This window comes from Mytilus trossulus, chromosome 3 (genome assembly GCF_036588685.1).
Source record: "Mytilus trossulus isolate FHL-02 chromosome 3, PNRI_Mtr1.1.1.hap1, whole genome shotgun sequence".
NCBI classification, from domain to species: Eukaryota; Metazoa; Mollusca; class Bivalvia; order Mytilida; family Mytilidae; genus Mytilus; species Mytilus trossulus.
Genome location: NC_086375.1, coordinates 28,067,368 through 28,135,520, shown reverse-complemented (window position 1 = coordinate 28,135,520; position 68,153 = coordinate 28,067,368). Strand labels below are relative to the sequence as shown.

General features: G+C 31.6%; 1 protein-coding gene across 1 annotated transcript; it reads right to left on the bottom strand.

Annotated features, from left to right (window-relative positions):
* Nucleotides 1–9,904: 9,904 nt before the first annotated feature.
* Nucleotides 9,905–63,919, bottom strand: LOC134710620 (mucin-2-like). Its single transcript, XM_063571003.1, has 6 exons — nt 63,907–63,919; nt 58,821–62,389; nt 22,682–22,811; nt 19,843–20,304; nt 12,018–12,163; nt 9,905–10,063 (listed from the first exon to the last, which is right to left on the bottom strand). The coding sequence occupies exons 1-6, from the start codon at nt 63,917–63,919 to the stop codon at nt 9,905–9,907; spliced, it is 4,479 nt and encodes a 1,492-aa protein (XP_063427073.1).
* Between the last annotated feature and the right edge of the window lie 4,234 nt (nt 63,920–68,153).

Genomic DNA, 68,153 nt, shown 5'->3' with positions numbered 1-68,153 from the left:
TTTACTCCTAATGTTACAATTTCAGATCACAAAAACCCCGGATACGCAATTGTGTCAGTTTATTCGTGGCGAAGCGGAGATCAAAGGGAGATAACTCGGTACGCGAATCGTAGGATATTGCAAGTTCACAACAATAAAGGAGTAGGTCCGGTAAGGGCCAATTTTGGACTCAATTTTCAATTTTATCTGACAAAATATTTTAGACACTTTTTAAACACTTAGGTGTCTATTTTAATTGATTCATTTAGTTTTTGTGAAAGATTTTAACTGATTAAGTCATTAAAAACGCTCCGATTCGGGGTAAAATATGAAAAATCTATCAAATTTGCCAAAAATCCTCACTTTTCAGATGGTTTTTGTCAAAAATGAAAGTGGCCGCATCCGTGTTAATCCTCAACCTTTATATATATTATGTATTATCGTCAAATACAACTTGCATTTCAATATTATGAATGAATACAAATTCGGACACTTTTATTTTAGACAGAAACCGTCTAAAATTTAACTAAAATGCAAATTTTGTGAAGATTTCAGTAATTTAGCATGACTTTATGTTGCTAGTTACCCGATATAAGTGCATTGTGTTGTCAAAAACAGCCCATTTTTATATAGCATAATCATTCTACTTTCCAATAAATAGCTTCATGATTACATTATCACAATTTTGTAAAACTGCTATATTTTGGGGCCAAAAAGGGGTCTTACTGAACCTACTCCTTTGAGTAAAATTAATGATTGCAGATCTATTTCGACGAGTTCTTGAATACCTTTCAATATTCCATGTTCCTCTACTGTTGAAACATTTAAATAGTCATGGAAAGGTTGAATGTCACATTTTTTATAATTTCTTACAGGTTTTTGAACACTTCCAAAGAAGACAATACCTACATTTTATAACAGACAGACTTTTTCTCTGAAACTTGAACTTATTGATATATATATTCTCAAACACCCTTTTGGTAGATAGAAGGATACAAGATGGGGTTATTAGTCATTTGTCAGAAGAACCTGTGTTACAATAGTAGCAGAAGCAAAAGATTACATTTAAACAAAAATATGGGAAAAAAAGGAAATATAGTCTTCAAAATTGTGACCGTTACCATATAGATTGAAAATAAAATCAATCTGCAGTGTCCAGTACATGTACAATTTTTATGTTATTATAGTTGCTCTAAGATACAGTTGCAGATCTCAGGAAGTCTGGTGATTGGAACCTCCTCTTTTTATGGAAGATTAATGCATTTGAATGGGATCATGCATATAGTTGGAACCCTCCTTTTTATCCTTGGTTGAGAATACCACCACTTACGTTTAAAATTTTCTGAATTCACTCTGAGATAAGAAAGTACATAAGTTTTACAAGTTCTGTTGCTTGCCTTAATCAAGTGAGAAAACATCTGAACATCCAAAGAACCAGAAAGGGATTTAAAACATAATAATCAACACAAAGATAACTGAACAAAAGCTGTATTGCAATCTGATATCCTGCAGTTATCATAAATCCTATTATATGTAATATTTCTAGTTTTGCTTTATATTTTTTCTTCTTTCTTATATTTCAATTCAAAAGTCCTGCAACCAACTGTTAAGTCCTTTCAATTAAATTATTGATTGGATAATAACCAAAGCTGACCAGTAAATAAAATCTGAAAATGCTTTGTTGAAATAAAATAATGGTACTCACTAGTATGTCATTAGATATACTGAATCTGGATTTATAATCATTGACTAAGCTTGTCATCGACTCACTTGCTTTAAATGCTTTTAAAAGTTAACCTGTCAGTACTAAAAAAAGAAATGTGGTATAAGACAATATATTTTATTCCAATTAAAGGGTTTATGAGGAGCAAAGTAATGTACATGTATTTCAATGATTTATATATATGTATATATAATGGAACAATGGTGTTGATATAAATCAGATAAATATGGAGATAACCAACTCCATTCTTATATTTTAAACCTAAGCCAGATCAGAGCCACACATATATTTGAAAAGGCATATATCAATTATATCTTCACTTAACAGGCAAATATTCCCAAAGGCCCAATTTAAACAACATCTGTACTCTATATATTAATAGTTTTCTGAGTTCAAAACATTTATTTTAAATTGCAACACTTTTCATTGCCTCTAGGTTTTCTTGAATGAAAAGCCAATTAGATCTGGCATTGTGCTTATCGTTTCAAATTTTTTACAACTTATTATTATATTATCATTAAATTCTTTTCTTAGAACTTATAAAGGGGAAACTGACATTTAAAATGAATGGTATAGTTGCCAATGAGATAACAGTCTGGAAACTTATCACCAGAGTCCAAGTCTCTGTTAGCAGTGACAGTTAAATTACAAGTCACTTTACATACATCAACAATATATACATATTCCATTGTTTGAAGGCAAATGAGGAAAATAAGAGTAACAATAGCTTTTGCCTTACTACATGCACAAGAGAATATAAGAAATTATAATATAAATAAGTAACTTGATATCAGAGGCAAAAAATACAGGACTTAGCCACTGGACTTTCAGTAAAGTATGCCCTTTCTAATCCTTAGAGGTGCTGCTGTATACTAGAAAAAAATATGTTGATGATTCGACCCAACCAATCAGCATTTTAACATTACATTATTGTCAATTGCTATCTGCTTTATGTGTTCCAACCTGTTATGAGAGTCAAAATGTATACCTAGGGTGGGAATTAAACCCATGTACATTCATTTACTTTATTGTTCTTTGTGTACATAAAATGTACATGTACATGAAATATATCAAATGCAAAAAAATGCTGTAATGTATCATTTCACCCTAACAAGTTAAGAACCAAGTAAAGGAAGTCCCTGCATCTACCTAGACGTATTTCTTGGGTAAGATGTATTATATAACTCTTGAAAGTATAACACGATAAAGGTTATTGATAAGTATTAAGTAACATCAACGTGCAATTCAGGTAAACAAACTGTCAAACATAAACAATCTACCACGTGTTTGTCTGCTGTGCTTGAATTCAAAACGACCCATCAGACTTATTTTCAAGAATTTTTTCTCAAGCAGACAGTTAAATATGTCCGTTTACCTTATGAGGTCTGTTAAGAATAGATTTGCTGTTATAAATTGTGTATGCATGGAAATATAAGGAAGATAACGTTGATTTTTACCGTAACTTTTGAACACACAACATTCCCAAGGTATCCCCACAAAACACATGGCTACTTTGTAACGACGGCTGGTAACGTGTAGCCACTTTATAACGGCAATTGTAATTGGATGGTCTTCAAAGATCAATAATAAAATTGCTAATAAATGATTGGATACGAATTTGTGTCAGATTATAAATAGGTGAAAAAATATGAACATTGAAATCCGCCATCTTGACGTAGAAAACAAACTGTCTTCGATTAAAGGACATTGCGCATTTTGCCAGCGTATCATGCACAAACAGTCATCTGCAAATGTATCTTTTAATTTGTGTTTTACACTTACTTTTTTATGTTTAGTTAATTTAATGTTTTAATTTACTACAGAAAGGGACATCGTTCTCAAAGATGCCGTAGAAAAAAATATAGGTGGCGCTGTTTGTGGGCGTAAACATTTTACATACGTGTTCTTTTTTTGTCGACAAATTGACCTATATTTGTCAGATTCAGACGTTTGCCTTCCAACTGTACGTTATTGGGAAATACATATAATAATTATAAATGTTTGGTTGTATTGCATGTATACAAAACATCTTTTGTTGGCGTATCTATTTGTAATTTCGTTGTTGTTATGGATCTTGTAATCAGATGTGTTGTCTTTGCTATGTTTTTTTGGCTTCACGCTCCCATTTATTGCCACATTAACCATGTATTTGAAGTTCGGCTGTACCTGTATTGCAAACGGGATACACATCCGTATTTTTACGGAGATGTTGTTTACCGAAATTTAGAAACGATCCCAGCAAACTGATCGAATCTTATAATAGGTTACTAATTCAACACTGCCATAAGATCTTTGAATATTACGTTTTTTCGTATTAATGCTAATTGTGTTATAAGCAGGGTTTCTCATTTTTTTCCACCACTTTTGCCAAAACAATACATGTTTCGCCATTTTCTTTTTCGCCAAGTAACATAAATATATTTTTCGTTGAAGATTTCCCATCTTTGCTTACCCCCCTTCCCCCTAGTTAATATGAATGTGCCCCATTGTTTTTTATGATTATTTTCTAAAACTTATCTTAGAGTTTACATTGTAATAAATAAACACTAAACATTTAATTTTAAAAAGATTTTTGTAACCTTACTTTTGTTTCATTATATTTTGAACAACTTTTCTAAAAGTGGGAGCCACTTACTTTTAATAATAAAGAAGATACAAGTCCCGGAACATTACAAAATTCTTGGACATGTTTTGACCATTTAATACCAGAAAGATGTAGATATTTGTGAAAGTTTCTTCTAAAGACAAATATGTGCCCATTTGTACTAAGAAGTGGGTTTTGCACCAAAACAAAAGCTTTCATACTTGAAATCGATCCCTCATTTAAGGTATAGGCATATTATTGGAGGATTACTCTCATTCGAGGGATTGTTCCCAACCTTTTCCTTAGATTTATTCCTAACGAAAGTTTTCTTTTCTAGACCATCACAAAATGAAAAACGTTGAGACGTAAATCTATGATTGAAACACGCCATGTCACTCACAAGACCTTAAAGTACTGAGTCTCTCTAAAATCAATTATATATATCAAAGTCAAAGAATGAAGTTTCAATTCTGAGATTATTCTTGCTTTTGAACATTTTTCGTCTTGACAATTTTCTTTTCTGGACCATTACTAAAAGGAGAGGAGACATCAAAAGTTTGCTTCGAACACGTGCGTCGCAAAATGTTAAATAAATCCTTTATGTAATAAGGAACGGACGCAATTTAACCATATAATTTGTCACACAAAAATACAATCAACACCTTTATTAATTAGACCTATGTTATCGATAGCTATAAAATGCAATCAGCTAATTATTGATTTTCTGTGACGTCAAAATCTAAACGAGTTCAAGGTGAATTCCGAGTATTGTCTGATCCGGTTTAGTCCGAGAAATCCAAAAAGAAATTGTTTTTTTTATATTTCTTCCGTCAAATTCTTTCGCAAATGACGAATTTTAATCGCCACATTTTTTTTTCGCAGTTGGCGAAAAACCGCCAGCGAAAACCCTGGTTATCAGTAAATTAAAAGCAAAATAAATCTTATAGTTTTATACATATGCACTTTATTGGATCTACAATATGTCGACTCCGGTATTTTGGCATTACACAAGATAATGTTTTTCACTGACTGTTTATAGCGTTTTAATGCTAAATCCATTGGATGTTGGATGTGTACTGATTAATAATTCAGTCAAAGATGCATGATTTTTTGTATTAGCTGTCATTAACTGCAAGTACTCTTAGATTTGCACTAATTGTCGTTTTGTTGTTGAGATGTACAAGAACCTGATCACGTCAACCTATTTTTGTTGAATGTTTTCCTATATGTTTCCATCTGATGAGTTAATTTAAAAAAGAAGATGTGGTATGATTGCCAATTAGACAACTATCCACAAAAGACCAAAATGACACAGACATTAACAACTATAGGTCACCGTACGGCCGTCAACAATGAGCAAAGCCCATACCACATAGTAAGCTATAAAAGGCCCCGATAAGACAATGTAAAACAATTCAAACGAGAAAACTAACGGCCTTATTTATGTTAAGCCTTTTTAAATTGATTTTATAGTTCGTTCTTGAGTTGTACCGTAACACCACTCTGTAATTCAGTTTTTTTTTTCATTTGTTGTGTTACATACTAGTATTTGTTTTTCATTTATTTTTGTACATTATTTCGTCCGTGAGTATTTCATGTCGAGGTAGTATTATACCATTGAAACTGTTGTTTTGGGAACACGTGTTACACACCAGACTCGTCGTGTCTCTCTAGGACAAGGAAAGCTTACTTTCATATCAAATTAACATGTTGTCATCCTGATATGCATATAGTAATTATAAATGGACGTTAAAACATCAAAAATAATTATAGAAATGGTTGGAAATAGAGACATGATAGAATAAGTGAACGAGGCGTCGATTTATCGTTTCGCCAACATTATCGAGATTGACGAGAATAGTGCTCTGCGAAAAGGTTTATGTGCGGCCTTTACAAAGTTTAAGGGGAAATCCCTACCAATTGTCTAGTGATTGCATTGGAACTGATGGCATTTTGAATTATTTTCTTTAAATAAGATACACACGAAATATTTGATTTGACCACTCAAATAATATACAGTTTTCGACATTTTTCTAAGTGAGCAAGTTCATTATAGTTCTACAAACAATTACCTGTATTTAAGTACACACTGATGACCATTTACGATATTTGCTTATATCATTGCATGTGATAAAAAAAAATGCGCGTTTGCAAGCCTCCGCCAAGATAAGATTTGGCACCAAAAACGACTACAAGCTGTATAGTCTGTTGGACTCTCCATAGCAAATTATTATGAACTTCTATAGATATTTAAAAAAACTAAGAACGAAAACATTAAGCAAAACTATCGGACAACTAAAGATCATGTACTAATTCGGGTTTCTAAAGTTATAATTTTAAATTAGTAGATATTGTATTTCCAAAGAGCATATTCTTGTTTACTTGCATAGGTATGCCACACATGTGCATTCGGTGCAGTGTATTGAGTACTTGTGTTGCAATTATTGAATAAACAGATGTAATTTGATGCAATTCGAAACTTATAGTAACAGTTATATAGCTGTTTTATGTCAATCGATTCATATCTTTATGTTAATTTATGGTGTTGTATGTACATAATATGTTCCTGTATAAAGAAGCATTACTTAGAGCTGAACAATAATGCAATAGAAATGTTTATTAGATATATTTTTTATCAAGAAACAATGTATTGTGTGATATGGTTCTCTTAACGTATTCAGTAAAACAACAAATGCACTGTTTTCCGTGTTCTACATTACTTATGATATGGAGAAATAAAGAATTCAATATTGTTTATTTGATAAGTCTTTTATTATCATTAATATTTATACTAAAAGTTTTTACGTACCTTTTTTATTTTGCATCACCTTATTATGACAATTATCATTTGAACTTATAAACCATATTAACAAATGAAAACTACTGAACATCAGGTTCCTGACTCAGGACAAATGCAAACAATTGCAGTGGTTTGGCATGTTAATGGGTACCGTCATCCACCCTTATTTGAAACAATAGTGTAATATCACAACATAGCAAGACACACTGTAAGATATCTATTGACATGGCTTATCTCAATCAAAAGACATATTAACACAGGTGAACATACATTAAACGAATACATTTGGTCTTTGATACAATGCAAATACAAAATCGATTAAAAAAAAGGTGAATAAATACAGTAATAGTATGATACTGCTGTGAAATTTCATACAATCTCAGACAAATAATAATGATATCACAACATAACGAGACACACTGTTAGATATCAATTGAAATGGCTTATCCCAATCAAAAGACATATTAACACAAGTGAAGATACAATAAACGAATACATGTAATCTATGATACAATGCAAGTTCAAAATCAATATAAAAAAAAATGAAAAAATACGGTAACAGTATGATACTGCTGTGAAATTTCATACAATCTCAGACAAATAATAATGATATCACAACATAGCAAGGCACACTGTTAAATATCAATTGAACTGGCTTATCTCAATCAAAAGACATATTAACAAAAGTGAACATACACTTAACGAATACATTTGATCTATGATACAATGCAAGTTCAAAATCAATATAAAAAAATGAAAAAATACGGTAACAGTATGATACTGCTGTGAAATTTCATACAATCTCAGACAAATAATAATGATATCACAACATAGCAAGACACGCTATTAGATATTAATTGAAATGGCTTATCTCAATCAAAAGACATATTAACACAAGTGAACATACACTAAACGAATACATTTGATCTTTGATACAATGCAAATACAAAGTCGATTAATAAAAAGGTGAATATACACAGTAACATACTGCTGTGAAATTTCATACAATCTCGGACAAATAATAATAACTTTGTACAAAAATACGACAATTACAACAACTGTTAATCAAAACTGTTAGTGATTCAAATGCAAATAAGAGATGCTTTTCTGTATCATACATAGACTACAGATTGTTACAACGTATTGTATTCCTTAACCATGCACTACGTAATAATAGCTACCAAATCTGATATTTCCGAGATTTGCACATCCTATTTTAGATAGTTCAGTATACTACATCTATAGTGCTTCTTCGTATGGCATCATTTTATTATGAAATAAAGAAGAAAGGAACTAGGGAACGTTGATCACCAAATTTGATACTTGTCTACAAGTTCTTGACACATCCATAAACAACTCGAGTACAATATGGGTTATTGTTGTGTGTATATTTTTTGCGAACAAACTGGTATTGATTTCAGGTTTATAACTATATCTTTTTCGAACGCTATCGATTGTTATGCAACATTCAAAAAGTTCAAAAGATCAATACTAACAATCAACATAATAGGGAGTAAAATGACAACGATGCCTCCTATACCAAGATATCGTGAAGATTTTCGGGAATCATATGCGGATTGTTTTGTTCTTTTATACTTATTCGTGTCTTTCTTGTTTATTAGAATTAAATTCCTCAAGTTTACCAATATTTTTTCCAGATCTGATTCTGTTAAAAATGCGTAATCTTTTGGCGCACAGTTTGGACAAGAGCATGAAGCCATGTTATTTCTATCTGTTGATGTGTTGTCACCTGTTGTCGATGAAACAATTGGAAATGTCACCATAGGTATCAAAACAGTTGATTTTCGATTTGTTCCAATAGAGGACGTAGAAGTCATTTCAGTAGTCAATGCTGGTGTGCTATTCACATTTTTTGAAAAAGTTGTTTTTTCTGTATGTGGATTTACCTTGGTCACTGAATATATTTCGTTTGACGTTAGCGGATATATTGCCTCCGTTGTATCAGAACATACTTTATAATAAAAGAACGGACATTATTAGTATTTCCTTTATTGACAAATTGAGATATGAACAAGTAGTTCGTTGTTTTTATCTAACTTTGATACATACATTTGTTTTCAGGAATATTATAAGTTAAGCTTTATAAAATGTCTTGGTTTGCTAATTAAAGTTCTTTTCATCTTGAAAACTCGCCAAGTAGAAAAGTGTTTGTCAAATTGCTTAAAACCCAATTAAAGGTTGTTTTTTTTTTTGGTTTTTTTTATCTTATTAAAGGTCAAAGCTTGTTGATCCTTTTATATGTTTGTCAAAGGATCAAAATAATTAAATAGTGTTTGGTGTCACAACTCAAACCGCATCGCATAGTCTTAATAGTATAAGTGATCATTATTACATACATACATACAATATCTTTTTGTATATTGATAAGTTGTCTCATGACTAAAAATGTTTACTTAATTCTATATAACTAATTGATGTGCTTGCACGTCTGTATGGTAAATCTTCTTTTTAGAATATTGGGTCTTTAATGCCTTTCAACTTCGTTATTAGTTCTTTCTAAATATATTGATTTGAGCGTCACTTTTGCAGTTTACAGTTCGTGTAATTTTAGATGTTTAACTTATATAGATGAAATCGTTTTAGAAACAATATTCCCCTCTCATATAATATAGAATGTAAATAGTGTACAATACCAATTTATATTTGTCTAAATAATTTTGATTTATACATTGTAGTACATGTTTTATTAGTGAAAACATTATGTTATTTTATAATTTTAATAAAAAAATACACTTTTTTATTTTTTCTTCAATGATTTGTTTATTTATTTGTTGACTTTTAAATCTTGAATAATTGGTTATCTTAAATGACCTATTCTATATATACTCAACCGCCATCCACCTCCACACATTTCACTAGAATTTCCATCACAGGGACTATCACACGTATCTTCGAATCTCGGCACGACAAATGCTTCTGCATTAGTGACATTGCTACAATAACACTGAAATCCTGCCTGTAAGAATAATATTCGATGATTTATCATTCGCCTTTTCTTTCCTCTTTAGTCATGTTTAAAACATGTTGTACTGATATGTTTTCATAAACATATTTCTACGTCTAGCGAAATTCTCAAACTCGAAATAACAATAACATACTGTGTCTAAAAAAGATTCCAAATGATTCATTATCGTATTTTAAACTTAAATTAAATTGAGAACGTCAGTGCAAAATTTTGAAAAGCAATCACAAACTAAACAATAACATACAAGTAGGAACTTTGTGTCTCTTTTAACAAGACTGTGTGTGGTTTTTTTTTCATAACAAACAGTTGATACAGGGTGTATAATTATCTAAAACGAGTAAAGTATTATGATTGAATAACATAATGAACTCAAAATTCAACTCAAAATCCAAATAGTTTCGAAATGCACATAACAGGCCGTAAAATTGGTACCGTTCAGTTTGTTCCGTTATTGTAATACGATTTGATTTTTTTTCTGATATATTAATGCATCAACGACACAATAGATATTGGAAGATGTGGTGTGAGTGCCAATGAGACAACTCTCCATCCAAATAACAATTTAAAAATTAAACCATTATAGGTTAAAGTACGGCCTTCAACACAGAGCCTGCCAATTAATAAGATTAATCATTGGCTCTTGATTCGACACACATTGAAAGCAATAACAAATTCGAAATTAAAGTGCAAAAAACAAAAGAGGCTCCGTCAATTTATGCCTGGGGCAACACAATATAATGTATTAATAAAAATGACATTTTATAAAGGTAGATAGTTAAAGCGTGACTTTGTTCATATGTCTATAACTTTATTGTTCTATTCACAGAGGGGTACTTTGGAAGGGTAAGCAGATCCTGCTCCACATGTGGTCGTGTGGCATATGTTATCACTAACCCAGCAAATAGTTAAATCAATAGGTTATATTCGTGAAAAGGGAACGGGATTGTAGTTACAACATAAGGTATCATCTGTGAAGTGGATATTCAGTGACGGTCTACCAACTCGTGATGGTGTCCGTAAAATTTATGAAGGGATGAGTCCAACTTCATCATTTCCAACGGTTTACGACTTCATGCACAAATAAAAAACAAATTACAACTTTTGATTCCCAATACATGCATTATAACTCAGTCTTATAGCCTGAATGCATGATCTTTTTTTCTTGAACAGTATATTAGTAAAATCATCATAAATACCAGGACTATTTTTTTTTTGTATATACGCCAGACGCGCGTTTCGTCTACAAAGGACTTATCCGTGAATCCAACACAGTTAAAAAGGCAAAAAGAAAAGAAAGAAGTTTAAGAGCATTGAGAACCATAATTCCTAAAAGTTTTGCCAAATCCACCCAACATTTGCCTAAGGTAATCTATGCCTGAGAAGATATAGATCGGCTTATCATAAAATTTAAACTTTTCTGATTTAAGAGACGAACCTACAATTTTAACTGAGTCTTATTCGATTTACATTAATTGACTGATGTTTTTAACGATTAATTAAGATTTCTGACAAGTTGAAAACTTCAATTTTAAATTGAACAGCAATAAATAGCATGCATCACTTACGGCAAAGTTATAGTAACACCGGCTTACATATTAAAGTTAAAGAGGATATGGAGCAAGTCAGAACCATTAGTTTTGCATTACACACTTCAATAATAATACGAAATACTGAGTATTTTCATTGTAATGATAAACACGTTAACTGGTGTAAAAGTTAATTTGAAATCTATATATGAGTTGAAGGTCATATTTGCAGTGTGGATATATGAAAGATACCTCAAATCCTAAATATTCAATTCATAATTCACCGTTATAGATTCAAAAGATCAAATTGTCAATTATGATGAACACATAGTTTGCATAGTCATGTTGTAACGGTTTTTTTCTTTCTATACAAAAGATATTTTAATGCTCAAAATAAAAAAAATAGCGTCAAGATGTACCTCTGTTCCCATGAATGTAGCGTCATCCAGAACTGAACAACAATGTGAAAGACATAAATCGTTGGTCAATTGTCCTTTATAATCTGCCTTGCCGTATGGTAAAGTTCTATCTGGTTGGTCCATAAAACATCCAGTATAAATTTTCCCTTAAAAAAAATTAACAGCAATCTGTTTATTCTGTGTCCCAAGGGGCAATATCATACATACTTATGTTTAAATTGAGTTGCAGATTGATGTTAATAAATGTGTGATGCAATAATATTAATTTCGTCTTAAATTCTATATTCAAATTTAATCATAATGATTTGTATCTTTAAATACAAAACTTATTTGGTTTGTATTGTAAAGGTATAGGTGTTATAGATATAACAAAATAGTAAATAACAATTCGATAAGCAGATGAAGTGTTAAACTTCACTGAGAGACGCCGACTTTAGATGTACCAGTTACGTTTGCTTTTGCAACAAATAAGATCACTTTCACTTCTTTGGATATAGTTTAAAAGAACGATAATTTGTGACAAAAACATTTTGTCACAACTGTCCCTAGATTGAAAAATTGAAAAAGTTTTTTTTATACATTTGGGACTTGGAAAGAGATTCGTCTCATTGTTACTTGATCTTTCTTATATTTAAGCTTCTGTTCAATCTTTTTTAAACAAAGACAAATGTTTATAATAGCCATATGTATCTTGCATTTAAATAGAAAATGTGAAAATGAGACAAGGCTGTACTCTCCTGTAGAGAAAACTATGTTGTCATGAGCTCAGTATTTTAAGCTGTATTAGCTCATTAGAAGATTTGTAAACTGACACATTCTATTCAAATGTATAATAATTAAGTAAAATTCCGTTGGACGAAAGGTAAGAAAATAGAACATATTAGAAGATCAGTCTCTGGTTAGTAAAATGCAACGCGAGATGTCATTGAATGGATAAAAGTATAGTCTTTTTTAATTATCTAAATTACTTACCATTACAAAATACTGATTGTTTTAGTCGATCGATTACCAAAATAATTAGAATATGTACCAACTGTGCTTTGAACTGCTCCATCTGCTCATTAGGCACGTTGGGCCAAAACAAATTTAGGTTTCTACATACATCGAAATTTGACTTTAGGACCACGCCGTTCAGTATAACCATAATAATAGTTGAAGACAACAATTGTTCCTTTTTCTTTGTGTTTGTATCTAAATCAATTCGTGGCAGCAATGTTAACGTTGATTTTACTGAATTACATTCATTAACTGCACTGAAGTATCGTCTGGAGTTAAAGGGATCATGTGTTAAATGTTACGGCAAGTATGAAGACTCTTGATTATTTGCAAAGGTTCTATTTTCATTTTAGAAATCAGCAACGGAAAACCAAACGAAAGTGTATTCGATTTTTTCTTTTGCAATCTCGAAACAAACAAAAGAATGGAGCCAAATATACAGGGTTAGTAAATAATCTATATTTTCAATGAGTATATCGTCAATTCGAACTGTTGATACAAATAGCTGTTAGTATTCTTTCAATTATTAGCTCTTGTCTTCGTTTAATGGGATGACACTAATGTGAACCTATTTATGTTTACTTTTCCGCCATCGCTGATCTTTTCATTACAATACACTACAGAAGAAACAGATGAATTTTTCGGCCTACTAAAACAAATTCAAAAAACTTTAATTTTATCGAAATTCGATGTATTTAGCGATATTATGTTTTTGTTGTCGTCATTTTATTTTTTCTACTTTGACATTTTTTAACATTCTCAAGTTCCTAGAGAATCGAGCTCTGATTAATTTGAATAGAATGTCATAAAAAAAAAAGTACCATGCGTTATAATAATGAGGAAAAACGTGTTTGAATATTTATTAATGAATGCCTGTAATATTTTTTCTGTCTATTCGAAATAACATAAAAAAATTGGTGCACACTGAATAATGCGTGTAGCGGGTTATTTAACAGTGTGCACGAATTGTTTTATGTTATTTCGAATAGACAGAAAAAATATCACAGTCCTATCTTATAATTCAATTCTAAATTCCATTTAAACCGTAGAAAACCATGAAGAAACGTTGATGACGTCACGGTCACATGACTAAATTATGTATATTGGCTGATAACAAAATAACGTCAGCCAATCAGAAGACGCGTTACCTCCAAAATTAAATTATTCGATGATATGTTGAACCTCCTGATTTGTTTGTCTAAGCAAAATATAATATGGAAAGGTTGCTGTCAATCAAAATCGTATGTTACATATTTGCTGTACTTATTGTGTTATTGTTTTATTGTACATTTTTGCATTCTTTTCTTTCGATTTTGATAATTTACTTTGTCTATATGCCTTTTGGTTTTTCTTTGTGACATATTGGTTTGTGTTTATTATGTCTTTCCACTTTTCGTGGAAAGACCCTTTGTTTTTCTTCGGATTTTTTTTCTTCTGCCGTCTGAGAAACTTGTTTTGTTTTACAAGATATCGAATGGATGTTTGACCAATGATGTTGTATAGTAATGGAAGTTTCAAAACTCACCCTGTGTGACCAAACACTTATTATTATAGAAGTCCCCGCGTCCACTTTTTCTTGTTATCGCTATATCTCTAAAACCGTAAAAGATTTAAACAAACTGTTTTCACCAAATTGTTCGTCTACTGTTAAGAATGATTTGGTTAATTTAACTGGAGTGATCGGAAGACATCTTATGGGAGTTATTTCTCTTTGAAAATTTAAGATAGGCGATATGTTGGATAAATTCCTACGTTATAGGTCGAAGAGGCATACAGTCTTTTGATATAAAGTCCTTGGTCCATTTGAAAGAAATTGAGATCAAGGTCAAAGGTCAAGGTCATGATCTAAATTTTGAATTTTGCTTGATATCGTTATTAAAAAAAAACCTGTAACAGTTAATGATATGAAGTGTTTGCCAAATAACTGTTTACAATAAGGCGCAACTTCAACATATTTAAGTCAGGGTGTTTTTGTCAACCCTTATAGGAGTTTTCTTACCTTATGTATTTGAAATCAGTATTTTCTCCACAACCACACAAGTGATTGACCTCTGGTCTTTCGATTTGAGTTCACTGACCTATGAACTTGAAATTGAGGTCAAGGTCAAAGGTTTTTAAATTTCATTCGTATTATCGAGGTGGAAAGACCTTCAATTGTTCTCTGAAGAATTGGTTTTTAATTTGGATTAAGATTATTCCCAGTATTGACTTTTGTATCCTTATTTTTAAAACTTTCATCTATTATTTCAATTAGATTTGTTCACAGATTGCTGTCAATATATTGGAATTATATGCGACGATAATACTCCCTTGGTTTTGGTTTGTAACCTTGATATGTTTTTCTTAATCGATTTATAACCTTTTAACAGTTGTATACTTATTTTATCTTTATATACAAGTGAGAGGTTCAGCTAAGTTTAAAACCAGGTTTAATCCACCATTTTCTACATACGAAAATGACGCTTGTATTAAGTCAGGAGTATGACAGTTATTATCAATTCGTTTAATGTGTTTGAGCTTTTGCTTTTGCAAAGTATCCTTTACATAAAGAGTTAGAGATGAATGCTTATACTTAAAACAATATATCTGCTCTGGTGTATTTCATGTGGAAAAAAATCATTTAGTACTAACTTAAATATTCAGGTTCTTGAAAAGTAGCAATACAAGTGCATTTGGATTAAACGTTTAAACCATGTAGAGCGATAATACTTTGTTTTGTTTTTCTAGTTGCCGGAAAATCAGTGGAGTAGATTTTCACCAATTTTCATCCTCCAATTCACAGGAAGCCCCTCAATATGATTTTAAATGTTACTTATTGCATTCATAATTATTTTGTCTTAAAATCAGCAAATACATCAAAAAATGCGACGCTTATTCGCATTTTAACGCTTTTTATTTACGGAATTTTAATATAACTTTTACAGTACTGCATTAGATGGCTGTTGGTATTTGTTTTAATTCCAAATGGAATCATCTGTCTTATGCAAATACTGGAATACTTGTGATTTCATGTATCAAATTGAATTATGAGAACCATATTTAAATACGCTTAATGAATGCTTCCAAATAATGCAACAATCTTAATCATCCGATTAACTTATGTTTGGATCCTTTTGAGAAACAAACTTAAAAATATCATATGTGTGTTAGAATTAAGAAATAATTCATTGAAGCAATAGATTGTTGGGAATTTACACATGGCCCGGGTCGTGATATTCAAATTGTACCCTGAGCGTTACGCCACTCAGGATAGAATAAATAAATAATACGGCTCAGGCCATATGTAAATTTCCAACAATCTATGGCTTCCATGAATTATTTTGATTCTAATTGGACACATACGGTCCTTTAAATACTGAAGCGATGGTTGGTTTGGTGTGTGTGTGGCTGATCATTTTAACTCCCTGTTAGATAAAGCTCAAATATCTTAATAAATTCGTAGCTTGCATTGGTTATTTCGTGAATAATCGCTAGAAAAAAACTGTTTTATTCTTCTAATTCTCAAATCCAACATTTGCCATTTTTAATTTACATGATTTTCTGGAAAGCATCCGTCAAATCCAAAGTTGACATTTTGTAACTAAGAAGCCGCCATGTTGACTTTCTGAAATTAGTGAATATGCAAATAATGCAATAGAATAGAAAATAAAACAAAACCTACATGTACCTCAAAATTCAGTTTAATACAATATCATACGAATTTCGATGGTTCACGTAACTGAGAAAACTTCCAACTTTTAGAAGCTTCATTTGTATGACGTCATGTTTTGAAATGAGTTTAATGCGCCAAAAAAAGTATTTGTTTAAATAAGAATAAGTTGGTTCCAAAACATGATTTACGTTGGAAATATATTGTAGCAGCCATTATTATGTTTATCTCTGAGTCTGCGCTTAGTATAGATATATCGAGAATTTTATCACAGTGTTGTTTACAAAGCAAAAACAGCACGTCATATTAGAATTTTTATTATATGAAAACCACATTAGACTGCGGTTATGAAAGAAAAGACTTTTATTGACGAATCATGTATAAGATGCAGTATTATAAAACGTAAAAAAGATTGTGTGCGTTTAGCATTAAATGAAAAAACTTAAATGAAAACGTAGTTAAAATATTCATAAATTAAGGACTTTTCACGAGCTGGTAAATACGCTATATATGTTCCTGGTAGGATCATATTTGCTGAAGACGAAGTCCGAGGTTCGATACAACATAATAGGTACATAACGTATGACTCACTAAACCATAGTATAAATTTGAAAAAAAATGACTCGATGCTTCTATTTATTGTTTTCAGACCGAAGAGTTCATGTTGGCTTGTAAATGTTAACCAGTTCTTGAAGGTACACTGGTGCTTCCTGTTCCGGGGCTTTTAACACATAAAGCAGCACTTTTTTTTGCACCGACATATTATTGGCAGCCAATGAAGATGTTTTAAAATTGAACTAACATGTTCGCTTTTCTTTTTCCTTGTGATTAATTTTTCGGCGGTGTTTTGTACACGCTGTAATCGTTGGATTGCATTTGCGGGAAGTTCGTATAACAATGCATTCCCGTAGTCCAAGCGAGACGTCACTAAAGAGCAAACACGTGTCTTTGCTGCGTTCTCTGCAATGAATGGACGAATTCGACCGATATTTCTGATCTGGTAGAAACAAGATTTATAGGTCGCACTTAACTGTTGGTTCATCGCCAATGTTTTGTCAAAGTAAACACCAAGGTTCTTGACGCATGCTGATTCACTACCGATGTTTTGCCAAAAGTGAACTGACAGTCTGAGAACTCTTTGACTCGGTTTTTCGGAGAGAAAATTATCAGATCGGTTTTATCTTCGTTTAATTTAAGCTTACTTGGACACATCCAAGAGCTTATGTCCGTTTCAAGTCGAGGAGATATATTGTTCCAAATATCAAGCGGTTAAATTACGAGATACAGCTGAGTATCATCCGTATAGCAGTGGTAACACATATTAGACGTTTACAAATTTCACCTATGGGTTTCGAGAAAATGCAGAAGAGTTTTCGTCCGAGGATGGATCCCTGTGGAACACCATAAAATTGAAAATGAAAATAGAGAATCTGTCCAAGAGACAACAACCCGACCATACACTTATCATAAATATCGTTCAAGTGAACAGATACAATTGCGATACGCTGAGTTCTATCAGTAAGGTACATGTATGATAACAACCAATTGAGCGCGGCTCCAGATATTCCGAACGAGTATTCAATGGTCGAGGACGTCAAATGCTGCCGAAAGTTTTAACATCAATAAAACTACACAAGAGTAAATGTTGACTTGATGCTCCTATATGTGGAAATAATATTGACTCAATGCTCCTTTTTTATAAAAAAAAATATTGAATCGATGTTGTTATGTAAAAATACAATATATCTTGGAAAACACGTGACCAGAAAAAAACACAATGACAAAATAGAAAAATGAGACCATATGCTATATTTATATATATACGTATATCTGCTCTTTGGTCGGGTTGTTGCCTGTTGCCATATTCTCTATTTACAATTTTAATTTTACATAGATAAAATGTCGATTGGTTTTAAGGTTTTGTTTATCAATACGTTCTAGGTAAAGAGGAGTTTTGTACAGGAAGGTATTTTTTTAAAGAAAATATGTTTCAGACCGTGAGTACCTTTAGAATAGATTTTAACTTGAAATGAGAAGTTTGATTCCAAAAACCTTTATACAAATTCATTTTTGATACGGTCGTTTCAATGTTATAAAAGACTCAAGAAACCACTTTTTTAATCTCTTTGCATCAACATTTAAGAACTTGCTAAATTGTCAAATTCTGTTTACAAAAATTATTTACTCTATTTTTCTTTTGTCGTATTGCATTATAGCCTTTAGAATAGAGAAGACGACACACAAGTGTACATTTGCTAAAAAAAATCAATTCATGTACCAGCACTTGGACAAAAGTCAAGTATAGTTTTTTTTAACGTTTTCCTGAAAACAAATTAACAAACTTAAATTGATTCAGAATATGACAATTGGCTGCTCTTAAACTATTTTAATAAAGAAGATGTGGTATGATCGTCAATATGACAACTCTCGAAAAAAGACTAAATGACACATAAATTAATAGCTATCGGTCATCGTACGGCTTTCAACAATAAACAAAGCCAATACCGCGATGTAAGTGAAAAAAGGGCCCGAAACCACAGTTGTGCTCGATTTAAACTAAAAAAAAAGTGAAATCACAAAAATACTGATCTCCGAAGAAAATTTAAAACTGAAAGTCCCTTATAAAATGGCAAAGGGACGGCCTGATAAACGAACGAACAGACTAATTATACACATCAAACCAGAATGTGGCGGGGCTAAAATGTTTGTGGGATCCGAACCCTCCAATGACCTAGAACAGTGATGTAACAATACAGCATACATTTATGAACGAACTATAAAAACCAGTTGAACAAACCAATCAGATCGGTACTGGTACGTTCAAACAAAAAAAAGACACTTAGTACAGATCTAAGAGGTCTCGCAGTAACTAACAACTAGTAAACGATCAATAATAACTAATAAAAAAACATGCATCGAAACTAAATTCTCAGTTTGTTTAAGCAACACGAAAAACCTTTAAAACATCAATACTAATAATAAACATAACAGGGAGTAAAATGACAATGACGCCTCCTATGCCAAGATATCTTGAAGATTTTCGGGAATCAAATGCTGATTGTTTTGTTCTTTTGTACTTGTTCGTGTCTTTCTTGTTTATTCTCAAATTTACCAAATTGAATATGTTCCCCGGTTCTATTTCGGTTAAAAACGTCTGATTTTTTAAAACACATTTTATACAAGAGCAGTAAGGTGTATTTTCCTCATCTTTTGATGTTATGTCGACATTGGTTGGTGAAAGAGTTGATTCAGAATATGTCGACGTAAATATCATTACTGGTTTTTCAGGGGTTCCTGATGGTGTACTATCTGCGTTTTCTTGATACGTTGTTAGTGTTGTATCTGTTTGTACACCTTGGGACACCGTGAATATTGTGTTTGTACTTAGATATGTTGTCGTTTTGATGTCGGTTGTGGTCGATGAAAAAGTTGATATGGATGACGTAGATTTTCTCACGGGATTGTTCGTGTATTCATTGTAACTGGTCAATGAATCAGTTGTTATTTCAGGAATTACTGATGGTGTACTTCCTGAATTTTCTGGATGAGTTGTTAGATCTGCATCTGATTGTACATATGGGGTCTCTGTATATATTTTATTGTCATCAATTGGATAAATTGCCTTAGTTGTATCAGAACATTCTAAAAATTAAAAAAAGAATAGTAATACCAAATATCAAATCAAATCAAACTTTATTTACATACATATATACATATGTAGGAGTGGTTCGTTGCTATTTTTCTATTTAAATGCATAAGTCTATTTGCCAAAATGAAACACGTTTTCTTTGTATCATGTCAAGTGCTTTGATATTCAAAATAATCACCACAAAAAAAACCATTATCAATCCAATATTTATCACAAACGTAAACAAAAAGACCTTCGATCTTATGAGGTACCAAAAACAGGAGATGCATACCCTTGTTATCCAAGTGTACAATTGGATTTTTAGTAATCCCTAATATTATGTTTATACATTATATGACTTGTTTGTATTAGTTAAATAAAATTTTAATGAAAATATAATTTTTATCTTTTGTACCTTTATCAGCCTGTAAACTAAGTTAAAAGGTACATAATACCGTAATGTTTTTCCTTTTGCAGAATTACTTTATTTTGGCTGATTTGTTATATCGTCAGTTTTTATTTATTAATTATGTTATACAAATTAATAGCTTATCAATTCGTTAAGACTGTATTTTTTTGTGGTTATTTTTTCTTGTTATTTTCCATTTAACTTTACATAACTTCCAGGTTAGGGGAGGGTTGAGATCCCACTAACATGTTTAACCCCGTCAAATTCTGTATGTATGTTATTGTCCCTTGCCAAGAGCCTGTAATTCAGTGGTTATCGTTTGTTTGTATGTTAAATTTTTGTTTTTCCTTCATTTTCTGGACATAAAGTAGACCGTTGGTTTTCTCGTATGAATAATTTTACATTGTCATTTCGGGCCTTTTATCGCTGACTATGCGGTATGAGCTTTGCTCATTGCTGAAGGTGACAACAAGGTTGTACGGTGAAATATATTTGTTAACTTCTGTGTCATTTGGTTTCTTATTGACAGTTGTCTCATTGGCAACATACCACATCTTCATTCTTATATGCACACCTAAATGAGAGGCAGTCACTTATAAGGATGGAAAGCCTGTTGAAATATTTATATTTCGTTAAGTTCTATCAATTCGGTAAAGAAAATTAAAAAAAAAAAAAACTTTATTTTCAATGAACTTACAAGTTTGAATATATTAACATTCTCTAATGAACCTTACTTTTACATTTGAAGGAGACTATAAGAAAATAGGATAAGAGCCATTATTTGACCCTACAAATTTACAATGTAAAATTAACATATTCAAGTGGTCAATTATTTTTCAATATTTAGTCTGAGCAACATTGAAAAAACACATATTATCAAAATGCATGGAATGTGCAAATGAATTGGTACAGTTAATGTTATTTCAAAATTATGTAAATTTCTATGAAAAACGAATTAAAACAAATCGGGAAGAAAACATTTTGAAATTCAGAGCAAAAAGATCACGGGTAATGTAATGTGACTTAGAATAAATAAACATGACGACATTTACGTAATTGATGTCAAATGACAAATTTCAAGCATAGAAATTCATTGGTTAAAGTAAAAGTTTGAACATTGCTTCGAATATATTTCATGTTTAAATGCGTCTTTATAGCTTAATATTCATGAAAAGAAGGCCTTTATATTTTGCTTTTAATATCAGAATTTAGTAACGCAAATTTCAATACTAGTATCTATGATAAGAGTGTGTACATGAAATTCACAATCTAAAAAAATTAATACTGATGTCGGACAAAGTAATTTTTCGTAAAGATCTTAATTATGCCATGTGTAGATTTAAAGTACTTTATACAAATGAAAGTGGCCAAAATCAGGCATTCACCTTTGTGATATAAAATTCATAATGCATATTAAAGTTCAATTTTACGAACTCATCACTCGAACCATAACAGAACAGCCTCCACATTGCATATATACTATTGATGTTATATGTGCTGGTTATTTTATACATGGTAATGACCTTCTTGATTTAAATAAAATCATTCCTTTTATTTCATTCATATGATCGTCTGTTCTGTATGAATGTGACAAGCATAGAAAGGAATGCTTACCCTGATGCCCAAGCACTAATTATATATTTTGAAATTCATGTAATTTAAATGTTCAATCTAAATCTGTAACCAAAATACGCAAAGTTATTGAAGTCGGAAACAATATTATATATATGTATACTCCCTTAATAATTTTTTTGTATCCAAGTTGAATTGTTTACAATATTATTTTTTTATATTTATATTTGTTGAATAATATTTTAATTTATAATAACATAGCAATCTTTCATCAATTATTTCCGGTTATATCTAGAACTCATTACCCTTTCTATTAGTAACCTTGATTGTTAAATTTATGGGTTAGTCTACTTATTTCATCTTACATCATATTATTAGTATTGCTATGTATTAACCTATTCTATATATACTCAAACTCCATACGCCTCCACACTTTTCAAATTTATATCCATCACAAGGCATATCACAGGACTCCTCATTTTGTTGTACAAACTTTTGTGAGTTAGCGGAATTGTTGCTACAATAACACTGGAATCCTTCCTTTAAAAAAAAAACCAAGTATAATATATTATTCACATTTTTTTTAATTTTATTTAAACTCAAAACCGACTCATGTTACTTTTATTGGGTTTTTTTCAGAATATAAATCTTTATCAAGGGTTGGTGCAAACCAAAAAAGTAACAGTAGAAATTCAAACAAATATATATATAAGATAACTAACTTGTACTCCGTGAATTACGATCATTCCACTATACCACGGAATCTGTAGATTATGTTTATATGTGTTATAACTTGAAGGTTGAAGTGTCAAAGACAATTGCAGTAGTTAAACAACAGCCAGAATGACAACAAAATTTCGTGCAGTATAATCCTTAAAAATCCAAATACCGAGATCATATGTGCCTAGGCCAGGGTAGACACATTATAGCGTTCACTTTATAAACAGTAACTTTATGTTAAATGAAACTGAAAGTGGACGCGTTTTTTTGTCCACATGTTTACTACTTTATCGCTTTCTGAAACTAAATATGTCGTTAAGCCAAAAATTAACTATTGAAAACATTCAAATTGTAAAACATCTATTACAACGCAGTATAACTTTGTCAATATTCGTGAAATCATAATAGACTTCTGAACATGATAACTCATAGTCTAGATCTGGTCACATTTCAACGTCATATATTTAAAAGGTTGTACCTTCAAATATAGTCGCCGCGATATAGCCTTTTTGTGCTTATGCGGCGTAAAGCAACCAACTATCAATCAAACCTTCAAATATAGTGAATTTGAAGTTTTTATAGTAGTTTTAAACGGGTTCTTTTTTATATGCAAATTTTAAAAGATAAACTGATGATACAAGTTTAAAAGATGGACGAATTATAACAGAGGAACAGTTAAACTCATATGTTGAAAATAAACTGACAATGCCAATGCTAGAAATAAAAAAAGACACAGACAAATCATAGTACAGAAACCAAAGACTACGCAACACGAACCCCACCAACAACTGGGATTGATCTCAGGTACTCCGGAAGAGTAAGCAGATCCTTCTCCACATGTGACACCCGTAGTTTTGTTTATGCTGATACAAATCCGCTTAATAGTATAAATCATTAGGTCACATTTGTGAAAAGGTAAGGGTATTGTAGTAACGACATAAGTTACATGTTCGGTATCATCTTTGACACATTTTTGAATTGTTCAGTTTATATATAATATATGGTGTATCATTATACTATTTTCATTGATTTATATTACGATTACATGTTTCAAAGGTCATTTTACGTACATGAAGCCTTGTTTTGATTTTTAATTGTATATGTATAATGGTGGTCAATATGAAAACAATTTTGCTCAATTTAGATTTATTACGTCATGATGTCATACATTACAACAATAGAGGAAGCGCCACTGCAGTCAAAATTAAATTTGGAATTTGATCAGGTTATTTCAGGAACTTATTGTAAAATGCAGACGCTCATAATACAATAAACTATAAAGTTGTTAAAAATATATTGATATTTTCAATAACATGTTAACATTCTTGCAAAAAAAAACAATTTAAAAATACACAGAAAGAACATTGGATGTTATTTTCCTAATAAAGGATTTGTATGTGTAATAAATAAATTTCCCTCAGTTAACACTGTATATATGGACCTGTTAGGTTTATATCGACACTCGAACTTTAGTCTTGGTCAATTTAACCTGCACAGGTCCATATATATAACGTATTTACCTCGTCAAAAGTCCATAACGGATAAATACCTACATCCGTTCCCATAAATACAGAATCTTTCATAAATGCACAACAATTCGAAAGACATAAATCGTTGGTCATTTTTTCTTGGTCATTTCGTACGTAGTATGGTAAGGTCCTTTCCTGTTGGTCAACAAAACATCCAGCAAATCGTCTCACTTGTAAAAAAATCAAAATATTGATTATGTATCACATGAGATAATATCCAGATTATTTGGATTAAAATTAGGTTGAAATAAGTATGGAGATGGTTTTATGCACTAATATGACTTTTTTCTAAAGTTTTATGTCCAAGTTAACTCAGTTCTATTGCAACATTCAAATGAAATGTTGGGTAGTATTTTAAATGTAGAGTACGAGCTACATAATAAAGATATTAAATAACAATCCAAATATCAACCATGTCAACATCAAACTAGAAAAAAACGGAAAACTAAAAGTTCTGAAAATCCAAAGTGTGATACATTTCAGTTTGCAATAAAGAAAATTACGTTACAACTACTTTTAACTCTGATTTCAACTTTTAATAACAATATATAATAATTTTGACAGTTTTGAAAGGCAAACATTATTACAAATGTCCCACAGTCAGCTTAATATGTTCCTCTGTTACTTTTTTTCAAACTAAGAAAATATTCAGACGGAATTTGTTTCCACAGCTTTAACATTGTTGTACTGATATTTACAGCGATTACGAATATGATATTTGGTTTAACCGTGTGTTATGCATAAGTATGGTCGAATGTGTTTTATTTTAAAGTCGGGAGAGTTGTGTATCACCTTCACTTGTGGTCCATAATAGTGGACCTGTCTTAGAGATGTCACTTGATTAGACGTATATATTCGTACTCATATAATTTATTTCATTTGGTGTTAACAAATATAAAAAAAATCGTATACTCTTGAAGATGAAATGCATTGTTGATCTTGAATTTGATATTTCAATTTATAAACTAAATTATCAGTTTAATAGATTTCAAACAGATATGTCATGTTCAGAAGGGGTATTTGCGAAAAATACCTGTCGAGAGAATGTGAAATTTCGCGAGCCGTAAGGCGAGGGAAATTTATTCTAAAGACTGGTATTTTTCGCAAATACCCCTTAAGAACATGCTATATCTGTTTAATTACACCGAGTGTTAATGTTCAAAAACGCATTGATGATCGTGACGTTACAAGCGTCCATCCGAATAGAGTATTTTTTGGCAAAGACCACGGCAGAGAGGGTACAAAAGGCATATCCTTTTTGAAAATACCCCGGCGGGGTTAAAAAAAAATAAACGATATTCATGTGATAACAGTAAATTGGTGAAAAATACACTGGCTATCAATCAATAAAAACCCAGGATTCTTACATAAGGTGTAATTAAAAAGAAAATGTTATTTTCATGGTTCAAATACTAGTAGAACGTACGAAAAGAGCATAACTTTACTATACGAAAAAATACAAAGACAATCTATACTGATTTTGAACAAATCCCTGTAGGTTAGTGAAATGCTAAAACAGTTTTCATCGAATGAAATGTAAGTTGATAAGACATTCACAAATTTATTTTTTTAAATTACTTACTATTACAAAAAACTGATAATTTTTGGTGGTCGATTAACACAAGAATTAAAATAAATCCTAACTGTATACCATACATCCTCATTTGAATATTAACTGCGTTGTACCAAGATACACTGAAATAAGATTTCTACATTTTTTAAACAGTGCTTATATGAATGTACCGTTTATTATAACCATAGTAATAATCGTAAACTATTGACAATACCAATCTTGTTTTTTCTTTGTATTAAACCGGAATCAATACGTGACTGTGATTTTAACGGTACCTTTTAATAATTATATTTTGTTCTAAACGGCATTGAAGTAGCATCTATTGTTCAATGGATAATGTGTTTACTGTTAAGGCAAGTGCAAGGGCTTTTGTATATTTGCACAAGTTCTATTTCATTTAAAGAAATCGAAAACGGAAAAAAACGAAAGTGTGTCCGATTCATGCTTTTAACATATCTTAACAAACTAAAAGGTATAGATAAAAAGACCTATTGATTGTATTTTCACTTATCATTTCCTTTCATCTATTATGGGATACAGTTGCTGTGAAATAGTTGAAATTCGCACTAGCTTTTAATGTTTGTTCGGTTATATGTACATACCTGATATACAGATAACAGAACTGAAATGAAGAATTACTGTTGAAAACTAGGTTTTTTTATAACAATATCTGTCACCCTTTACGGTATCTTAATGATGAGTATTTTTACTCCGTTATATTTTCGAGAAATAACGGTTAAAAAACTGAGTTTCAAAAATTGAAATGCGACGAGACTCAATAAAATCGCTTTAAGTCTAAGCAAGGACCAAAGTCTTGCATATCTCATAAACAATACACATCAGAAAAAAATGGTTCTGTGTAATTTTCGTCAAGTCTTAAATGAAAAATTAATTCTTAAAGTCATAGAGTTTCTCATGTTGTTAGTGTCAGTAGATTCAAATTGAATTTCCGGTTAGAAAATAAGCATTTCGATCTTTAAAAAATCCTATAATCATGTGTGTAAGTTATCCATCTTGAAAAAAAATGTTTTAAGCGAGATGAGTTATTCCTGGTTGAAGACTGGAAGATACAGATCCATTAGAACTTTTTTTTATATTCATTACTTGATTTTTATGGTAATTTTTGTAAACTATTTGTTTGAAATGAACACATTTTTTATTACCTTGTGGCAGTGAGGTTAACCTTTCCATCATCAGACACATTTAAATGATTATAATTTTTGATGTAGTTATTGATGTATCCCCTCAAACTTGTCTTTGTATAAAAAGAAATTGTAATAAAGCCATTAGTATGAATTTCTATTTGTTGGTAAAATATAATAGATTTGTTTATAGTAAAACCTAACTTTGTTATGGAAAGTGTAAAAGGGTTTATATACAATATCTTCAATGTGTATTTTGTGTTTTTATCTATTCTCACATGACATTGTATTTAATGAATATAACAAAATATGATAAAGAGATTTTTGTTCTTGATTCAAGATCTCAAGTACCGTTTTTTAATACTGAGTTCGGAATTTAGGATTTTGCTTTCACAAAACAACGTGACAGAAGTAAGCATAAAAAAGCTTTAGTGGTAATCCATTTCAACGATAGTTATATAAGTTAAGTAAAAAAATTAAAGCATTTTCATTTTTTCACTTTTAACCGTAATCGGGAAGGATTGAAAATAAAAAAAAGTTTACCATACGCTTTTAACATGTTAATTTACTGTTGAGGAATATGATTTGGCATATTATGTGCAAAATGCCGAAAATAATGTGATCTGTATTATATTGACTTTTTTATATTTATGAACTTCTCTCTTATTGAACTTATCTTAGGCATGTTAGCTTCGTTTTAATTAATAATTCTTTTTATTACGTCTGATACTCACTCAATATTTAGTTACTCCCAGCTTTAAAGACGGGTGCCACATGTGGAGCAGGATCCGCGTACCCTTCCTGAGCACCTGATTTCAACTCAGTTTTTGGTGGGGTTCGTGCTGCTTAGTCTTTAGTTTTCTTTGTTGTGTCTTGTGAACAATTATTTGTCTGATTGTCTTTTTCATTTTTAGCCCTGGCGTTGTGAGTGTATTTTAGATTTCAGTAAGATTGACTGTCCCTCTTGTATCTTTCGCCCTTTTTTTAAACTGCAAAACTATTCAGCGACAAACAGATAACGCACAATGTATATTGGAATACCTTATTGGGTATTTAGTAACATTGTGCAAATTATTACAAAAAAATACTTTAATATTGTAATGTATCGGATTACGTTACTTTTCACAGAACCACAGAGACATAATCCTAATATCTAGATTTTTTAGCAATCATAATTACCACAGAATTCTCAAAAACTTTACTACAGTACAACTATAAATCATCAAACAAATCAGTGTAGGCATATACAAGTTTTTTATCACAATTGACACACAGGGTCTCGCCCCTTTTAATGGTCATGCGATTCACAGATTGTGTGCTAGCTACGTGAATTAGCTTCTTAATTGATTCAAACATTTGAAAATCTGTAAACTATTGTTACCTCAATTTTTAAAACATCATTTATAATTATATCTTGGTTATCTCCCTTTCTACACTCAAGCTGTAGTTTGCTTACATTATAGAAAAACAAGAAATATGAGTCTTCAAATTAAAAAAATTACCAGTTTGTGTATCTAGTAATTTTTTTAAGTGTACAAGAAATGAATAATTAATACGAAATCAGGATTCCATGTACTGTAACAAATTAAGGCTTTATAAAAGTACATTTCTTCTGTACCAACAATAACTATCACCTTAGGTTTTAAGTTTTGTAAGATTAAGATTGTTTGCTACTCTGTTTTATAATAACAAGCTTTTTAAACTACTGTTATGAATTGATAGTGTATAATTAAAGAAAAAATAAGCCATATGAAATTTGGCGGGAAATAATTCTCTCTTTATTTTTTATACATTGGCACCTTCTTTGTGTCAAAAACTATGAAAAAATAAAAAGAATTTTATAAGATTTTGAACTATGGCTTTTTAAAATTCATGTAAAAAAAATATGAAAAGAAAAGTAAGGGTTAGTGGGAAAATTTTTGTAATGGCAATACATGGATAAAACCAGAGGATTCCGAAAATCTGGCACAATTTAAAAAAAATAGAGGATAAAACATCCTTAAGATTGTTTGAAAAAAACTACACAGCAAACTGTGTCTTTACTGGCCAATCTCGGCATATGTGTTTTGTGCGTCCGCAAGCCAGTGAACTAATTAGATGATAGATTCTGATATCCTTTAGGATTAACAATGCAGCAAAAGTTTTTTTGATACTAAGCTTTTACATGTGATATATCAAATTTCAATTTTAGGGTGAGGGGTATTTATTTTCTTCATTGTCGATTATTGAAGTCAAATGAATATTTGGACATTCAATCAAAAGTGTTGTTTAAATAGCGTTTAGTGGAAAATATTTCATACATGTTCAAGACTATAACCATGATAACAAATACACAATAATTTCAATAGGTTTCTAAGGTATTGAACGCGTAATCAATAATGGATGAAGGTGTGGAAAGTTTTAGAAGATCAAAATTATCAGATGTCAAAGATTTAAAAACAAGATTCATAAAAAACGAAATTACAAATTAAAGATAACTACAACATTCAAAACATTTATCAATAGTGTGTCCTAGTTCTTTGGTGTTGTGTAGAATATTGTCTCATTTGAACACTTACAAGATATTCCTTCAAATTCATTGATCGCTGAAAGTACTGAGTCTTTTTACAAATAGTAAATCTCGACAATCAATTAGAAAGACGTACACTAATGTAATAAACCAAATTTGGTTCTGGCAATCGCATGAACTCCGTAAGGAGTCTTATCGAGTTCGTGCACAGGATGTGCATATCCTGTTATTTGTCATCACACTCCATACAAATGTAAATGCAGTCAAAAATTCATAATCCGCACAGAAAAAAAACAAACAAAATCGGTAACATCACAGGTACTGCTCTCTTGATATCAGGAAAACTTTCAACTAGTAAGTTGAGAAAACACCACATTGTGTCAGTTTCTGAATTTATTGTTCATTGTAAGGTGAAATGTGATAACGGAATTAAACTCATAACACCTAACAGCTTTACTTCTATGTTGAAATCTGTAATTTTAAGCATCAATGGCTACATTTTTTTTTTGTACTTTGTCTTAAGTTCAAAGTCATTTCATGTCAAAACAATATATTACTATGTGGTGAAAAAAAATAACATACTTTTAATGTCGTATTAGAGCATACTGGTTTCTTACCGTTTTGCAGTTCAAAAATAAGCATTTCCGATCTTAACAACATGACATGTATTTACCTTTTAATGTATATAAGATCACACTGTTTCTAATTCTTTTATTAGTACAACAACAAGTACTTCGACAGGCATAAAATTCAGTTTTATCAAATCAAACGAACTACAATAACGTGTTGTTGGTGTTTGTGTAAGATGTGATGTATGTTTACAGAGTTTGGCTGCTGGGTCTCAATCATTGCCACATAAGTCTGTGCCGATTTGTCATTATAACGGAATTAAAAACAACCGTCAGAAATTAGGAAGGATCAGCTATTTAATACATTGAAACCTCACATTTGCTTCCGAAAATTCTTGTTCCAAGTTAGGAATATGACTGATATTTCCTTGTCGCTTACTTGGTACATCGAGTTTATCTTTATATTTTTTTCCAGGTTTGTTTGTATTTACCTGAGAGTTTGTAATGTTTGACATGTTTATTAAAACCTTCATCAACCAAATGTATGAACAGTCACAAATGAAAAAAGTGGTATGAAGGGCTGAAGTAACTGAAAAGGACAAATTTAGTTACTAGTGTATTAACTTAAAGACCCACGGTTAAGTTAGCCGTTTCTGTGCACCAAACATAGCAGCAAAGCACAATGTTTTTATTCAGTTTAAAGGGTATAAAACTATACCATGTAGACTTAACTCGTGAGACTTTCATTCAATATTCGAAATTATCTTTAAGATAGAGTACCATTTTTATTTGACATGGAAGAAGTGACACCGAAAATTAGGTCTACTCATTTATTTTGTAGCTTTTTACAATAATGATTGATGGAATTTAATGACAAATGTGCGTAGTATTCATTCGTTTGATGTGTTTAAGCTTTTTATCTTGCTATTTGATTATGGACTTTCCTTTTTCAATTTTACTTGGAGTTGGGTTTTTTTTTTGTTGATACAGGCGATAATAAAGGAATATCACAACTCATACGTTAGCATGTCGTTGCAAAAAACATACACTGTAAACCTTTCAAATACCATCAACAGTCCACAATACAACATAAAAAAAAACAAAAGACTATACAAAATGAAGACTTTAAAAAGCTTGGATTGAGTTCTAATGTTACGGAAGGGTAAACAGGAAAAGCACTACTTTACTTGTAATCAACTTTAAAGATTCTTTGATATATCAATAGCTAGTACAAATATAACAGGCAGTACCAATACAATAACACCACATATTCCAATATTTCTTGACGACTTCCGATGATCATATGCAGACCTTTTAGTACCTTTGTACAAATTAGTATCTTTCTTATTCACAGATATTGCCTTCTTCAACAAAGTCAGTCTTTCATCTATTTCTTCTTTAGTCCAGACAGTGTCATTTATTTGCAAACAATGCGGGCAGGAGCATACCGAATTGTTACGTGCAACTGTTGCTGTGGATGTATCTATTTGTTTGTTGTGAGTTGATGGTGAGTTACTTGTTTCTTCGAATGCAGTTAAAATGTTGCTTTGGTTTGGTGAATTAGTTTTCACTTCTGCGTAGGTTGAACAATCTGGAAATTGAGACAAGATGATCAATTTCTAATATATCTATACCAATTCTGCGAACAAAACTGAAAGTGGTCTTTTCAATTTGAACTCTTGCGTTTAAAATTGATAGTTACAGCAACGCATGCGATAATACAGGAATCAGTTGATATGAAACGGAAGCAGTTGATATGAAACGGAAGCAGCTGATATAATCCGGTAGCAGTTGATAACAAAAGTCATATCACACGGCTAAGGGAATTCTTCAAATTTAATGAATAAATATATGTACAAATAAGTTTTATCCTGGGATACAATCATAAAACTATTTTCCATAGGTTTATGATGAGTATTTATACCAGATATCGAAATACGAGAAATAATGATTGAGGAGTTCACACGGTCTCTTTTGAATTTATAGTTATACAGCAGGTTAAAAGATAAGATATCCTACTTGCCTATATGTCATGTAAAATAAAGAAAATAGTTCTTCACTGTTTTGTTTTATGGGAGAATATTTCATTATCTATATTCACTTTTAAGTGAGAATGTATCTATTCAAAATATCCTTACACATGTTCCTTACTTCATTAAATTTGTGCAACTAGTATATTAGGTGTACATGTATTTTCACTGATATTTACATCTTAACATAATTGGCTAAATTAAACACAATTTTTTTGGTAGATTTCTTGTAAATAGAACAAATAAGAGGGAACTCAGTATTATAAAAATATCCAGAAATTTGTTCTTTAACAGAATAGTTGTTAAAAATACCGGCAAAATTTACAAAATGAAAACCTCTATTGACATACTTTATTTTAATGAAATGTTTTTCATGATCTTCAGGGCGATTAACTTTGGGAAACAGTTTAGGATAACAATTTTATAGTTGGGACTGCTATATGAAATTGTGTTGCAATCCTCAAAAATTTTATCTAACTTGTTAACCGGTAATGAACAGAGCTTTGTCAACAGATTATGTCTGTCGTTGTTGTTTGAGAAATTAGGTCCGCAATATTGGTAGGATTGGTCCTGTTACAACTATTCGCACATTCAGTTACTTGTTTATAATTTAAAGTTTCAAGCGTCCAGAAAGTTTATCAAGAAAAGCCCGTCGGATGCATGTATTTATATCAAGGTATTTCAATGGTTTTGCTGCAATTTGTAATGCTCAATATTTAGTTTTTTATTTTGTTTTTTGTGTCCTATAAGCCTTTTCGCAGTTTTTCGTTTTTATTGGGTGTTTTTGTCATGACATTTCGACTTATGAATATCCCTTTAGTATCTTTCTCCTCTCATATTAGTACTTTTAGTAATGAATGTAAGTTATATATATGCATTTAACAGAAATATCTACCTCTGAAATGTTGTTGTTGTAATTAAATAAAGGGAGAGTGTTATTAGTTCTAAAAACTGTTTGTTACAAAATGTTGTTCATATGAGGCTATTGGTCAACTAACAATTAAAATATTCTAATCCTGAAATAGTCGAACAATTTGTGGTTTACGGGAGGCAACTCATAGCATTATAGAAATAGGCACAACATTTGTTTACATAACATGTAATGGTTTGGGGAATTGTGTTATATATCCCTAGTTTTTTTCATTCACCAATTATAATCAATTATGAATATCATTTACGTATAGTCTGACACACTTATATATTTTGTGTCTGGTGGATATAATAAAATACGTTTAACAATCATTATTTTTCAATAACTAACCCATCCTGTATATACTCAAACTCCAGGAACCTCCACAGATTTCAAAAATGTTTCCATCACATAACATATGGCAATAATCAGAATGCCTTGGCATGAAACTATTGGTGTCAGTTACATTGCTACAAAAGCAAATGTACCCTGCCTGTAATAGGACAGTGTTATAATTTTTATCACGTGTACAATAAGGAGGTGCTGCATTCGCACGATTTGTATATCGATAACATATATATTGCTAGTATAAAGCTTTCAATTATGGATCTAATTTTAGGGGTTGTTTAGCACCATTTTTGGATAAAGGTTCAAAGTACTGAGTACTTCAGGGTAAATTATCCTATGATATTAACTAAAAAATAAAATCATTACTTATCAGTCAGGGGCGTTACTTTTAAAATTACCTATTTAAGTAATGTTGAAAACGAGTCTATTTAAAAAATTACTTGTATAAGTAACTTTTCTAAATATTATTTTTATAGGTGACCAATTATACAAATTCTACTAGTTTTAACATATTTTTACAGACATCTGGTTATTTTTCCCATGAAATATAAAATCTAATCCTTCTGAAACACTAATTGCTTTTCTGACGCACTTATCTTTGATATCGACGCTTTTTGGTTAAAGATTGGTCTCTTGGGACTATTAAAATATCGTTTTCCTTAAAAAAATCTTGAAGGTAGACATAAATAAATAGATTGAAACTTATGAATTAATTAAGACTTGAAGTTATTTATAATTTGTAACCCAAAACAATTACATATGTTACAAAAATAAGTGTTATTACTAATTCTGTCAAAGATGTACAATATAACTTATTCACGTAACTTTTTTGTCATTATTTTTAAAGTAACCCTTTATGTTTATTCTCCTCTCAAATCTTACAATTCTTAAATTTATGATATTGAAATTCATGAAAACTACATTTAGTCCATGCTTTTATTGAAATTTGAAATAACTCTATTGAGTAATTTCATATTTTTTAAAGACAAAAATTACCTATATAAGTAACTAAAAAAGTTACTTGTTTAAGTAACGCCCCTGACTGCTTATTGCATATCAAAGTGGTCAACTTACATAAACAGTATAAATTTTGCTGCACTAGATGCCCATTTCGAAAATTAATGTCTCTTCAGTGATGCTTTATGCCAAAATACGACAAACTAACCCGGTTAATATGTATTTGAATGAGACAACTGAAATCAGAACAAAAGAAAAAAACGTAAAAAATCTAGAGTCAAACCAATTCATTCAAAACGTGGCTGTTTTGATGCAACGATAGCACACGTTCGTTTTGGTACCATAAAAAGTTTTCCCGGTACCTTGCTAGGAAGCAATTGTTTTAGTGTCTTTGTAACAATTTCTCGTTTTTTGTCAAGTGGGTGAGCTTAAGGATCTTCAATATAGGTTTTGAGATTAATATTTTGATGCAGCGAGAAACTCCCCCTACCGGAGTCCTTCATCTGGCCCCTAAAAATATGTAAACTAGTTCAGTGATAATGAACGTCAAAAGATTAATCGTTTGTCTTGCTGACTAAGTTCTAATTAACTTTTTAATTTGTGATTTATACTTTAACCATATTTTAGAAAATAAAAAATACATATTTACTGATAACAGAAGACAAACGTAATGGCAACACACATTCAATGTAGACTGGGATTACTCTAATATGCCTTAAATGATATGGATTTCAATTCAAACACCAAATCACAAATATACACTGTAAACTATACACAGATGTCATGCAAGTTGGAAGTTTCGCTAACTATAAATCCAGGTTTAAATCACTATTGCGTTATAACAAAATACCCGTGCTATGTTTGTAATTCGATTTTTTTTTTCATTCGCTACGTTGATTTATTGCGTTGGATTTTGACAGCTTTTATATACTTCCCTTTTTTATTTACATTGAAGTTTAGGTAAAAGTGTAATACTTTTACAATCTCTATTAAGTTAAACAAAACTTGAGAGATGAAAGAAGGACAGAACCGGGTTGAAAAAATCCTCATATTACATATTACATGTAACTGAAATCAAATCATAAAGGCATAATTGTTTCTTTCGATTTGAAGACAACACAGTTATTATCATAATAAGTGATTAATTGTTACTAGTTACAACTGTCTTGATCAGGAAAATAAAACATTTCTGATTGGAAGTAGCTTATACTTCATGAAATTTATAACATTACTTGAAATTGGCAAACATAGTGAATAGTTAGAAAACATAAATATTAAACTGAAGACAAAAGATAACCGTCTAGTAGAAATAATATGATAAACCTGCATGGAATTCTCAATAGTATGGAACCCATGCATAAACACTACCCAGATAAATATTTAACCTAGAAGCGAAATGTTTTAATTGGGGTTTTATTCATTGTTAAAAGTAGAATGGTAACCTTTACAAGGTTTTATCTACTTCTTTTGGACGTCACATTGGCAAACATTTCATATCTCCTCATATCGTAGGGTGCAATTTTGTGAAATCTTTACAAGCACAATGATATTTAATGCACATTAGAAAAACGTAATTTTATACATAAACTTCAGTTCCAATGAAAGTAGCATCCTTCAGAACTGAGCAGCAATGAGATGCACATTTATCATTGGTCATACTGGCTAACAGTACAAGTTTTCCGTATGGCAATGTTCTGTTCAGTTGGTCAGCAAAGCATCCAATGTACTCCTTTTCTGTAAAAATTATGCGTTATTCTAGATTAAATACAAGAAAATGCAGATTTCCAAAAAGTGCGTTAAACGTAGTTAAGCTTCACAAGAAGTGTGAATAATTTAAAAATACAATATTACACAAAACATACCATAGAAAAATGAAGACTTTTTTTATTCAACATAATATTGTACATGCCTTTAACGAATTTATTCTCTGATACAGATATGTCAGTGGAGATCCCTGTATATAAGTACCGTAAGACCAGGGTATCTTCATGTATGTATTTATAATTTGTTAGTATATATATATATTTCGTCATTTGTCATTAATTTTCATTATTTATCATTAATGCATAATTTCTCTATTATTTTACTATTTTAACTCTGAATATGAATATTATAAAATTATATTTTTAAAAAAACAGTTTCTTGTATTACACCATAAATTGGTACTATCTGATAGCTGCTGAAAATAAAACAAGATAACTGGTTATAGAGAGTATTCGGAATTTGGTTTTTGGTTGAATATATATTTTTCTGTTGTCTGGTATATAGGTCTTTCATGAGTTTTTTCCTATTTTTGTGTGGATTAGTTACTTTCACCACTTGAAAGCTAAATATAAATAAGTAAGCCACCGAAGGTATATATGTTTTAACACATCATACACCTCTCCAAAAACTGAGGTTATCTCTGGTGACCGTAAAGGGTAAAAGGTCCTACTCCACATGTGGACTCAAACATGTATATTGGAAATTGGTTTGATTTATTTATACAATTGTTTCGGAAAGGGTGTAATCATGGTAATTGGCCAATTTTTAGAGAAAGGGTCAATATCATACATGTGTACCTTATAATTCATTATTATATATAATAATCATTTTACCACTTTTGCTGATTTTTTTTTAACAAAATGCATCGAGCTATATCACAAACAGTTCTTCAGAAAAGAGCAAAATGGACCCCTTTGATTATTCAAACCAACTACCATAACCATTGAAAGAAGCTAAAATTTTGGTATAGTTATATAGAAAATATAAGAGTTTTTGAAATCACAATAACTAACAGCCAATATCTTTGTGGCATAATAAATATCATTTAAAGGAAAATGTGAAAAAAGAGCAAAAAATTCAAATAAATGGCAACTAATGATATATTTAGAGAACATTATTAATAGTATCTTACCTATACAAAATACTTCTAAATTCCCTTTTTGATTAAATATAGAAAAATTAAAAGCATATATCTCATTTGTAAATAAGACATCTCCCTCTGATTTTCAATCACAATACTATTGTTTTCTGCTTCGTATATTTTATTTATATGATGTTTAGATGTTCCTCCTCTGTACCTATTTAATTCGAGCTGATGAGTCTTTTTTATACAAGATGCATACAAAGTAATAAGCCCAGTATAATTCATTACATTTTCTATCAATTTTTATTTTAAATTTTGAATGATGATGCTGCTGTTCACTTCATTCAAACTTTTTCAAGTTTTCGACTGTACTTATTGTTTCTTTTTTCTAGAAAATATAAATCACTACAACCACAATCAATGTTCCTTTGATATTTATAAGTTGACTATTTTACAAATATGCTCGGTCATATGTGTTTTACCCCACAGTGATGCATCGCCTTTTGTGCATACTATTATATATTATCCGTTTACGTCAAGTTAAAAACATATCATGTTCAGAAGTGTTTATAATCTTTAACCTAAAAACACAGCAATTCATAACTGTTGTTGAAAAATTAAATCAAACATATCAATCTGCGTAGTTGTATGATGCCACACTGTGTTTAATATGACCATTTTATCACAAATATATTGTTTGTAGCTCGCTCTCAATATTCTGTAGATATGTTTGTCTTTGTTTATAATTTTAAAAAATCGAAAATATTCTTATAATGACTAAGATATATTTGGATGTGCTTGACAAGTATTTGCTTGAATCCTTTTGTATTGGTTCATTACTTCGCACCAAATTATTGCACGTGAATTATTCTTATGGAGGGGAAACCATGAACACCAATGCTGCCAAATCAGGTATATGCTTTTCCTTCTTTTGCATTAAGATTTTCAAAAAGTAATACTGTTGACATATGAGGGAATCATTTTTAGTTTAACCTCTATGTCTAAATGTACACATTTGTGGGCGATGTAAAAACAAATCATTTTTTCTCCTTCTTTAAGAAAACATTTGCCTAATTTTAAATACTTCTGAGGATAAATGTGTTTAGATACTTGCCATCAAAATATTTCAAAAAATAAATCATATTTAAAAAGTTAATTAAAATGTCCGAAATCTAGGATATAGTTTTGAAATATCATTCATTAAAATAAACTGTAATCAAACTCATTTGTATTTAAAACAAATTAAGATGAGACTTTTCAATGTCAATTTTCATCGTTTTAATTGGATTGTTGGTGGTGTGCTGCTTTTTTCTTTACTATAATATAGCACTTTCTTTGTCTGTTAAATTTTAAGAATCATACACAAATATGCTGAATAACGGCCCTTAGAAGATGGAAACTCGTTTGAATAACTTTCTCAAACACGACATATGAATTTGATTTTTTATTATTTTTCCGTTTGGTATTTGAAGTTTGAGTTTGAAAGTACAAAAGAACATTTATAGCTCGATTTGATGTTTGATTCGATTTTGATTCCACAGAAATTTAAACAATATAAGCAACTTAAAGGTTTTGCAATGTTAATCCTTGTCTGTTACAGGAAGAACGGCATAAAAATTTTCAACATTTTTAGAAACTGTTCATTTAAAGTAGCTTATATCATATAAAATTTGATAGATTTTTTTACATCATTGTTCGGGAACATAATTGTATCAACCATTTCGTAAAAGAAACCTACGTAGAATAAGGTATTACACTAAACCGAATTCTTTCAAAACGCCTTTTATTTAAATATTTATTGTTATCAACAATACTGTTCATTCGTTGGTCCACTTTTAATTTGAATCAACTTCACAAAACCTTAGTGGACAGAAGTGAATTTGAAACCATAAATTAGCACATAATGGAAACACACATGAATGTTTTATTTGAATGCATCAGATTACTTATACTTTATTAATGAATATATTAATCCTTATTTGTACGCCTTTAATACAGAAGAACAAAATAGCCGACAGTCAATGTTGACAATTAATGAACTAACAAAATTAAAACGAATTATATGGTGATACTTTGTAATATTTCCCTTGTTCCTCCTTATTCGCAACGTCTTTCAAGGAATGATGGTACACAACGATTTTAAATACTTCATTTAAATTGTCCGAGTTTTTTCAAATTTGGAGTTCTAAGTTTTTGTAATTTTTGTATGTTATAAGTTGGCTTTTGCATTTCTCTATTTAATTGGCACCTACTGAACAATATGCAATGGATTTCAGGATGCTTTGCTCTTTAGTTCAAGGTTGTACGATTTGTTTCTTTGTGCAATCTTGGATCAGATGGCACGGTGTACGGGCTCTTTGTCGTCCTAAAAAAGGTTATCGTTGAAAAATGATAAACAGCCACTGTAAAACGTTTGTCAATAATTTCTATAACTTTTACATGTTTTAGAGCATTACAGTTTGTAGTAATGCATGGTCCTAAACGTATCTAACCTTCATCAACATATCATCTTTATTCTAACCATGTGTTCTGATAGTTCATAACCTGAACTAGGAACAACAAAATTATATAAAGAATAAAGATGCAATATTTCAAGTGTAGTCATTACAAAAGAAGAAACATGAAGAAAAATATGTGTATTTCAATTTCGCCTTCCGGAGAAAACAAGTATTATTTTCTATAAAATATGTGTTTATGAAAAACGTATTATTTTGTACACCAGACACGCGTATCGTTTATAAAAAAAAAAACCTCAGTAATCAAAAATCAAAAAATGTGAAAAGGGAAATTTAATGCGAAGTTGAAGAGTATACAGGACAAGATTTAAACAAACAGCATCGCCGGATTCATCAAATTTATAATTCTAGTAATGATACAAATTGTATTTTCACCTGTGATTCCTTCGTTGACCGAGTTGTCAAAGTAGTAACTACTGTAATATCTAGCAAATCAACACTGAGATTGTGATTTCGAACCGCGCTCGTACCAGTGCACTCGACTTTTATCTGAATTAACTAGGATTGTCAGTTACCTAGTAAAGGTTGGTGGTTGTTCTCATGGAACTCCAGCTTCCACCATCAATAAAATTTGGCCGCCATAAACTAGTGGTGCTTAAAGGTGGCGTTAAATCATAGAAAATCACACAAATCAAATCAAATTATTTCCCCTGTGCATTTTGACAAAATAAGTATCTTCTGTTTAGAAATCTAACACCTTATACATTCTTTAAAGAGCTGATAAAAGTGGCCAGTAGAATAAACAAACTGTAATATGATTCAGATTATAAGCATATTTTAACACAAGAGCGAAAATAAAATATAGGTCAATGTGCTGGTTGTCGAGATATGAGCAATTGAAAATTTGGCGGTTAAATGTTCTCTCTTAACTTTTCATTGCTTTATCATTGTCAAGTTCTCAAACACTATTAAAAAAATAACTAAGAGTAAGTTAGACTTTGACAGATGGCTTATACTTATACACGTAAACGATTTATGAAAATAAAAATGGGGGTCAATTGGCAATTTTTTTTAAGGCATTCAAATGGATAAAACCAGATTATTCCGAAAATCTGACAAAAAATACAAAACATGTCAAGCGAACGTCCTGAAAAGATGGACGAAAGATACCAAAGGGACAGTCAAACTCACAAATCGAAAATAAACTGACAACGCCATGGCTAAAAATGAAAAAGACAAACAGACAAACCATAGTACACATGACACAACATAGAAAACTAAAGAATAAGCAAAACGAACCCCACCAAAAACTAGAGGTGATCGCAGGTACTCCGAAAAGGTTAGCAGATCCTGCTCTACATGTGGCACCCGTCGTGTTGCTTATGTGATACGCGTTTCCGGTAAATAGTATAATTCGGTAGGTCACATTCATGAAAGGGAAAGGGATTGTAGTTACGACGTAAGGAACATATCCGGCATCATTTGCGAAACGGTTATTCCATAACGGTCAACCAAACTCGTGATGGCGTCCGTAAAATTTAGGAAGGGATGATTTCAACTGCACCATTTGGAACTCTTGGTTTAATAGCTTCCTTGTGAGCAGCAATCCTCTATGAAGAATATCATGATAGGAAATGCAAGCACGGGAATATCGTATCAATTGGGAGATATATACCCCGTATGCAGGTGCTGCTGGAATGTTGCTACTTAGAAATGGAAAGTTCACAATTGGAAAGCTGAAATCATCTCTTTTGTCGTAAAGTTTTGTTTTCAGCCGACCCTCATTGTCAATTTCTAGATGTAAGTCAAGATATGAGACCGACTTAACGGTATCTGTAGTATCCTGTATCTCTAATTCGATGGGATAGATGCGTTCCACATAGTCACCAAATTTTGAATTATTTAGTGAAAGACATCATCTATATAGCGGAAAGTAGAGTTAAAGGATATCGCTTACTTCTTATCTTTCTTCCTAAGAAGTTCCTGCATAAAGTCGGCCTCATAATAATAAAGAAACAAGTCGGTAAGTAGAGGGGCACAATTTGTTCCCATTGGAAACATTTTGTTTAAAAAAACACTTATACATTTTGAAGTTCATACAATTTTATTGATATGAATAATACTGTAAAATTGTGATGCATCCTTTAGGCTTTTCTATATCTTATTTCATCGGGAACGTCCATACCCCCACTCAACAAACATGTCAAGTTGATAAACTAGAGGCTCTCAAGAGCATGTATCGCTCACCTGACTCTATTTGGGTTTTTGAATTTATATAAAAAAAGATAAAATTTGGCTACAAAGTAGCAACACTTGGTCAGCACCAGATAAGAAACATTCATGCTATGTTTGGTTTCATTCCATTCAGTGGTTCTCTAAAAGAAGAGATTTGTTTGTATTTCCCATAGGGTCCTATGTTAAACTAAGTCCCCCGCTGGCGGCCATCTTGGATAATGGATCGGCTACAAAGTAACAACACTTGGTCAGCACCTCATAAGGAACATTCATGCCATGTTTGGTTACATTCCATTCAGTGGTTCTCTAAAATAAGTCATGTGTATGCATTTCCAATAGGGTCCTATGTTAAACTACGTCCCCTGCTGGCGTCCATCTTAAATGATGGATCGGCTACAAAGTAACAACACTTGGTCAGCACCTCATAAGGAACATTCATCCCATGTTTGGTTTCATTCCATTCAGTGGTTTTCTAAAAGAAGTCATTTGTATGCATTTCCCATAGGGTCCTATGTTAAACTAAGTCCCCCGCTGGCGGCCATCTTGGATGATTGATCGGCTACAAAGTAACAACACTTAGTCAGCACCTCATAAAGAACATTCATGCCATGTTTGGTTTCATTCCGTTCAGTGGTTCTCTAGAAGAAGTTCAAAATGTAAAATGTTAACGACGACGACGACGGACGACGGACGCCAAGTGATGAGAAAAGCTCACTTGGCCCTTCGGGCCAGGTGAGCTAAAAAATAAGTATCTTTGATCTTGAATATAGGGTTTTACATGTTGTACAATAAATTTGATTTTTTGTTTACAACTTGGGGCTAGTCAGGAATATGTCAGTTGTTATCTACAGTCCGTGTCTATGTATTTTGATGTTTGCTTTTATGTAGTTCAGTGCCTTTGTTGTTGCATACTTTTCCTCTTATAGATGTGCTTCCTTCAGTTTTGTTTTGTGTTAGCGAGTTATAACTATTCAATAGCAGTATACAACTGTTACTTTTATTTGAGGCCTTCGCGACCATGGGCATACTCCTTTATAAAATTATGAAATTGTTTTTCATTATCGGTCACATAAACATGCCAAGCCACAAAATTTGGAAATAACAATATTTGCTATCATACACAATGAGCTGCCTGCACTGTCTTATTTATAGTACTTCAGTACCTTTATATATCCATCATTTCCAAATTACTTGCCTTTAGGAATATCTGTTGAAGTAGTGTTTTTTTTTATTCAAAACTATCCCAACAGAGAACTACATGAATGTTATGGTCTTCTACCGATACGGTATGTCATTGATTTATATCACCAACGACATCTTTCGCCGACTTAGATTTTATTAACCAGTATTCATATCTTAACTGTGAATTTATCGACTGTGTCCAGTTTCTTATTGTCACATTTTGAAATACGATATGGATTCTTTTGGTGACCAATATATTAAAAGCAGGACGACTAACTTACCTCGTCGACGTGTACGGTCTCTCATCATTTGATTTGCATGGTGACCGATATGCGTATAGCATGCGATGCTTATAATGTCGACATGTTTGTTCATTTATCTGTTTATTCGCATGGTGATCGATACACGCATCGCACGATATGCTTACCTTGTCGACTCATCCGATCACTTATACTTTTGAGTTTACACGATTCCTTAAATTGTCGCTTGTTACCTTGGTAAGTCTTTATACACGATGTATGATGCTTGGACATTGGTATACAACTGTTGCCTCAAAATATTTATAATTGTGCTCAGAAATACCCAGGGTAATCCACGTTACCTTGTCTAGATTTTTTTTTTTTGTAATAGTGATTTTTTTTGAATGATTAAGATTAAAACATCATGATGACTACTGTATCCTAAATTTTAACAATTCTACATAATATGTTTGCTTGTTTTGATCCCAAACTGTTGTCAAAGTAATGCAATTTTATGTAACTGTCGTGAGAGGTTAAGCTCCCTATAAAACCAGGTTAAATCCATCATCATTTTCTACGCAAAAACGTCTGTCAAGTCAGGATAATTACAGTTGTTTTCCATTTGCTGAATGTGTTTGAGCTTTTTGTTTTGTAATTTGATTAGGGAGCTTTCTGTTATGAATTATTCTTGGAGTTAGGTATTTTTGCTTTTTTTACAAATGGTTTTTTTTTTACCTTTATGTTAATGTTGTCATTCAAATTTTTGTTTCCTTTATGTTTTATATTTGCCAGCAGTGGTATCACTCATTTTCCATGAAAATGAAATATAACGTCACCACGTAATTGCGAAAAAATTGAAAATATCGTTTTTCCTTTTCTAAGATTGTAAATTAAAGTTCACATATCTATTTTCTATTAACATTACAATTATTCATTTACAAGTTATGAAAATTGGCTTAAATAAAGATAACAACTCTCTCGTGAAATTTGTATTTTATCGGTATTTTGGACATTTTTCAGGCATTTGTTTTCACTTTTTTATTTGTGGATTTTAACACTTTTTGTCTTGGTAATGTATACTTAATATATTCCAGAATCAAGTATCCATCAGAGGGATATCAGTTGCTTACGATTTTAATTGAGATTTATTGTTTATTGTTTGTTTAAATTATTTATAAATATATGTATCTACATGTTATACAATTGCATAAAATTGAAATATTTTGAATAATGTAAATAATATTATAGTGTTATTGCATGAATATTGGGGAATATTGTCCCGAGTAGAATTTTATATTGCACGAGCTTGCGAGTGCAATATATTTTCTACGAGGGACAATATTCTCTAATATTCATGCAATAACCCTTTTATTGTATAGCAATATAATATTTGAAGGTAAAATTGGTTTAAACTAAGATTTTGTCGTTGAGGACGTCATGAATTTTGAAGATTTATTGCACTAGTGCAATATTGAAATTTATTGAACGCTAACTTTTGGTTACTTTCTGTGGGAAATATTATATTTCTATGCAATAAATATAAATATAAAACTATAATGACTTTGATTGATACACAAAATGTATATTGTTTTTATTTAATGTAACTTTTAGCACTTTAAGCTATATTGTGTTGGTCAGTTGTGCTTGGTGGTGCAAAGTAGAATATATATACTCTGTGAGAACCACCAACATTCATCAGGATAGATGACCAGCATCGTCAATCAAAATAAGAGAATGTATTTGCCTCGAGATCTCATAATATGTGTTACCAGGCTAGAAATTTGCGCTGATAAACAAATAAAATCATTCATTGTCAATTGGCCAGCGAAGCCGAAAACGTATATCAGTAAAAAAAAAATATATGCTTATTTCTTTAAGCACCTTAGATCAATTAAAACAATGAATATAAAAGGAAGCAAAATAATAATTATGCCACCAATTCCAAGATATGTTGAAGACTTTCGGAAATCGTATGCAGACCTCTTAGTGCCTATGTACAAACTAGTTTCTTTCCTGTTAACAGCAATCTCCTTCGTCAAAATTAGCAGCTTTTCGGAGAGTTCTAATTCTGTCAACAAAGTTCTGTTCATTGACAGACAGTACCAGCTTGCGCAAGAACATGCGGAAATATTGATTCCTATTGTTAACTGTGAGGTTGTTGATGTTACTGGAGACAAAACTGATTTTGTAGTAACTGGAGGCAAAACTATTGTTGTTATGATTGGAGGGAAAACTGCTGTTGTTCCTGGCATAGTTGTTTGCTCTGTGGCGGCTGCGTTTTTGTTATTTGTTGATGGCGACTTGTTTATGGTTGACGTGAAAATGTTTGTTAATGCTGACTTAATTGTCTGCTCTTTCGTTACTGTGGATATGTCATTTGTGGTTAGTGAAAAAGTTATCGGATCAGTTGAACATTCTGTGCATGGAAATAGATATTGGTTATTCAAACGAATATTACATTTCATGCAAGCAATTTACTTGAAAGGATTCCTTAAAGTTGTTAGCTGCGAGGTTTTTTGTTGTTGTTTTTGTTTTAAAACACCATCTAAACAATTTATGTGTAGAGGTGTTTTTTTATTCATCCCAACTTTCTTTACTCATAAGCATTATTACAGATTAATAAAAGAATTGGAATTCTCACGAAAAATCGATTCGTCAGAGATGCTTAAAAGAATACAATTCGATTAGCAGTAATTGTTATTACTTCAATGAAATAAAAATTGCTTCTGTCTTTACTCTGATTATATTTCATTAAATTTTAACGAAGAGGTTATGGTTTTAAAAGATGTTCCGTAAAGTCCTCTGCGTTGAATTTTTTCCGAAATTTCGGATTTTCTGTTCTGACTTAAAGTGCAATTGATATAGTCCTCTACTTATATCTTCTGTTTATAAAAGTTGGATTAATTGTTTCACTATGAAAAACACTATGGCCTTTCTATCCAAGGTATAGATGATGTAAGCCAGATTGAAGTATGTTTTTTAAAAAAACATTATTATTAAAAATTTGAATTTGTCGGTGTTTCAACTCACAAAAGACAATCTGGGGGTTTTAAATGTATTCGTGTGGTGTGGTCTTTAAGTCTATCTATTGTATCCTATTACCTTTTTTGACATTTTGACAGTTTGTCTTAGTCCTGATTGATAAAGCGGGTTGTGCATGCATATATTGTTGATGCATACGATGTCGCTTTATTTTTTATTTAAAGGTTCCTTGAATGCTGGTTTCATTATTTTTTTAAGACATCGACGAATTCAGCCTTTATCTGAGTAGTATGTCATAACTGATAGATGAGATTACTGTTTATTTAGAATTCTATAAAACACTGGATTAAAATTACGATGTTGGTCCATTGTTTCAATTTTAATTTTAATATAAAAAAGAAGATGTGGTATGATTGCCAATGAATCAACTGTCCACAAGAGACTAAAATGACACACAGACATTAACAACTATAGGTAATTGTACGGCCTCCAACAATTAGCAAAGCACATACCTCAAATTCAGCTATAAAAGGCCCCGATATGACAATGTAAAACAATTCAAACGAGAAAACTAATAGCCTTATTCATGTTATTTATATAAAAAAAATTAACGAAAAACAAATACGTAACACATAAACAAACGACAACCACTTAATTTCAGGCTCCTGACTTGGGACAGGCACATACATAAATAATGTGGCGGGGTTAAACATGTTAGCGGGATCCCAGATTAAATCAACTATTCATTGAATTCTAAAAAAAAAAAAAAAAAAGTCACAAAAGAGAAATTTATATCTCTCTCTCTCTCTCTCTCTCTGATTTTTTTAACTAATATTTAATATACCCTTCTTTTTTTACCGATTTTTTTCAATCTTTGATTTTAATGATTTTTTTTATCTCCATCGTCTTATTTTCTTTAAAATATCTTAGAACTTGTTTATGTTGTTCGTGTGATTCGTTACACTACAGGGCGAAAAATCTATACAATCTGGTAAAAAAATCTATGATTATGAATATTTTAAGCTTCTCATTTATCAAAATTATTGTTTGTCATATATATCCAATGAAATATTTCGGTTAAAGTGTGTGGTTCAAAGTTTTCGAACGTTTTGTTTTCACATTTTTGTCAAATGGCCAAAGTACATATGAGGTCAAACAATTTTGAAAATTAAACGAGACAAAACATTTTTTGTCAAGGTGTTTTGCACCACTTAAAAAGATAATAAATCTACAATACCCACGAAAATGTCTCTATGCTTATTTCAGTTCCCATGAATGTAGCGGCTGTTAGAGATCCACAACAATAATGTAGACATACATCGTTGGTCATATCTCCTTCCAACTTTATATACCCGTCTGGCAATGTCCGCGGTGCTGAATATTCAACGTAACATCCAATATATTGTTTTCCTAAAAAAAAAAGATATTGCCGATATAACCGATTTAAAGTTACTTATGACATAAATATGAATTATTTAACGTTGTTTTTTCATTAGTTTTATGTATGTTTACTGTTTGTAAAGGAAAAGAGTAAAACAGCACTATCAAAACATTTCGGAAATTTTCCCACTGCAATTCAATTTTTATTTTGCCTTTTAACCTTTTTAGATTCAAGCGTCAATAATTCTGTCTTTGGTATATGTACACAAGTACACACCCAGTATCTGAGAGCGTCACTGATGAGTCTTATGTAGACGAAACGCGTGTCTGACGTACTTAATTATAACCTGGTACCTTTGATAATTATTTAAAAAGTTTTAATACCATATTTCTAAAAGTGGTCTATTAAATATGTTGTGTGACGCTCGTTCGTTTATTCTAATTTAATTTACCAATATCTACTTAGAATTGTATTGCTCTCATAGCAACTTTTATTACACACATACTATACAAATATTGAGAATGATATTATGCAAGTCAATTATGATTCTAAATTTTAAAAATATATTCATAAATAAATTAATCATGTTAACAATAGGTGTTGACAACATATCTACTGCTTTCTTTTTCTGTTTTGTTCTGAGTTATAATTAACATTTAAAAACATTTTTAAATATTTGGTGGTTATCTTGGCTCTCAATATTGACCACTTATATTCAGTATGTACACTGCTGAACTAACTTCAAATAAATCTTTTACTGACAATGAACACTACCATTTCCTGGATATTGGTATCTTATATTTAATGGGAAGGCAAAACCAAAGCTTAAGAAAAAAGAGACGATTTTTATATGATGGTGATATCCCCTTCGCTCAATTTGAATGAATGTGACAACGTATTTGATGTAAATGAAAGAAGTCTATGCATTACTGAAATATTATTACACCAATGTTTTTGTTCTTATAAACTAGCATTTATCATCGGTACAAGGACATCTTTCATATATATAAATCAACATACACAAACATCTTTTACGTATTTCACATCCAATCTTGTATGATAATATTCTAAACGAAAAACAAAAATGTCGGCATTCATCTCAAAAGCTGACCAATCCTTTAAACAGACTTATACAGAAGGGATATAGTAAGGATACTGTTGTCAGAACATTAAAAATGGTATATTTTAGTATTATTATTAATTCACTCATAGGGTTTTTCATCGGAAATAAATACATCCATTCGAAAACCAGTTGTTGGCATGATAATGGAGTATTTTTCTTTTCGATTCTGTGACAGTATATTACTAAACCCAAAATGGGAGGAAATGTGCTTGATTTTCATATAATAAAGACATGATCTTTCGATCAGTTTAGTTGGGGTTTGGAGCTGGCATGTTAGTAAATGCCAGTTGTCCTTCGTAGTGCATAGTAATTTAGGTACCATCGTCATCACTGAAGAGACATGTATTGTCGAAATGCGCATCTGGTGCAGGATAATTGGTACCGGTATTGTTATTGGCTTAGTTTCTCTTGTAACCTACAGACGCTCACATCGAACTCGGACTTTTGAATTGAGTTATACTGTGCATACTGCTGTGTGTGTCGCGGGAATATGAAGAACACGAACCAAAACCATGTTGAACACCACCGCATTTTTGCGCCTGTCCAAAGTCTTGATCCTCTGTCCTCTGCTAGTCTTGAACAATGTATGGTTTTTAACGAATTTTATTTATATGTTTTAGAGTTAAGTTTGACATCCATTTTCACTGTTCACTGAACTAGTACTCATCTTTTTAAGACCAACTGAAGCCTGCTTCCCGGCGGTGTGATTTTCTCGCTGTATTAGAGGCCCATTGGTGACCTTGTGCTGTTTTCTATAATTAAGTCGAATTCCTGTCTCTTTATCACCTTTTCCTATTCCATACTCAATTTTACTGATATCCTTTAAAATTGGCAAAGCACTTGCCTTTAAAGTTGGCAAATGTTAAAAACAATTGAAAATATGTGGCGACATTTTACATTTAACGTTTTGCTTCATTGAAATTATAACAACGGTTTTATAATATATGCCTTTAGATGAACGTATATGTGTGTGCAACGGACCAATTGATAAAATCAGAAACGTTATCAAAAGTAATACAATAATTCTTAACGTAATAAAGTCACTTACCGATACAACAAACTTGTATTATGTTATGGGTTACAAAAAGCAAACTCGAACAAATATTTGTCCATCGAATCTTTATCATCTCTAGTTGATTTTCCGCCAATGGTTTATTATAATATCAATTCGTAGGATTCTAAACATAAGTACTAGTATATTGCGCTTCAATATAAACAGCAATGTGTCAGAAATGCCCATTGTTTTCTTGATTTCTTTGTAATACAATATTAAATAACTTCATTATCAGTTTCAACAAGGTAAGTTATCAACTGTTATATACTGGTTTTGAAAATGTAATGTTAAGTTCCTTTATTAAAATTCCAGTAAAAGATTAAAACACTACATATTGTGGTATTTGTAACGGCAATGTTTGCCCGTCTCACACAAAAATATCTATATCATCATGATAAAAAAAATACGATGTGGTTTGTTTGCTAATGAGACATCAATCTTTCAAGTATATAAAAAATAATTGCCAGCTTTCAATTATGTATTTCTACCACTAGATTTTGTTGGTCTTACATCGCGATAATTTGATATTGATAGTAAAGAAATGTCCAATTGACAAAGAGGAACAGGCATCATTTAGCTGTACCGAACAATTATTTACTAGGTGAACTAGGGGACGTTAATTTTCTCCAGAGTTGTCTTATCAAGGAGTAAATTTAACGTATAGTACCGCTTACAGTGCAAACGAACAAAAGTATGCTGCTTTGATCAAAATAACGTATCGGACAAGGTTTGATTCGAAACTTTAAGAAAGGAAATACTGATAACACAATTGGGAGCAAAACATACATTAAATAGAGCGTAATAAAATCAACCGGTCAACACCAAAGAAAATTCATTTCGGAAAGTCATCAATCCAATAGCAAAATCAATATCACAAACATATACAATAAATTGAAAACAACTGTCATATTCCTGACATCGTAATTTCCTTATGTAGAGAATTGTGTATATAATAATTTTCAAAAATGTAGCATTTTGGGCTTTTATTTCTCCTGTAAAAGAGGGACAAAAGATACCAAAGGGACAGTCAAACTCATTAATCTAAAATGAACTGACAACGCCATGGCTAAAAATGAAAAAGACAAACAGACAAACAATAGTACACATGACACAACATAGAAAACTTAAAATAAACAACACGAACCCGACCTAAACTAGGGGTGGTCTCAGGTGCTCCGGAAGGGTAAACAGATCCTGCTCCACATGTGTAAGTATCATAAGATATAGAATTTTGGCGGTTTGAACTAGAAATTATCTTAATAACGACAGACCACTGAGTTCTATTGCTTATCAGTTATTTCGAAGATAAAGAAGACATATAAGCTCGATACCAGTAGTCTGGTCTCATCTCTCCGACCTCTGTCGTTATAGTGCAAGATTCATTTTTAAACGACCTTGATATGCTATTCTTGATCTTCATTTAAATATTTCACAGTTAAATCTATACTACGTTAATGTCATTCGCATCAGATGAATCATATGCCATTGTTTATAAAGCATTCAACAACCAATTTTTACGGTTTTATCTCTGATATGAACAGATGACTTTACTTGTTTAATAAAAGATAGGAATTTGATTGGCTGTTTTCTATTCTGATTTGTTTCACCTTATGTAATCCGGTCTTTAATTTACTGTACAGTATGTGCTTATCTATGGTTGAAAGTCGTTTCGTTTTAAAATCATTTGGTTTAAGTCTAAGGCGGATACACAATTAATAATATCCTTATTTCTTTGCGACCACTATTTCGGACATCGAAATTAGTCGTTCAGTATTAGTGATATACACATTTAAGGTCATCAACACCAACTAACCTTCAAAATGAAACGCTCAACATTGAAACGTCTATTTGACTTTAGGATTTTTTTGTACTCAATAAAAAACCAAATGAATACGAATAGTCAAATCAAATTCACTCAAACTAAATGCATTATTTTTATAATGGATGACAAAGACATTTTAAAAGAACAAAACAAAATATTACATGAAATGCAGCAAATTAGCACATTAAAGTTTGATACAAAAATTATCAAAGAAACTAGGCTGATAATTTCGTATACAATTAGATCCTAAAACAACTCACCAATGGTGCTCAAAGGACAAGGTATGATAAGAGGCGTTTTTGGCCCCCTTCCTAAATAAGTTTATATATATATCATTGATAGTCTTAGGATAAAAACTCTTAAAAACTGTGTTTTTTTTTATGTTCCGGTGAAAGAAAGGTTGCCTAGCAACGGTTTTAATAAATAGCCAAATTATCACATATGCATTGCTTTCTTATTACAAATAAGCATAATTCAAAATAGTATAGTTTGTTTAACAATAACTTGAGTTTGCAAAGGAAAAGTCACTTCAATTTCAGTTTTAAAAATGCTTAGCAACAACCTAGCAACAAAAATTTTGCCTAGCAACGGTTCAAAAATTTGTAATTTCGGCCATATGAGGTATAGATATAGCAATATTTAAAGATTTAGCTACCGTAAATGATTTTTCTTTCGTATATATGATGTCTTGGTCATCATTTTTTTTCTCAAGAAAATGAAATTGACCATAGCAACCTAAAAGTTGCTTAGCAACAGCCGAAAAAGATAGAAATCAAATTGAACTACAGAAAAACAGTTTTGATTTTTAATTGTACAAATTAGATTACAACCAGGTTTATAGAAATGTTCAACATGCAAGAATAACTAGAAGTAAGAAATGAAAGTAAGTCAATTGTATAGCATGCTGATAAAAAGATTAGCAACCAAAACAGTGCTTAGCAACGATTAAATAATGGTGTTTTTTTTTGTATACTGAAGTAGGTTTTTTGGTATCATATTTATATCTTGATGAAGTAAATATTAAATCATATGCTGTTACAAAAAACAGGGTTGAGATCTCAAAAAATATTGTTTAACCCCGCAGCATTTAAGTCAGGAGCCTCTGACCTTTGTTAGTGTTTTATGATTTTTCATTTTAGTTTCTTGTGTATAAATCGGAGTTTAGTATGACGCCAAATATATCTGAACTAGCATACATATTTGATTAGGGACCAGCTGAAAGATGCTTCAGGGTGTTGAAGTTTCTCGCGGCATTGAAGACCCATTGGTGGCTTTCAGTTGTTGTTTGCTCTTTGGTCAGGTTGTTGTCTCTTTCCCCATTTTATTCTCAATTTTAGTATTAGATAAAAGATAGCTATCAAGGAATTGGTCTGTTTAATAAAAAAAAAAAGCATAAATAGAAATTATATAAGAATGTGTCCCCAGTATAGTATACCATGAAAATTGGGCAGCATCTCTAATTTGGCATTAAAATTAGAAATATCATATCACACGGAACATGTGAAGTAAGTTTCAAGTTGATTGGACTTCAACTTCATCAAAAAATTACCTCGACCAAAAACTTTAACATGAAGCGCGACAGATGGACGAACGGACGGACGGGCGGACGGCGGACGAACGAACATACGGACGCACAGACCGGAAAACATAATGTCTATAAATGGGCCATAAAAACTTCAAGTTATACAAGAAGTGACAATTATTATTCATAAATAATTGTGAAAGTTATGAATATAGCATTTCACATTTACATGATGATTACCGGTACATTGAAAAACTGGATTACTATTGAAGATTCAGTATCAGATTTATACAGTATGTAGAGCAAATATGCATAGCCTATACAATGCCATTGTTTGTCACTTCAATAATCGTACACTGTGAACTTTTTAACACTTAACACAATATTTTAAAGAAGGAAATGCTTAAAAAACAAAGTTCAAAATGTTCGATGAGGTCAGGCTTCAAGACGATAAAAACTCATGAAGATATGTAGACGAAAGAGGCATGAACATCTTCAAGCTTCTCTACAAATATATTATTTCTACGATATATATCCTGAAATTAGCACATTGATCGCCAGTGTAAAGAATCATGTGCAATCATACCACATCTCCTTATCTTATCCAAAATGTTTTGGTTTTTTTTAATGAAACAGTTATTGGTAAGGAGTATTTTATACCTAAAAACATTTGAATTTGATAAGAAACGTAGACACACTTCATTAAAGACCATTAAAGGGTCTTGGTGGCCGAGTGGTCTAAGAAGTTACTTCTGTAATCCCTAGCTAGTCAACACTGAAGTTGTGAGTTCGACCCCCGATGGTGAGGGTGCACTCGTTTTCAACCTGAATTTATCCTTTTTAAGTTGATCTATTTATTATTTTTATTCTGAATGTCTGAATGTCTAACCAAAAGGTTTCAATTTTCAAGATTTGCAGCCGATTTCATTGAGTGTGTAGCCAAAGGTATAGTCTTTGGTAAGCTTGCTTGTTAGCTGAACCGTGAAGTCATTATTTTGTCAGGTTTACTACCCTCTTTTCGAAGTAGCATAGTCCATCAGATAGAAAGATTGGCAATCTGCTGAAGTAGTATATTCTTAAAGGAGGGTAGTTAACCTGACCTAACAATGACTTTATGGTTCATCTTACTAACAAACTAAAGATATTACCTTTGACTTTACACTCAATGATGTCGGCTGTAGAAGTCACCAAGTTCAACCTTTCCGGTATTGAATAAATATTTAAAATTACTAAAAAAATATTATTTATTTCATTAGGGACATTTAACTGTAGTACTAGTAGTGCAATTTGTGTCTTCAGTAATATATATATATATAGCATGTGAGAGGGAAAACAAGTTCAACTACCGTTTTTTGTGAATATTCAACAACTACCCTAATTGGTTTTTTTAAGTACCAAGAAATAATGACTAAGTCCAAAAGCCTGACATTTTTAGAATATTTGAAGAATAACAAAAATCCGGTGGCAATGCCTGCTTCAATTAGGTGTACAATAAAGGTATTAAAGCTGTATCTCTAAAACTGTAGGATAACCAAGTGGTGGATCCAGAAATGTTCATAAGTGAAGGCCCACTAGCTGCCTAAGAGAGGGCATGATTTTGTCAAGCTTCAGTGATTCCCTATATATAAGCAACCATTTTATTTCTTAAAAGGGGAGCCGGTCCCCCTCCCCTCCCCCTAAATCCGTCTCTGTAACCGACTCTTCATATATATAGCTTGTACCAAAAAGTTAATGTGTCAATATACCGGACATTTAAAGAAAATTTTATAAAAAAAAATCAAAACCCTGTAGACATATACATCTCTATTATAAATAAAAAGCTTTTTAGGTCAAAATCTTAAGGCGATAAATAGACGTATATGTCCGGACAGAAACAAACGGACGGATGGATGGATGGACATACGGACAGATCTAAATTAACGAACGTGCTCGACATTAAAAAGTAAAATATGTTAAAAGTAATTTCGCTATAGCATGTTTTATTTGAAAATCCAAATTGGATCTGAGTCAATTGAATGCTACATGTGTACTTTTTTTATGGTTACAGCTTGTCAAAAGAGTGCTCTGACACATGAATAAGAAAAATCATTAGTGTACCGATATATGAAAAGGCTGGAACACATAATTTACAGTATTGTATAAGTGTAGTTAACTTATTTTCAGTATCAACTGCTCTTAAATTTACATGGAATTATGTTTATACCTACATTTCATACTTTAGATTCAGCATTAATACTGTTTGCACTGATGCTTAACGTTTTAGTTTAGTACTGTATTTAGATATTTTTCTATTAACAAGTCATAGTATCTATAGCATGTACGAAAGTCTGGACAATTCTCATATACTTAATTTAAACCAATAGATATGTAACATATTTTTCTGTAGATGGTAAAATAGAAAACTTCAAAGTGCAAAATATATAAGTTTTGATGAAATGATTTTCTTCAGAACTACAAAAAGGGTTTGAATATATTGTGAATTTATTATAAAATTCATTTGTAAGATTTCGTTGAATATTTGAAAATAATAATGAATAAAAATTAATTCACCATATTTCAAGGGACAAAACTCTGTATTTGGCTGCATAGTGTTGGACTTTTTTGATTTATATGGGTCTAATTTCACGTATAATATATTTCTTTAAGAGAGTGACATGTCTTGATGACTGGATACGGCGTAATACTATCCGTACGTGATATTCTGATCGATTATGTATCCCGGAATAATTTCTTACCCGTGCCGTTCCCTATGACGTATTACAATGACTTGCCAAAATAATGTAAACAATCGGATTATTTTTCAAATTTTTAGACATGAGCGCCAACGTAGACCACCATGATATTTTGTTATGGAAAAGATACAGAAGAGTACCGTTGATGGTTAAAAATTTCAAGATGGTCTACGTTGGCGCTGATGTCAAATTTCGTCTCCGAACTTGACAAAATTGTAGATTTCTTACACTTTTCGTCGGTTTAAGCCTATTCAATGTCTAAGTTTGAACATATTTGAGTACATAACACCTAAAAATAAGGTTCTACAGGGACGAACAGATATTGAAGTTCATTACACAAGCGTGATGGGATTCAACTTTAAAGTTTAAAAATTCTGGAAAAAGGGGGGCCAAAAACGGCCCTTATCATACCTTGTCCTTTAAATAGTGGAAGACCAAGTTAAAGACAATATTGAGGAGCATTGCGAGACAAAAAAATCAGCAATTTCGTGTCTTGCGATAAAAAAGTCTTGCTGGATCTCAGTTATTGTTACGTTGGACGTATTTGTTGGTTGCTCACCGAATTTTGTCAATATAACGGAAGGAAGTTGAGCTAGCTTTAGTTTCAGGTTTGACGTATTATTTTGGGTTTTTTTTGGAAGAAATATGACATTTGTTTTCTATCCATTCCGTGGTTTGATTTAGTTGATCGTTCGTTTTTTTAGATTCTTCATTTGTGGATTTACGTCGGGGTCCGTTATTTTTGTTGATAACTTACATTCGAATATTTATAAATTCTTGTTTTGTTTTGCTAAGTTTGAGAATGTTCCTCAAAGAAAAGGTATGTTTACAGTTTATTGCATTATTTAACAAAGAAAAACGGGAAAAGAGTTATATCTTAATTAGAGTAGATTTACATTAGAAAATTAACATACATCAATCAATTCTGTATGAGAAAAAACAGCACAGCCAGTTCTGTATGCCAGCAACAAGATTCTTCATATATAAAGACATGCTAAAACGCCCACAAAATTCCGGGCACCAGTAGATTTGAATGTTTTACTGATTACTAACAGTTATTTTTTATTCATACATGCTAAAAAAAAAAGGGAAAAGAAATGAATATTTTAAATTTTTTTCACAGATAACAATTTTTATTCGCAATTAAAATGTATTTATGCTTTTCCAATTCAATACAATAATGTTTGTAGTGTATGTGTGATAGGGTTTTAAGTTATAAGTTATAACATTGATTTTTATAATATATATATTTTCTATCTTGCGTCTTGTAAGTTAATTTTACCTAGAGGAGTTGGGTGTTGACAAAATAGTTTTAAATTGCTATACTATCCAATAATTCAATGACTGAATTCAAAGTATCTTTTGTGTATTCTTTGATTAATTAACAACTATTTTCATTTTCTTACAGTAGTCTTCTTAAACGATTACAGGTAACATCGAAATATATGTTTGCTTGTTAATGAAAATTTACTCAACAACTTTATAAGTATTTGAACAATTTGTTCATGCGTGAATTTCTAATTAGAAAAAAAGTAATACATTGCTATAAAGTTTATAGTTTGAGCAATTTCATTCATTTTTGATAGATTATTTATATATCATATCAAAGAAGTACTTTGGGGAGAAAATATTGATGTTTCAGATCATCGATTTCGGACATACGATTTTCTCTCTTATTTTGTTAATCTTTTTTGTGTGTTAAAACTACAGTGCATATATTCGATGTTCCAAGACAGAAGTAAATAAATAAATAACATCGTCATTATTGTTTTATGCGACTTACACATTTTACTAGTTATACGCTGTGAATACACAGTATATGATACATCGTAAGAATATTAAAGAGTACTTTTGAGTTCATCAAATAATCATACTCAAAATAAGTATACAATTATCTGCCTCTCACATCAAACTTTGAATGCAGTATTAAAACGCCGAATAAGTATATTTATTGTTAAAACTTATAAAAAAACACACGTTGTTTAAATAATATTTGGAAATTCACAATTACTGCACAAAGCTATTGGGAGTTAACATAATAAAATTTCCAGGAATACTAAAATTATTTGAATGTAAATATTGTCTGGTGAAGTTTGAACCCTGGTTTATGATCTTGTCAATTATGTAATGCTCATAAAAAGAGTTAAGAATCACTGTTTTTGAAGATTATACAAACTTATGTGATAGTCAGTAAATAAATATTAACAATGATTGATATTATCAATACTATCTTTGTTTTCATTTGTCAAGCTAGAAAATTATCAATGTCCATCATTCGCCTATTTTTGGTTTGTTTGTTGTTGGGTTTTTTTTTTGTTTTTTTTTGGGGGGGGGGGGGCGTAAAGCTCTTCAACTCTTTCGGTTTTGTACATTTATGGCTTTAAAAAATTTTGCTTTGAGCGTTCATGATGAAGGTAAATCAAAAACGCGCTTCGAACGCATACAATTATTTGACATGGTTTTTTTTTAAATTCTTTTACAGCACAAGATCGATACCTTTGCTGTATGACTATAATAGTACACGAAGGTAAATTGCGTAGTCAGTAATTCGATATTGATATAATTGATAACAAGCTTTTCCTAAATTGTGCGCTTATAGATTGAAAAAGTATAAAGAAACAAACTTAGGCAGTTATTTAACAATCCGTTGAATATCAATAACTACAACAAATATAACAGGAAATACCAATACAATGACACCAAATAAGCCAATATTTCTTGAAGATTTCCGGGGATCATATGCAGACTTTTTAGTTCCTTTGTACATGTTGGTCTCTTTCTTGTCTACAGCAATTATACTCTTTAACAATTTCAGTCTATTAACTAGTTCTTCTTCCTTCCAGAGAGTGATATCAAAGGGCAAAACATTTGCACAAGGGCACATGCAGTTGATATTCTCTACTGTTGCATCAACAGTCAATTCCTGTATGAAGGTAGATGATGGTGAGTTAGAGGCTACATCTGAATCAGTTGTCACGTCTGACGTTATTGTATATACGCTGCTTGTAGTTGGTATTTTATTTGTCAATGATGTGGTAGTAGAAGTTAAAAATGTTCCGACCGTTGACGCAGTTGTCGTTTGAAATTTCATTTTAGATATGTTGTTTGTGGCTGGTGTAATAACTGTCACCGTTCTGTCAGTTGATCGGTAGTAGGCTGATAAAGTTGCTTCAGATGCCATTTTTATTGTTGGTGTTGATAGGTTGTTTTTTGTTGGTGTACTAGTTGTTACGATTGTCTCAGATGACGGCGAGTTAGGGGTTACAGTTACTTTGGTTGTCGGTTCTGTTTTCGAAGTCAATATGTCGCTTAGTGTGTGTGTTTTATATGTCACGGGTAATTTTGAGTTAGCGGTCATATTTGCCTCCGTTGCTATTTCTGTATTTAATGTCAATATGTTGCTTGTTGTGGGGTTATTAGTTGTCACCGGCCGAATTATGCCAGTTGATGCTGAGTTAGCTTCCATAGTTACTTCACTTGTTTCTTTTGTTATTGATGATGGTATGTCGCTTGTTGTGGGTGCATTAACTGTATCAGTTAAGGATGAAGTAGCTGATATAGTTGATTTAGTTCTCAGTTCTGTTGTTGGCGTTGATACATCTGTGGTTGCTGCTGTATGAATTGTTGTGTCACTTGTTAATGAAGTATATGCTGCAGTTGATTCAGTTATCACTGTTGATATCAATGTGGATAGGTTACTTTTGATTGGTGTTTTAGTTGTCGATATTGTGTCAGTTGATGGTGAAAAAGTTGCTATAAATGTTTTCATTGTTTTTGTTGTTGTTGGTCTTGATAAATGGCTTGTTGCGGGTACATTAGTTGTCTTCGTTGATGATAAGGTATGTGATATAGTTGTAGATATGTCGCTTGTGGTTGGTGTATTTGTTGTCAACTTTGTCCTAGTTGATGGTGAATCGTCTACTTCAGTTGATGCAGATGTCACTTTTGATGTTAATGTAGATATGTCGCTTGGGGTTGGTGTATTTAATGTCAACTTTATGCTAGTTGATGGTGAATCGTCTACTTCAGTTGATGCAGATGTCACTTTTGATGTTAATGTGGATATGTCGCTTGTGGTTGGTGTATTCAATGTCAATTTTGTGTTAATTGATGGTGAATCGTCTACTTCAGTTGATGCTGATGTCAATGTGGATATGTCGCTCATGGTTGGTGAATTTGTTGTAAACATTGTGTTAGTTGATGATGGATCGTCTACTTCAGTTGATGCAGATGTCACTTTTGATGTCAATGAAGATATGTCGCTTGTGGTGGGTGTATTTGTTGTCAACTTTGTGTAAGTTGATGGTGATTCGTTTACTTCAGTTGATGCAGATGTCACTTTTGATGTCAATGTGGATATGTCGCTTGTGGTTGGTGAATTTGTTGTAAACATTGTGTAAGTTGATGGTGAATCGTCTACTTCAGTTGATGCAGATGTCACTTTTGATGTCAATGTAGATATGTCGCTTGTGATGGGTGTATTTGTTGTCAACTTTGTGTTAGTTGTTGGTGATTCGTTTACTCCAGTTGATGTAGATGTCACTATTGGTTTTAATGTAGATATGTCGCTTGTGGTTGGTGTATTTGTTTTAAACGTTGTGTGAGTTGGTGGTGAATCGTCTACTTCAGTTGATGCAGATGTCACTTTTGATGTCAATGTAGATATGTCGCTTGTGGTGGGTGTATTTGTTGTAAACATTGTGTGAGTTGATGGTGAATCGTCTACTTCAGTTGATGCAGATGTCACTTTCGATGTCAATGTAGATATGTCGCTTGTGGTTGGTGTATTTGTTGTAAACATTGTGTGAGTTGATGATGAATCATCTACTTCAGTTGATGCAGATGTCACTTTTGATGTCAATGTAGATATGTTGCTTGTGATGGGTGTATTTGTTGTCAACTTTGTGCTAGTTGATGGTGATTTGTTTACTTCAGTTGATGCAGATGCCACTATTGGTTTCAATGTAGGTATGTCAATTGTGGTGGGTGTATTTGTTGTCAACTTTGTGCTAGTTGATGGTGAATCATCTACTTCAGTTGATGCAGATGTCACTTTTGGTGTAAATGTAGATATGTCGATTGTGGTTGGTGTATTAGTTTTAAACGTTGTGTGAGTTGGTGGTGAATCGTCTACTTCAGTTGATGCAGATGTCACTATTGATTTTAATGTAGATATGTCGTTTGTGGTTGGTGTATTTGTTGTAAACGTTGTGTGAGTTGATGATGAATCGTCTACTTCAATTGATGCAGATGTCACTGTTGGTGTAAATGTAGATATGTCGCTTGTGGCTGGTGTATTTGTTGTCAACTTTTTATTAGTTACAGATGTCACTATTGATGTCAATGTTGAAATGTCGCTTGCGGTTGGTGTATTTGCTGTCAAATGTGTGTTATTTGATGGTGAACCGTCTACTTCAGTCGATGCTGATGTCAATGTGGATATGTCGCTTGTGGTTGGTGAATTTGTTGTTAACATTGTGTGAGTTGATGGTGAATCTTCTACTTCAGTTGATGCAGATGTCACTTTTGATGTTAATGTAGATATGTCGCTTGTAGTTGGTGTATTTGTTGTCACATTTATGTTAGTTGATGATGAATCGTCTACTTCAGTTGATGCAGGTGTCACTATTTGTATTAATGTAAAGATGTCAATTGTGGTGGGTGTATTTGTTGTAAACGTTGTGTGAGTTGATGGTGAATCGTCTACTTCAGTTGATGCAGATGTCACTATTGATGTCAATGTAGATATGTCTCTTGTGGTTGGTGTACTTGTTGTCAACTTTGTGTTAGTTGATGATGAGTCGTCTTCTTCAGTTGAGGCGGATGTCACTTTTGGTGATAATACTGATCTGTCGCTTGTGTTTGATGCATCTGTCGTCAACTGTGTGACAGATAAATGGGAACTGTCTTCTCCAATCGTTTCAGGTGTCATTTTTGATATCAATGTAGATTTTTCAGGTGATGATGAATTGTCTACTTCAGATGAAACTTCTATTGTTAATGTAGATATGTTGCTTGTGGTTGTTGTCAACTGTGTTTCAGTTGGTGGTGAATCGTCTACCCCAGTTGATGTATAAGTCCCTTTTGATGTTAATGTAGATATGTCGCTTGCGAATGGAGAATTAGTTGTCAAATCTATGACAGTTGATGGGGAAGTGTCTTCTCCAGCTGATTCAGATGTCACTTTTGTTGTCAACGTAGATATGCTACTTTTGATTGGTGTAATGATTTTTACCGTTGTTTCAGTTGAACAGTCTACAAAATAAAGACATTTAATACTCAATCTGTCAAAATCTAACCCAACATATAGCTTTTTACTTTTGGATTAAATCATCTCTACGTTCATATAGTAAGAGTGAACACATAACCCACAACAAAAGTAGTTCTAGTGTATTGAAATGTATAAACTTTTGAAGAATTATCCTATCTGGTTTGAAAACAATTATTAATTTTTAAGATATCTATCATTTATATGTCTTTTTATTAATTTGTTACATATTGAATTATTCGGAAAACTTCGGTTTTCTAATCTCGGAAAGAACTTGCCTTTTCTATGATATTTGTTACAGCTTTTCGGATTTTTATGTAATATTTATTTGTTATAAACGGCTTAAATAAAGGCAACAGTAGTATACCGCTATCCAAAAATCATGAATCGATGTAGAAATTCCGGGTTACAAACTATAACTGAGGTAAACACATCAATTATAAAAGGAAAAGAACGAAACAAAAGAAACACTGATGTGTAACAACTAATCAAAACGACAAAGCTACACACACAGAAACGAACAATAAGATAACTGCCATTTTGCTGACTTGGTACAGTATATTTTAAGAAAAACATAGCGGGTTGAACCTAGTTTTGCGACCAGCCAAACCTCGCTCTTTTGGGACAATGTTAGATATAACAATAAGACGATAACATTACATGACAGGACAACAGTACAAAAAATGCATGAACATTACGGAAAGAGAAATTTATCAAAGGTAACAGGCGTATAGCATTGTTTTTGCTATCGCTTATTATCTGTTTCAATTTGAGCGCTACTAATGCGTCTTATGCACACTATAAGCATGCCTGGCGTCAAAAATTATAAGCATGGTATATTTGTTGAGTTATGATATATCACCTATTCTATATACACTCAAACTCTAAGAACCTCCACACATTTCATTTAAATTTCCATCACATTGATAATTGCAGTCTTTCCCGGTCGCTGGGTCCCTTCTAACAAAATTATCTGTGCTCGTTACGTTGCTACAAAAACACACGGAAGATGCCTACAAAAAACAAAATAGTAAAAATAAAAAGCTTAAAAACATTAAACGAATGGCAAAGATCTGTCTGATTGATTAAACTTGTGCGACAGTCTCATAAAGTTCCATTATATTAACAAAAATGTTTGAACAAAACAACACATAAACAGGAACAATTGTTAAAAAATGTTATCTACATGTAGTACTCAACGATGTTATATAATTACATGAACTTTCAAAAACAATGGCCAATCAGCTCATGATAGCGACCGTAAAATTTCTTGAGAGATGACCTTAATTTGATTGATTCAAAGCCCTGTCTTAGAAACGTTGGAGAAAGCAGAATTTCTCGTTTAACGAAATCAACGTACTTTGAGCTAGAACTTAAGTAACGTATCAATTGAGACACATATACTCCATATGCTGGTGCCGTATGGTTGTTGCTTAACAGAAATGGAAAGTTGACTGTAGGAAAATTAAAACCATCGCGTTTGTTATTTTGGTATTTAACCTACCATCAGTAGTCATTTCGGGAAAAAAGGTCTAAATATGAAGCAGATTTATCTGTACCGGTAGTATCTTAAATTTCGAGTTCACTTGGATAATTTAAATGTAAGTGATCACTGAAACTAGAATTATTAAGAGACAGTAGAAGTATCCCCCCCTTTGTGGGATAGTAAATTATTTTAGGAACTACTCCTCCTTTGTCCCCGTCTATTTTTAGTAAACTTACTTGCGTATAGTAAGAAGGGGGAAATTAAAAGCAGGAATAAATCGTTATTTTGATTTTACATTTTAAAGGTTAACCTGATCTAATGTAATGAGGTTTACTATACTTCAATTTTTTTTGTAGTTTCATTGTTTTCCTCTTATTGTGGTGTGTATCCTTCGATCTTAGTTTGTTCCCTGGATTTGTTTTGCTCAATCGAGTTATGACTTTTGAAAATCGGTATCCTACTGTCGCTGCATAATTGATGCAGCTATAAATTAATATTAGCAACAGACTCTGGCCATGTCTACGCACAACATCTCTTCACTTCATTTTTTTTGTTTGTTTCCATGATTTGACTTTAAATAATCTATCTATGAGGTTTTATAAGAACGGTTAACAACTGTTGCGGTTCACAGATTATTATTATGTAGACGAAATGCGCGTCTGGGGTATCAAATTATAAGCCTGGTACCTTTGTTAACTATTTGAACCACTGGGTACTGTTTTGGAGTTTTGGGTTAACAGTGTTCTTGAACTTTTAACTTGTTTTGCTTTAAAAAATATTTCGATATGAGCGTCACTGATGAGCCTTATGTGGACGAAAAGCGGGTCTGGCGTACTAAATTATCATTCTGGTAGCTGAAGTTCTGCGAGAGCTACTTAAGGTTCGAATTCGAATATACATAATTTGCCACTTCATACTTCTTTCTTTTGTCCCTGTATTAGGTAACAGAAGTTGATGATTTGGTGTATCCATAGAATCTTTGAGAAAAAACTGAAATTCTCTCAAGGAAAATAATCGCTTCAGTATTTTCTTAAATTCTTTAAATCACGAGTTTGAATGTCCCTTGATATCTTTCGCACCTCGTTAGAGTTCCTTTGATAGAAATAACCGCTGCAAATATAACAATGTTTTGCAATGTAATGTCAATGAAACATGTTGTAGGTAGTAGCTTTATCAGCCCGATTCTTATAAACCAAATACAAACATACACTCAATATATTTGATGGAATTGACTCAAAAACTAAAGCAATGGCTTTCAATCGAAGTGTTCCATCGCAGACCGATATTAGAAACAAGAACAAATGAGACAGGTCTAAGCTAGATACCAAATTAAGTAGAAGGTAACGACTTAAAATCACTGTATGGCTTTCAACAATGATCAAAAATATAAAAGCCTCCAAAATAACAAAAGAAATAAAACTAACGTCTTGATTTATGCACCAAAACAATTACACACTTAACATTTACCTCAGTTCCACTATAAGTTGCGTTATCCAAAAATGAGCAGCAGTGTGATACACACTTATCATTAGTCAAAAGGCTTGAGTCAAGTCTTCTGTAGGGCATTGTCCTTACTGTTTGGTCAACAAAACATCCAATGTATTTTTTTCCTGTAAGAAGTTTTGTTCAATAATTTAGTTTAAAGGAAATTATAGTATATGTCAAGTTGTGTTTCATTTTTGTTGCTTTTGCTTAGAGTGGGAACGTTGCGTTTTTTTAAATTCTCTATTTAATCCTGGTAACTTTGATAACTATTTACACCACTGGGTTGATGCCACTGCTGGTGGAAGTTTCATCTCCGAGGGTATCACCAGCCCAGTAGTCAGTACTTCGCTGTTGACATGAATATCAATTATATGGTCATTTTATACATTTCCTGTAAAAAAAACTTAAAATTTTTGGAAAAACTAAGATTTTCTTATCCCAGGAATAGATCACCTTAGCCGTAGTTGGCACAACATTTCGGAATTTTGGATCCCCAATGCTCTTCAACTTTATACTTGTTTGGCTTTATAACTATTTTGATCTGTGCGTCACTGATTAGTCTCATGTAAACTAAATGCGCGTCTGGCGTATTAAATTGTAATCCTGGTACCTTTGATAACTATTTGAACGAATCTCCAACATCTTTATGTAATTTTTTCAGATGAAAATGTCAAGTAATGCCAACATAAACAATCTTATGTTTTTCGAGCTTACTTTTATTGAGGTCATTTATTCTTCGAGTTTTTAATAAGGTTTTTAGTCTCTTCGTAGTTGTTTTAAACGTTCAATCCATCCTCGACCCAAGCTGCCGTACAAACAAAATATATTGCGTTGTGGTCGACTTGGTGCAAAAATATTTAAATAAAAAGGTTGTTGATAAAAAAATGTCTTTAAAGTTTTTTTTATGTATGGCAGATCTTTTAAACGATCATTTGTGAGGTCTGGACAAAATAAAGTCTTAATAATATGAAATCAACAGAATTTATTCAAAAACATAAATGTATTGTGTCTGTTATAATCATGATGTAATCTAGCAAGTATTTACGCATTAACCTTGAGTTTTTGGTGTAATGAGAGACCTGTCTGATTTTTACATATGAAAAATGGCAAATATTTTTTTAAATATTTGATTTCTCTCACCAGAATATTGCCTTTTGCGATAATATGGCGTAAAAACACATATTTTTAACTGAAATCGATTGGATGGTTGTTGACATATGTGGAGGTTATTCGACCTAGGTCCAAAATATTTTGTGATACAATCAGGAACTTAAATCAATAGATTTTCTACACACATCTTGATAAATAAACTCAAAGCCAAACCAGGGTTATAATGTTGTATGCTCGAATCAATGACGTTAAAGATGGTACACCAGTTTCCCGTTTCGTCTACAAAAGACTCATCAGCGACGCTCGAATCAATGACTTTAAAGATGGTTAACTAAGGTAAAATGTTCAAGAGCATTGAAGACACAAATTTCTGATAACAGAGAGGTCAGTCGAGTTACATGTATATATCATGGATATTTTTTTTTCGCCGCGAGATAAAAATGTAGTTCTTTAACAACAAATTTTGCAGCAATATGATGCGTGGATATTTTAAAAGGAAAAAAAATACACATAATTGAGACAATGAAATATATATATAAATCTTCAATCAAATCTTAGGACGAAGAATTCAGATGTTAAGTCTGAATACAAAAAATATTGAATTGGTAATATGAAAACAAAATGCATTGTTGCGACGAAATACGCGGTGCATAACAAAACATACAATGCAACTTTAACAACGGGATAGTCCGTATAGTTCAAATCACTCACCAATACCATATACTACCATTTGGTCATGTTGATGAAGAACAAAGATTATAAACATATATTTAAGTTGAAAAAACATCTCAGTCTGATAAGAAGATCCCAAAGCATGAAGAGTTTTACTCTTTTGTTGAATAATGATCAAACTATTCAGTTTTGCACTCAAGGAGTACTTTACTAGTGTTCATACAGTATATATATGTGCGCAAACTATTTTTAATCATGAGTTAGTGCATTCAAAAATAATGTAATGTTTGTTTAAGTTATAGATTAGCAAAAGAAATGCTTTTCAGGTGATTAAATATAAAGTTTCAAATTTATCTTATTTGTATATGCAAAAGAGAAATGTATGTTTCTGTATAGACCCATTCAGTCGATTGTATGAATTCAAATATCTTATTCAACAATATAACTACTTATTACATTTAGAAAATTTTAAACAAAACGTAACCTGCTGTTTGGAAAATCTTGAGATTTTACCATTAGATCAACACAAAAAAAGCATTGTTTAATCCACTCATTGCGATCAATTGGAATACCCAAATAAGAAACTTGGTAAATTGCCATAAATTTTATAGCTATTTTAAGGATTTGGGTGCGAATGTCTCAGTGTTTTTATTTACGTATGCTCTCATCAAATTGGACCAAAGTAGTAAGCATTTTGTCTAGTGCATTTCTTTAGTTTTTCTAACTAAGACAAATTTCTATAAAAAATAAAAGGATAAAGATTTTAGTAAATGTATTCATTACTTAATAGAATGATAAGGACCTGTTGTATAAGTATCATTTATATTGAAGTGTTTTAATTTTGAAATGGGCGAGACATATAATTAAAAACTAACGGGACATATACAATTTGAAAACCAATAAAAGGGGGAAACACGAATGAAAACGCACTCCTCTTTAATAAAATCTTCATCCGAAATATTCAAGAAACGGATTTTCTAAAGTTCAATTAATATATT

What these genes read in the sequence shown, in the direction of transcription:
- LOC134710620 (XM_063571003.1), bottom strand. An exon ending in TGGAGGCGTATGGAGTTTGA is followed by an intron (nt 20,305 to 22,681) that starts GTATATATAGAA and finishes TTTAATTTTTAG; the next exon opens with AATGTTCTGATACAACTAAG. An exon ending in AAATACACCTTACTGCTCTT is followed by an intron (nt 12,164 to 19,842) that starts GTATAAAATGTG and finishes ATTTTTTTTAAG; the next exon opens with GGAAAATTTATACTGGATGT.